Source organism: Phyllostomus discolor, chromosome 10 (genome assembly GCF_004126475.2).
Source record: "Phyllostomus discolor isolate MPI-MPIP mPhyDis1 chromosome 10, mPhyDis1.pri.v3, whole genome shotgun sequence".
Lineage (NCBI taxonomy): Eukaryota > Metazoa > Chordata > Mammalia > Chiroptera > Phyllostomidae > Phyllostomus > Phyllostomus discolor.
In genome coordinates this window covers 53,005,540-53,077,628 of record NC_040912.2, presented here as the reverse complement: position 1 = coordinate 53,077,628, position 72,089 = coordinate 53,005,540, and the positions used below count along the sequence as shown (strand labels likewise).

At 38.6% G+C, this 72,089-nt stretch overlaps 1 pseudogene; it reads left to right on the top strand.

Annotated features, from left to right (window-relative positions):
• Positions 1–46,195: 46,195 nt before the first annotated feature.
• On the top strand, positions 46,196–47,237 carry LOC114507980 (annotated as a pseudogene).
• The last annotated feature ends 24,852 nt before the right edge of the window (positions 47,238–72,089 follow it).

The following is a 72,089-nucleotide window of genomic DNA, read 5'->3' as shown; positions in this document are numbered from 1 at the left end:
CAAAATGTTTCTTCAGCTCCCATTTAAAAAACATTCTCTTTTCTTTTTGCTGCTCTGCCTAGGTGTTTTTTCCTACCTTGTCTTCCAAATAGCTGATTCAGTCTTGTGCTTCATCTAACTTACCACTTACTCCTTCCAGTATATTATTTATTTCAAATATTGCATTCTTTATTTCTGACTGGTCCTCTTTTATGTTTTCTATGTCTTTTTTCATGCTGTTGAGTTCTTATAATCATTACTCTAAACTCTCTATCTAGTTACTCTAAATTCTATCATTTCTTTAAACTCTATTTGATTAATTGTTTGCCTCCTTTTCATCTAGTTGTTCTGGAGAATTCTGTTGTTCTTTCATGTAGGGTCTGTGTCTTTGTTTTCCCATTTTGGCTGCTTCTTTGTATTTTCTACTTTAGCTGTTAAACTAATTATCAGTTGAACTCATCAGTTGTTAAACTAATTGAGTTGTAATCAGCAGCCAGGCTTAAGCTCCTTATAATGGGGCAGAGTAATTCATGTGGGGTGGGTATTGCTTCCCCCTCAGTCTGATGCCACGTGGAGAGGAGTGCTCTGCCAGAGGAAGATGACTTCTGCAGTATGGCGATTGACTTAGCACAGGGATCCTGGTGTCTGTTTCTTTAGTTTTCTCTTCAAAGCCACCAACCCCAGACATCTCTTGTTCTCCCTCTGCTGGATCCCATGGTAAATGGCTACAAATGAAATTTTGTGCATTGGCCCTTTAAGAGGCTCTCTGCATCTCCAGCTGTCTCTCCCTGGCAGACAGAAACCCTGCTGCTTTTCACAGCTGTATGTTATCTGGGTTACTTTCGGCTCTGGTGCTATAGGCTGGGGAGCCCTGCTTGGGGTTTAGACCCTACACTTCTCAGGGGGAACTCCCTGGCTGCTGAAATACCCCTCTGGCACTTCAGCTGCCACCTGTGGGAGCCCAGCTAGCCCTCTCATACCTCCCCTGCACTCTCTACAAGTCTCGTAGCAGTGAAGTGTTTTTTTGTCTGCCTTTGGTTTTAAGGCTTCTCTCCAACTAGAGTTTAGTTGGTTATTCAGGATTATTCAACAATTTAGTTGTAATTCCAGATTCATCCTGGGAGAGGTAGGTGTAGCTTCCACTTATCCTGCACCATCTTGGATCAGCCCAAATGTCTTTACATGGTACCAAATGCCATATGTGATCTGGCTCCTGTTCACCTTTCTGGTCTCATTTTTTGCTACCCTTCACTTACACATATCCATTTTGCCTTTGCCACATGCCATATTTTGCCCTGTATAATGTGCACCCATGTTTTAGGGCCAAACTTTTAGAAAAAAAATCTTTCATCTTACGGTGTATAGATATGGAACTAGTATTACCCATGTATAAAGCACATCCTTATTTTCCCCTCAAAAAATTTGGGCAAAAAAGTGCACATTATACACGGCAAAATACGGTAACTTTTCCTCTGCCTAGAAATGTAGGCTCTCCTGCTCAAAACTACTTATATTAGATGTACTTCCATTTGGAAGTTTTTTCTGATCTAAGTCTGTGTTAGTTATCTTCACCAACTTATATTATGAAGCCTAATTTTCTACATGCCTCACTAGTCTGTAATTCCTTGAGGTAGAGACTGTATGTCTTAGTCAATTGTTTTATCCTTACTGTGTGGTATAATCATTAATAACTAATTTATTAAATAAATGAATGAAATTCATTAACCATTCTTCAAATAATATATTCTAAACAACTCCATGTTCCAGTTATAATTATGTAGTAATAAATAGTGCCTATAAATCTAGAGTAAATAAAATAAAAATTTACTAATATTGGGATGTTATAGGGGAAGGTAGAGTATGCTAGGCAAGATATAGAAAGTTAGCATTAATAATATTTTTATGGATTATAAAAACCCTTTCCTTTCAATTTTGTAACTATGTATTTTTAGATTTTATTTATTTTTATTTTTGCCTTTTTAAAATTATATATATATTTTTATGATGTTAGAGTTGTCTCAATTTTTTTCCCTTTCCCCCAATCCACACAGCACTCCTTACTCCCTCAGGCAATCCCCACACCATTGTCCATGTCCATGGGTCATGCAGTTCCGAGTATGTTCTTTGACTGCTGTATTCCTTATGCTGTACTTTACATCCCCAAACTATTCTGTAACTACCAATTTATACTTCTTTTATTTTATTTTTAATTTCATTTTATTTTTATTTTTTATTGTTATTCATGTACAGTTGTCTCCATTTTCTTGCCGCCACTCCTCATCCCCCAATCCTCAATCCTCCTCCCCTTTGGCTTTGTACATGGGTACTTGATACATGTTCCTTGATGACCCTTTCTGTTCTTTCCCTCGTTTTCCACCTCCCCCTTTCTCTTTGGTTACTGTCAGTTTGTTCTTTATTTCCATGTCTCTGGTTATATTTTGTTTGTTTGTTTGTTTTGTTAGTTAGCTTTACTTACAGGTGAGATCATATGGTATTTGTCTTTCACCATCTGGCTTATTTCACTTAGCATAGTGCTCTCCAGTGCCATCCTAGCTCTCGTGAAGGGTAGGAGCTCCTTTCTTTCTGCTGTGTAGTATTCCACTGTGTAAATGTACCACCGTTTTCTGATCCACTCAATTTACTGATGGCCACCTAGGTTGCTTCCAGCACTTGGCTATTGTAAATTGTGCTACTATGAACATTGGGTGCATAGGTTCTTTTGGATTGGTGTTTCAGAATTCTTAGGGTATAATCTCAGCACTGTAATTGCCGGGTAAAAATGCAGTGCCATTTTTAGCTTTTTGAAAAAATTCCTTACTGTTTTCCACTGTGGTTGCACCAGTCTGTATTCCCACCAACATTGTGCTAGGGTTCCCCTTTCTCCACAACCTTGCTAGCACTTATTGTTTGTTGATTTGTTTATGATGCTTTTCTGACTGGTGTGAAGTGGTATCTCATTGTGGTTTTAATTTGCATCTCTGATGGATAGTGATGCTGAACATCCTTTCATATGTCTCTGGGCCATTTGTATGTCCTCCTTGGAGAAGTGTCTGTTCAGGTCCTTTGCCCATTTTTTAATTGGGTTGTTTGTCTTCCTGGAGTAGAGTCATGTGAGTTCTTTATATATTTTGGAGATCAAACCCCTATCTGAGCTATCATTTGCAAATATATTTTCCCACACAGTTGGTTCCCCTTTCATTTTGCTGATGTTTTCTTTAGCTGTGCAGAAGCTTTTTATTTTGATGAGGACCCATTTGTTTATTCTTTCCTTTATGTCCCTTGTTCTAGGGAACATAGCAGCAAAAATATTGCTGTGTGGAATATCTAAGATTTTCCTACCTATGTTCTCCTCTAGGACTTTCATGGTATTACAACTTATTTTTTAAGTCTTTTATCCATCTTGAGTTTATTTTTCTGTATGGCATAAGTTGGTGGTCCAGTTTCATTTTTTTGCATGTACCTACCCAGATCTCCCAACATCATTTGTTGAAGAGGCTATTTTTATTCCACTTTTATGCTTGTTCCCCCTCTGTCAAATATTAATTGACCATAGAGACTTGAGTTTATTTCTGGGCTGTCTGTTATGTTTTGTTGGTCCATGTGTCTGTTCTCATGCCAGTACCAGACTGTTTTGATTACTGTGGCCTTGTATAGTTTGATATCAGGATTTTGATCCCTCCTACTTTGTTCTTTCTCAAAATTACTGTGTCTAATCTGGGTCATTTATGGTCCCATATAAATTTTTGAAATGTTTGTTCTATATCTGTGAAATATGTCATTGGTACTTTAATAGAGATGGCATTGAATCTATAGATTGCTTTGTGTAATATGGACATTTTAATGATGTTAATTCTTCCAATCCATGAACACGGTATATGCTTCCATTTGTTTGTGTCCTCCTTAATTTCTTTCTTCAGTGTTGTATAGTTTTCTAAGTATAGGTCTTTTACCTCCTTGGTTAGGTTTATTCCTAGGTACTTTATTTTTCTTGTTGCTATATCAAATGGGATTTTTTTCCTGATTTCTGATATTTTATTGTTGATGTATAAAAATACCTTTGATTTCTGAATATTGATTTTGTATCCTACTGTTTTGCCACATTCCCTTAACAACCAGTTCCGGTTGTTTTTTGGTGGAGTCTGTAGGGTTTTCTATGTACGCTATCACGTCATCTTCAAACAATAACAGCTTTGCTTCCTCCTTTCCAACTTGGAAGTCTCTTATTTCTTTTTCTTGTCTGATTGCTGTCTCTAGGCCTTCCAATACTCTGTTGAATAGAAGTGTTGAAAGCGGACATTGTTGTCTTGTTCCTGATCATAGTGGGAAAGCTTTTAGTTCTTGACCATTGAGTATGGTGTTGACTGTAGGTCTCTAATATATGGCCTTTATTATGTTGAGGTAGTCCCACTTTCCTGAATTTTTTTTTTTTTTCATAAATGAGTGCTGTACCTTATCAAATGCTTTTTCTGTATCTATTGATATGATCATGTGATTTTTGTCTTTTTGTTTACATGATTTATTACATTTATTGATTTGCAAATAGTGTGCCATTCTTTTATCCTTGGGATGAATCCCACTTGATTATGGTATGTGATCTTTTTAATGTATTGCTGGATGTGGTTTGCCAATATTTTGTTGAGGATTTTAGTGTCTATGTTTATCAGTGATATTGGCCTGTAGTTTTCTTTCTTTGTTGTGTCTTTGTCTGCTTTTGGGATTAGGATAATGCTGGCCTCATAAAAAGAGTTTGGGAGCCTTTCCTCTTCTTGGATATTTTGGAATAGTCTCAGAAGGATAGGGATTAGCTCTTCCTTAAATGTTTTGTGAAATTCTCCTGTGATCTGTCCAGTCCATGGCTTTTGTATGCCTGGAGTTTTTTGATTAATGCTTCAATTTCACCAGCTGTTATTAGTCTGTTCAGGCTTTCTGCTTCTTCTTAATTTAGTTTAGGAAGATTATATTTTTCTAGAAAATTGTCCATTTCATCCAGTTTTTCACATTTCTTCGCATATTGTTGCTCGTAGTAATTTCTTATAATCCTTTATATTTCTGTCATATCAGTTGTAATCTCTCCTATTTCATTTCTGATTTTATTTATTTGGGTCCTCTCCCTTTTTTCTTGATGAATCTGGTTAAAGGCTTGTCTGTTTTGTTTATTTTTTCAAAGAATCAGCTCCTAAATTTATTGATCCTTTGAATTATTTTAGTCTCTATGTCATTTCATTCTGCTCTGATCTTGATTATTTCCTTCCTTTTACTTGCTCTGGGCTTTGTTTGTTGTTGTTCCTCCAGTTCTTGTAGATGTAGGGTTAGGTTGTTTATTTTGAAATATTCCTATCTTTTTTATGAACTTCCCTCTCAAGACTGCCTTACCCATTCAGCTACCCTATGTATTTAATTGGAGCATTTAATCCACTGATATTTAAAGTTATTATTGATAGCCACTTATTCATTCCTGCCATTCTCTTCTGGCTTTCAGTGTTTCCATTGAGAAGTCAGCTGCTAGCCTTATCAGGTTTCCCTTGTTTGTTACTTCCTGTTTCTCCCCTTCTGCCTTTCAGATTCTCTCTTTGTCTTGGAATTTTGCCATTCTAATTATGATGTGTCTTGGAGTGGCCCTCTTTGGGTTCCTTTTGATTGGGACCCTCTGTGCTTCCTGGACTTGTGTGAATTTTTCTCTCATGAAATTAGGGAAGTTTTCCATCATCACTTTTTCAAAAGGTTTTCTATGCCTTGCTCCTATTCTTGTCCTTGTTGTATCCCTATGATATGGATGTTATTACATTTCATGTTTTCCCTCAGTTCCCTTTCCTCTTCATTCTTTTTTAGTCTTTTTTCCTTTTCTTGCTTTATCTGGGAGTTTTTTCCTACCCCCAGATTACTGATGTGGTCCTCTGCTTCATCTAGACTGTTTTTGATTCTGTCTACTGTCTTCTTCAATTCAGAAATTGTATTCTTCAGTTTTCTTGGATCTTGTTAATAGTTTCTATGTCCTTTATCCTACTCATGTAACTCACAATAAGTTCCTTGTAGCTTCCCTGTAGGTTTTGGTAATTCTCACTGAGCTCATTGAGCTTCCTTATAACAATTGTTTTGAGTCAATATCTGATAGTTGACTTGTCTCTGTTTCTTTTAGCACTCTTTCTGAGGGTTCCTTCCTTCCTTTTGATTGGGGGTTGCTTCTTTGTCTTTCCATTATTTGTTCAGCTCCTCTTGTTTGCTTCTGCTTCTTTTCTCTTTTTTTTTAATTTTTTTATTTTAATCATTGTTCAAGTACAGTTTTCTCGCCCCTACTCCCATTCCAGCCCACCCACCCAACCTTCCCCCCTTCCCCCCATTACCCCCCACCCCTAGTTTTTGTCCATGTGTCCTCCAAATTTGTTCCAGTAATCCCTACCCATTCCCCCCTGAAATTACCTCTTCTCTCCCCTCTGGCCACTGTCAGACTATCCCCTATTTCAGTGTCTTTGGTTATATTTTGTTGGTATTTTTTGTTTTGTTTTGTTGTTTAGATTCCTGTTAAAGGTGATATCATGTGGTATTTGTCTTTCACTGCCTGGCTTGTTTCACAGCATAATGCTTTCCAGCTCCATCCATGCTGTTGCAAAGGGTATGAGCTCCTTCTTTCTTTCTGCTGCATAGAATTCCATTGTGTAAATGTACCATAGTTTTTTGATCCATTCATTTACTGATGGGCATCTAGGTTGCTTCCAGCGCCTAGCTATTATAAATTGTGCTGCTATGAACATCGGGGTGCAAAGGTTCTTTTGTATTGGTGTTTTAGTGTTCTTAGGCTAGAGTCCCAGCAGTGGAATTGCTGGGTCAAAAGGCAGATCCATTTTTAGTTTTCTGAGGAAGTTCCAAACTGCTTTCCATAGTGGTTGTACCAGTCTGCAGTCCCACCAACAGTGCACTAGGGACCCCCTTTCTCCACATCCTCTCCAACACTTGTTGTTTGTTGCTTTGTTTATGATGGCCATTCTGACTGGTGTGAAGTGGTATCTCATTGTGGTTTTAATCTGCATCTCTCTGATGGCTAGCGATATTGAGCATCGCTTCATGTGTCTTTGGATTTTCTGTATGTCCTCCTTGGAGAAGTGTCTGTTCAAGTCCTTTGCCCATTTTTTAATTGGGTTACTTGTCTTCTTAGAGTAGAGTTGTGTAAGTTCTTTATATATTTTTGAGATTAAACCCTTGTCTGAGGTATCATTGGCAAATATGTTTTCCCATACAGTTGGTTCTCTTTTCATTTTGATACTGTTTTCCTTAGCTGTGCAAAAGCTTTTAATTTTGATGAGGTCCCATTTGTTTATTCTTTCCTTTATGTCCCTTGCTCTAGGAGACAAGTCAGTGAAAAAGTTTCTGTGTGAAATATCTGAGATTTTCCTACCTACGTTCTCTTCTAGGACTTTAATGGTGTCACGTTTTATATTTAAGTCTTTTATCCACCATGAATTTATTTTTGTATAAGGTGTAAGTTGGTGCTCGAGTTTCATTTTTTTGCACATAGCTGTCCAGTTCTCCCAACACCATTTGTTGAAGAGGCTATTTTTATTCCATTTTATGTTGCTGCTTCCTTTGTCAAATATTAATTGACCGTAGAGGCTTGGGTTTATTTCTGGGGTCTCTGTTCTGTCCCATTGGTCTATGTGCCTGTTTTTATGCCAGTACCAGGCAGTTTTGATTACAGTGGCCTTGTAGTATAGTTTAGTGTCAGGTATTGTGATTCCTCCTACTTTACTCTTCTTTCTCAAAATTGCAGCAGCTATTCAGGGTCGTTTATGGTTCCATATAAATTGTTGAAGTGTTTGTTCTATGTCTGTGAAATATGCCATTGGTACTTTAATAGGTATTGCATTGAATGTGTAAATTGCTTTTGGTAGTATGGACATTTTAATGTTATTAATTCTTCCAATCCATGAACACGGTATATGTTTCCATTTGTTTGTGTCTTCCTTGATTTCTCTCCTCAGTGTTATGTAGTTTTCTGAATACAGCTCTTTTACCTCTTTGGTTAGGTTTATTCCTAGGTATTTTATTTTTCTTTTTGCTATTTCAAATGGAATTTTTTTCTTGATTTCTCCTTCTGCTGTTTCATTGTTGGTGTACAGAAATGCCTTTGATTTCTGGATATTGACTTTGTATCCTGCTGCTTTGCCAAATTCATTTATTAGGTCAAGCAGTTTTTTGGTGGAGTCTATAGGATTTTCTATGTACACTATCATGTCATCTGCGAACAGTGACAGTTTTGTTTCCTCCTTTCCGATTTGGATTCCTTTTATTTCTTTTTCTTGTCTGATTGCTGTGGCTAGAACTTCCAGTACTATATTGAATAGAAGTGGTGAAAGTGGACATCCTTGTCTTGTTCCTGTTCTTACTGGAAAAGATTTTAATTTTTGCCCATTGAGTATACTGTTGGCTGTAGGTTTCTCATATATGGCCTTTATTATGTTGAGGAATGCTCCCTCTATTCCCACTGTCCTGAGTGTTTTTATCATAAATGGGTGCTGTACCTTATCAAATGCTTTTTCTGCATCTATTGATATGATCATGTGGTTTTTGTCTTTGCTTTTGTTTATGTGATGTATTACATTTACTGATTTGCGAATATTGTACCATCCCTGCATACCTGGAATGAATCCCACTTGGTCATGGTGTATGATCTTCTTAATGTACTGTTGGATGTGGTTTGCCAGTATCCTGTTGAGCATTTTAGCGTCAATGTTCATCAGCGATATTGGCCTGTAGTTTTCTTTCTTTGTTGTGTCTTTATCTGGTTTTGGAATTAAGATGATGTTGGCCTCATAAAAAGAGTTTGGGAGTCTCCCATCTTTTTGGATTTTTTGAAATAGTCTGTGAAGGATAGGTGTTAGTTCTTCCTTAAATGCTTTATAGAATTCTCCTGTGAAACCATCTGGTCCAGGGCTTTTGTGTGTTGGGAGTTTTTGATTACTACTTCAATTTCTTTTGCTGTTATTGGTTTGTTCAGGCTTTCTGCTTCCATTTTATTGAGTTTTGGAAGATTATATTTTTCTAGAAATTTGTCCATTTCATCTAGGTTTTCAAATTTCTTGGCATACAGCGCTTTGTAGTAATTTGTTACAATCCTTTGTATTTCTGTGGTATCTGTTGTAATCTTTCCTCTTTCATTTCTGATTGGTTTATTTGGGTTTTCTCTCTTTTTTTCTTGATGAGTCTGCTTAAAGGCTTGTTGATTTTGTTTATCTTTCAAAGAACCAACTCTTGGATTCATTGATCTTTAGAATTGTGCTTTTAGTCTCTATGTCATTTAATTCTGCTCTGATCTTGGTTATTTCCTTCCTTCTGCTTGCTCTGGGCTGTCTTTGTTGTTGTTCCTCGAGTTCTTGTAGACGTAGGGTTATGTTGTTTGTTTGAAGTGTTTCTAACTTTTTTAGGTAGGCCTGTATTGCTATGAACTTCCCTCTCAGGACTGCCTTGGCTGTGTCCCATAAGTTTTGGGTTGTTGTGAGTTCGTTTTCATTTGTTTCCAGAGACCGTTTGATTTCTTCCCTAATATCATTCTTGACCCATTCATTGTTTAATAGCATGCTGTTTAATCTCCATGAATTTGAGTGTTTTGGGTTTTTTTCCTTTGGGTTGGTTTCTAGTTTCAGTCCCTTGTGATCCGAGAAATTGCTTGTTATGATTTCAATTTTTTTGAAATTGTTGAGGCTTGTTTTGTGTCCTATCATGTGGTCTCTCTTTGAAAATGTTCCATGTACATTTGAAAAGAATGTGTATTTAGCTTCTTTGGGATGGAGGGTTCTGTAAATATCAGTAAAGCCCATTTCGTCTAGGGTATTGTTCAATGCCACAATATCTGTTGATATTTTGTTTGGAAGATCTGTCCATTTTTGATAGAGGGGTGTTAAAATCCCCCACAATAATTGTGTTGCTGTCCATATCTTTCTTAAAGTCCTCTAAGATTTTCTTGATGTATTTGGGTGCTCCTATGTTGGGTGCATATATATTTACAATATTTATGTCTTCTTGGTGAATTCTTCCCTTGAGTATTATGAAATGACCTTCTGGGTCTCTCTTTATGGACCTTCTTTGGAAGTCTATTTTGTCAGATATGAGTATTGCTACCCCGGCTTTTTTTTCCTGTCCATTTGCTTGGAAAATTTGTTTTCAGCTCTTCACTTTCAACCTGTGCAGATCTTTTATCCTGAGGTGGGTCTCTTGTAGACAGCATATGTGTGGGTCATGTTTTCTTATCCAATCAACTATTCTATGTCTTTTGATTGGAGCGTTTAATCCATTTACGTTTAAGGTTATTATTGATAGGTACTTATTCATTGCCTTTTATGTACGTGTGATCCTCTCTCACTCTCTCTTTTCCTTTCTTTCCTTAAAGCAGTCCCTTCAGCATCTCTTGCAGAGCTGGTTTAGTGGAGGTGTATTCTTTTAGACTTCTTTTGTCTGAGAAGCTTCTTATTTGGCCTTCTATCTTAATTGAGAGCCTTGCTGGGTAAAGTAGTCGTGGTTGCAGGCCTCTGGTTCTCATTACTTGGATTATTTCTTGCCATTCTCTTCTGGCTTGGAGTGTTTCCATTGAGAAGTCAGCTGTTAGCCTTATTGGGGCCCCCTTGTATGTTACTTCCTTTTTCTCCCTTGCTGCCTTTACGATTCTCTCTTTGTTTTGAAATTTTGCCATTTTAATTATGATGTGTTTTGAGGTGGGCCTCTTTGGGTTTCTCTTGATTGGGGCTCTCTGTGTTTCCTGTATTTGTGTGACTTTTTGTCTCATCAAATTAGGGAAGTTTTCCATCATCACTTGTTCAACTAGGTTTTCTATCCCTTGTTCTTCTTCTCCTTCTGGTATCCCTGTTATGCGGATATTATTACGTTTCATATTGTCTTGCATTTCTCTTAATCCCTCTTCATTTTTTCTGAGCCTCTTTTCCTTTTCTTGCTCTTTCTGGATGTTGTTTTCTGCTTTGTCCTCTAGCTCGCTGATCCGATCTTCTGCTTCATCGATCCTGCTCTTCATTCCTTCTACTGTGTTCTTCAGTTAAGAAATTGTATTCTTCATTTCCTCTTGGCCCTTGTTGAGAGTTTCTATTTCCTTTTTTATGCTGATGTAGTTTTCATTGAGTTCATTGTAGCTTCCCTGTAGACTCTCATAGCTCATTGTGAGCTCATTGAGCTTCCTGACAATCACTGCTTTGAATTCAATATCTGATAGTTGAATTGCCTCTGTTTCATTTCGCATTCATTTTGAGGCTTCCTCCTTTCCTTTCATTTGGGGATTATTTCTTTGTCTTCCCATTGTTTGTGAGACTCTTCTTGTTCGCCTCAGCTTCTTATATTGATCTGTTCTGGCTCCCTGGGTTTATGATGTGAACTTCTTTAGTAGAGTAGCAGTGAGTTTCAGTGGTGCTGTTTCCTTGACCCCCCAAGCTCGCTGGTCTTGGGCTGTTGTTTAAGTTAGCTTTGTGTTTGCCTTCGGGTTTTGATTGTTGTTGAGTCTTTCTTTGGTGGTTCCTTCCCGCCAGCTGGTTAAATGTGGGTCACTCTGTCCACCACCTTCTGTATTTTGCTGTGCTCGTGAGGGCAGGTTGTGTTGAAGCTGGTTCTTCTGTGTGTACAAGGTTTAAAGAAATCTTGTTCAGTTGTTTGTATTGGGTACTGTCTCTACTGTTTAGTTGTATTTCCAGATAAGTCCTGGATTGAGGTTTGTGTGGTTACTACTCCCTCCTTCACCTTCTTCTGCTATTATCTGTTAGTGGTTCCTTTGTTGTTGGGTTTCCTCTTCCAGTGGGTATCCTGGTGTTCACCTCCTCCACCTATTCTTTTTTGTCATCAGTTGGAGGGGAAGGCAAAATGGTTTAAGACAGCAACAGAGAATTCTATGCTATTTACAATAGTAGCAAGTAGGGAAGATATAGGAGATCCTTTCACTATGTATAGTGTTAACCGTGGTCTTCCACCCAGCTAGCTGATTTTCAGAAAGGATGGAAAGAAGATAAGACTCTTGTTGGGGGAGGAAGGATTTTGAGTTGGATCTATAAAGCAGAGAGGTTGTGGGCGGTCAGATTCTGGGGTAAGGTGAGAGTAAAGGATAGTAAATAGGTGTAGTGTGTGAGAGAATAGAGTTAACCACTACAGTAATAGAGTTCAGGAAACTTTGAAATGGGCTAAGATCTGGGGGGAGGGTGTTGTGAAGTAATTACAATTGCATGGAACAGCAGTTATTTACAATAATATTATGGCAACATTCATATGGCAGAGTCTATGAGATCTAGGTAACATGGATAGGGAGTACAGAACATCTAGTAGTATGCTGATGGGACACAGGTGAGTTAATGGACAGTAGATTAGTAATACAGTATAGAAAGAGATATCAGGGGAAAGCTGTCAGGTCATACAATAAAACCAGCCTAGCAAAGCAGGCTATACAAAAATAAGAGGGATATAAAAATACTGTTAAGAAAAAAAAGATGCAGGAACACTGGAAAAATAATAATAATACAAATATGCAATAACTTGCAGGTTCTCTGTAATAGCAGAGTGACATTTATCTCACTGTCCCAGCTGTTGTGATGCCCCTTCTTTGGGTTCCACTTTGGTCTTTTCACCGATCCAGGATTTTGTCTCACTTGTAGGTATTTAGGAAAAAATTTAAAAAAGTAAAAAATAGAAAAGGCAGACGAAGGCAGGAAGAAGAGATATAATTGGAGGACAGGAAGGAGGAAGGAATAAAACAAGAAATCAGGTAAGAGAGGAAAAAGAAATCAAAAGAGAATAAAAACAATAAAACTTAAAAAATTAAAAATTGTTAAAAAAATAGAATCAAATTAAAAAGTCTCTTGATTTCAAAGTGGCCAAACCGGTTTTTCTGCTCTTGCTGGTTGAGGCAGACTGAAGGATGATTTGTTTGGCTTTTCTTCCTTGGCCTGTGGAGTTCGCACTGGTTCCTCAGCTTTGGGCCCTGGGTGTGGGAATCAGGTCTTTCCCCAGGGTTACTGCTGTGGGTTGGTGTGCGGGGATGCTCTCCTTTCAGGCACCTCTCCTACGCCGTGGGCCCGGCCCGTCCGCTGCCGGTGCGACCCGTGCAGGCGCTGCCGGTCCGCTGCCTGCGCTCTCACAGCTGGGGAGCAGACAGGCTAGAGCCACTAATCTCTTTAGGAGAATTCCCCAAACAGTGTTTGTGTCTATTCACTTCTTCCTCTTGAGAAATTCCTCCCGATCGAGCCCCCCGCTCCCCACAGTGGCCTGGCTTCTCTCACCGCCAAAGCTCCAGCCAGAACGGTGACCGTGGGAGTCCGGGTCCACTGCGCGACTCGGCTCTGGTGTCCACCGCCGCCAGAGCACCGCCTCTGCTGCTCACCACCCCGGTGTGTTTGCCAGCACCTGGATTCCTCCCAGAGCTGCCCAGACCTTGCTCGGCTGGGGAGGGAGCAGTTGATCTGGCTCTCTCCCACTAACCCTGTGGTAAACCCAGCCACACCCCCGGGACTGGGGCTGCAGCCCCAGGACCACATGCTTGTCCTGGGACCCTACCTTGTTGCAGCACTCCCCTTAGGATCCGTTCTTTGTTCTTTCGGTTCTGCCACAATCCTTGGTCCTCTGTTTTCAAAAATGCTGAAATATGTTGGTTGCTTGCCTTTCTACTCCATAGATTGGTCAGGATTTTCTCCCCTGAGCAGAAGAAAGCCAAATCTGCTCCTTCCTACTCCGACGCCATCTTAGATCCCCTGCTTCTGCTTCTTAAATTGATCTGTTTGGACTCCCTGATTTTGTGGTGTGGACTTCTATGGTAGGAGATCTGTGAGATTCAGTGGTGCAGTCTCCTTGATATTCTGAACTTGATGCTCTTGGGATGCCCTTTGTGCCATTAATATTGGCTTTCTGGGTGTCACTGGGTTTTGATTGTTGTTGGGTCTTTCTTTGGAGGGTCGTTCCCTCCAACTGGTTGACTGAGGGTCACTCCGCCCACCACGTCTAGTATGCTATTATGTAGGTGCTGCCAGAACAAAACCACAAAACTCAGGAAACAAATCCACAACTGCAAAAGTAATTTCCAGCCCCACAATTCCACTATCAGCAGCAAATAAACCAGTATTAATAAGGATGTAAAGAGATTAAGACTATTTTATGAAACGAGAGTGAATATGAGATGACCTACTGAAAGAAAAATGATTTTGAGAGGGTAGAGAGAGGAATACTAATAAGAGTTGGGAGTTGGAGCAATGAGGAAAGAGAAAGTAAAGTTTACATTGTTCATAAAAAAGGGAATAAATAATATGGAATGGAGTATGAGAAGGGAAACATATAGTATGCAGTTTAAACAGAAATTAAAATAAAATAAGATTATCTTAAGATACAGTGAGTGAGAGAAAGAAAAAGGAAGGAATAAAGTAAATAAATAATATAAACATAGGAACCAAATTGGAGAGAAAGATCCACCACAGCATTGTCAACAACAAGTGAGCTAAAATTACTATAGGTGGTATGGGAATAAGAGGGAAAACAGAAAGAAAAGCTTTAGAGATGTCTAGAGGAAAGGGAAGGGCCTTTGGAATGATAGAAGGAGAGGGAATATTAAGAGTGAAGATAAAAAACCAGGCTAAGACTGGGAAAAATTAAAATATGAGATCAAAGGAAAAGGAATAAAGAAAAAGAGAATATAGAAAAACTGAAGGATAGGATGAAAGAGAAATCAAAGAAAAAAAGAAAAAACAGGCTAAGACAGAGCAAAATAAAAAAATTGGAGACAAAAAAAAGGAGGAGAGGAGATCAGTAAAATTTGGTACTTGAAAGACAAAATTAGTGAAGATCTAGAGATAAAATTGAAAACAATAGCCCTGACTGATGTGGCTTAGTGAGCACCAGCCTGCTAACCAAAGGGTCTCAGGTTCAATTACTAGTCAGGGCACATGCTTGGGTTGCCAGCCAGGTTCCCCAGTATGGGACACATGAGAGACAATCACACATACATGGGTTTCTCCCTTTCTCCCTCCCTTCCTCTCTGTCTAAAAACAAATAAATAAAATCTTTAAAAAAAGAAAAAATGCAACAATAACTCCCCTACCCATAACCAGCTAGCAAAGATTTACTCAAGTTTGAGATAGAATGCTAGTATTTTAAAAGCAGGGAAAAAAAGATGTGAGATCACCCAAAATTGCCTTTGTTTGTCTGGACGGGGGGAGAAATAGTAAGGTGTGGAATGGAAACAAGTTGTAGCAAGAGAGAAAACAACATTTAAATGAAAATAATGAAAAGAAAGAAGAAGGTAAAACGGAGTAAGGGAAAGGAGGGGGCAAAATATGTGAATTGAAATAAACTACAGTATATAATCTAGTGACAACATGTAGAAAGTTGCTGGACAAGAAATGAATGTTAAAAGATATGCATGAAAGAAAATATCACCAATCATGGAGAAGATCACAGTGGATTTTGTCTTGGTAGCCTCTAGTATTTACCACTGTTTCTTTCTTTCTGAATCTACCTCTGGTGATGTCAGTTGTTGACCCCATCTGACCTTTGATAGCCTATTCAAGATTTCCAGGGGTCTATTGTCTGTGACTCTCTCCTTCAGTTGTTAATCTAGTCACTGCACTCAGTAGTCAGGTTTAAGCACTGTAGGGTGGAGCAGAATCCCTCCTGAGGTTGGGGCTATTGTTTCCCCTGGTGCAGTGAGGTGAGTGGTCTGCCTGAACACAATGGCTGCTGTTGTATGGGGGTTGACTGAGTACTGGGATCCCAGTGGCTACTCTCTCAATTCTCTCCCCAAAGCCTCTGTCCCCAGTCTCTCCTCAGGCACCTCTAGTCCACTCTGCCCTCCACCCCCTTTGCAAGGGATCTACTGTCTGTGGCTGTCTTCTTCAGTTGTTAATCAATCTGCACTCAGCAGTCAGGCTTAAGCACCACAGGGCCAGAGCAGAGTCCCTTCTGGGGACTGGGCTATTGGTTCCCCTCAGGCTGCTGCTGCTCAGGGTGTTGTCTGCCTGACCACAATGGTTGCTGCCATATGGGAGATGATTCAGCACCAGCATCCCAGAGTCTACACTCTCAGTTCTCTCCCCAAAGTTTCCATCCCCAGTCTCTCCTGAGGCTTCTCTAGCCCACTCTGCCCCTGCCTTTGCCAGAGCCTTGGGTAAGTGGCTGCAAATGAAAATTTTTGTTTTGGCCCTTTTGATGTCTCTTTGTGTCTCCAAACATCCATCTGTGGCAGAGAGCAACCTTGCTGCTTTTCACCACTGGTTGTTATCTGTGTGCTTTTTGGGCTCCGGTGCTCTAGGCTGGGTATCCCAGCTTAGGGTTTAGACCTCATTCTTCTCAGGGGTATCCAACCAGCTGCTTAATTATTCCTCCAATGCTACCACCTGTGGCCGCCCAGCCATCCATCACAAGTCTCTACCATACTACTTACTAGACAGTTGTGCTGAAGCTGATTCTTCTGTCTGTCCTAGGTTATAAGACTTTTCTCTCACTATTGCTCAGTTGTTTGTTCTGGGTGATTTCTCCACAATTTGGTTGTACTTCCAGATTGGTTCTGGGAGGAGGTTAGTGTGACTTCCATTCACTCCTCCACCATCTTCTTCCCTCAACCAATTTATACTTCTTAATCCTTTTACCTTTTTTGCTCATTCCTCTGACCACCCTCCCATCTGGCAATTGTCAAAACTTTCTCTGTATGTATGATTCTGTTTCTGTTCTGCTTGTTTATTTTGCTTTTGTTGTTTTTTTTTAGATTCAGTTGTTGATAGATATGTATTTATTGCCATTTTATTGTTTATATTTTCAATCTTCATCTTCTTAAAGAAGATCCTTTAACATTTCCTATAATACTGGTTTGGTGGTGATGAACTCCTTTAGTTTGTTCTTGTCTAGGAAACTCTTTATTTGTTTTTTATTCTAAATGATAGCTTTGTTGTGTAGAGTAATCTTGGTGGTAGGTTCTTGCTTTTTCATCACTTCAAGTACTTTTTGCTATCCTTCTGGCCTGAAAAGTTTCTTTTGAAAAATCAGCCGGTAGTTTTGTGGGAGCTCCCTTGTAGGTATCTAACTGCTTTTCTCCTGCCACTTTCAAGATTGTTTGTCTTTAAACTTTTGCATTTTATTTATGATGGGTCTTGGTGTGGGCCTCTTTGGGTTCATCTTATTTGGGACTATGTGCTTCCTGGACTTGTATGTCTATTGCCTTCACCAAGATAGGGATGTTTTCTGTTATTGTTTTTTCAAATAGTTTTCTAATTTCTTGTTCTCTCACCTTCTACCACCACCCCCATGATGCAAACGTTGGTGTATTTGAAGTTGTCCCAGAGGCACTTTGCACTATCCTCACTTGTTTGGATTCTTTTTCTTTCTTGCTCTTCTGATTGGGGTTTTTTTACTTACTTATATTCCAAATCACTGATTTGATTCTCAGCTTCATCCACTCTACTGTTGATTCCCTGTAAATTGTTCTTTATTTCAGTTAATGTATCCTTCATTTCTGACTGGATCCTTTTTATGCTGTTGAGATTTCCTTTTTCTGGGATTTTGTTCTGTTCTTTCATTTGGGCCATGTTTCTTTGTCTCCTTGTTTTGGCAGCCTCTCTGTGTTTGTTTCTATGTATTAGGTAGAGCTACTATTTCTCCCAGGTTTGGTAGAGAGGCCTAATGTAGTAGGTATCTTATGGGGTCCAGTGGCACAAGCCCCTCAGTCACCCAAGCTGGGTACTCAAAGTGTGTCCCCTATGTGGGCTGTGTACATGCTCCTCTTATAGTTGAGCCTTGATGGCTGTTGACACATCCAAAGTCAGCCAATACCTGAGATTTGTCTGTGACCACCCGGCATAAACTACAAAGTGATCAGCAGATCACTGTTCCTTGTGCTGGTCTTGGAGGTGTCCAGGCAAGGCAAAGCTATGAACCAAAGCTGGGTGTTGCTAGTGCCAGGCCTGGAGCCACTTCATAAGAGTTATGGGCTTGCTGAGTCCAGATGCTACTTGTTTGAGAGGATTTAGTAAAATCTGAAGCATGAGGCAAAACAAACCATTTGTATGGAAAAGCCACTGAGAACTGCTTGGGTGGGCTCAAAAAATAGGGTGGGGCTGGGCCTTAGGGAATTACCTAGGTGGAACAAAATGTGAGCCAGGTTGATGGAGTCTGAGATATGGTGCTGCCTGCCAACTGTGTCTCTGTGAGGGGAGGGCTCAGAAGAGGATCAATAGCCTCAGCCCTTCTGTCTGGTAGAATGTTGACCCTAGCTCACACGTTGATGCCAGACAATTCAGTTATTCCCTGTATATCTCTGGTGCCTTTCAACCTGCTGCCTCTTTGCTGGAACTCAAAAGGAGTGAGTCTGAGTAAGTCCATGCATAGGCTCTTTAAGAGGAATTGGCTGAGACTGCAGAAGTTTCTGTCTTCCACAGCCTCAGTCTTGCTGGGTTTTACAGACTGAAGTTATGGAGACTTCTTTTGTTGGCACTGGAAGCCTGGGCTGGTGGTCCTAGTATGGTTCTAGGATCCTTTGCTCCTGAGATAACCCTTCCAATTTTCATCGGTTACATGTAGGTGTGGGACTAGCTCATTCTGCACCTCTGATGGTCGTACCAGCCTTGATGTGGCTTTTTCTCTACTTCCATAATTGTAAGACTTCTTTCAACTTGATTTCTGGTAGTTCTGAATTATGGTTGTTCTATAGTTTAGTTTTAACTTTTATGTGGTTGTGAGAGGAGGCAAGCTATCTTTACCTATGCTGCTATCTTGACCAGAAGCCTCCTATTTATGTATTTTTAGAGTGAGGGGATGGGAGAGAAAAAGAGAGGGAGAGAAGCATTGATGTGAGAGAAACATTGATCAGTTGCCTCTCACATGCTGCCAACCAGAGACCTGACCCACAACCCAGGCATGTTCTCTGACCAGGAATTGAACTGGTGACTCTTTAGTTTGTGGGACAACACCCAACCCACTGAGCCATGCTGGTCAGGGCATAACCATATTTTTAATAGTTATTTATTCTAAGGTCCATATAGTTAGTTGATTTTAGTGTGTACAGTGAACCTTAGGATTCTTGGTGTTTCTCATATTTGTATTTCTAGTTTTAATTTACCTTTTAGTTTTGAGGTCTCTAGGTTTTTCCAATGATGACTTATAAGTGGTGTATTTTCTGAGTCTATGTATATCTGATGTCAATATCTTCATTCCTATTACCTTTTTAATTTTATTTTTCTGATATTTCATTACCTATCTTTTCTTTCTTTGTTTTTTTTTATTGTTCAAGTAAAATTGTCTCCATGTTCACTCAGCCATGCCCCTCTCCCCACCCATTCCCACCTCCCACCCTTGAACCCACCCCCTTTGGCTTTGTCTGTGTGTCCTTCATATGTTCCTTGATGCAACAACCCCCCCCCCCTGCTATGATCCCCTATTATCCCTCTCCCTCCTCCTCTCTGATTACTGTCAGATTGTTCTTTATTTCAATGTCTCTGGTTGTATTTTACTTGGTTGTTTGTTTTGTGGATTAGGTTCCATTTATAGGTGAGATAATATGGCATTTCTCTTTCACCATTTGGCTTGTTTCACTTAGTGTATCATATTATCTTTAGCTTTTGGATCACTTTATTGTAAAATTGCCCCCTGAACAGATATGTATTACATGTGTATACATTCACATACACTCACACATATCCTATATTTGCATGTATATATGTTTTGGTATGATCTGAGAGTTCCTTAGTGGATATATTAAAAGCACAAACATTTGTTACACTTTGATCATGTATGAGAATGATAAAGCTTTGTGGAGGAGAGATTTATTTCCTCCTTTTATGAAGTCAGAGTAGAGGGTAATGGGATTCAGAAGATTAGGGCACAGGTCTTTAGAAACAACAGGAACAATCAGATAGGGTGGCAAACAGCTTCTGATTTTAAGGAGTGGTGTCAAAAGGTCAGCAGGGTGGATGGAGGTGGTAAGGGTGGTGGCAGAGGACTCTAGCTTCAAGAGGTGCTAATTAACTCCTACTTTGTTATCAAGAGGTAAGAATAACCTCTTTGGATCCTAGTAAATATCTCTGGGGATTTTTAGGCATTACATGGAAAAATTCCTCAGAGGAAGATGGGCAGTCACTTTTGGTTATCAATAATTGTTTTTTTCTCTGCTGTATCACATATTTAATGCAACAATTACTAAGATAGTTGGAATGCTAAGTACTGTGATAGGTACTAAGAAAGAGTAAAATAGAATTCTCCTTGTTACATCTTCCCATCTTTGCCTTCGTTTCCCCTATCATGGCTTTACTCTTTCTTTGTGATGGGCCTGAATGCTTCCAGTTTTCCATAAGATCCAGCTGCTGGGCAACTGAGGCTGCACTGCACTACACCTAAGTAACACCTGATTTGTGGAAGCCACCTAAGGTCTTGGTCTCAGTGGGACCATAGCACTTTCCCATGGGGCAATCTCTTGAGCCATTTCCCTCGTACATCGTTGAAAATAAAAATTATGAAAAGCCCCTGTCTCTGTTCAGGGAGTTTGCTTGGAGGATTCCCACTTTTTTCCCTCTTTGGCATTAGTGGAAAGACTGCATTTGGAATGAGATTTTGGGACTGCACCCCTTTTGAAATATCCTAGACATTGCTAATATTCACCATTAACTAATTCTTTTCCTATTTCTGCTTATCTGCAATACTATACTTTTTTATCTGCTGGCACATAAGTAGGTCCAAAAATGACTAATTCTGGCCAGTGGCCAGTAAGGACAGGCCCTTAAAGCTCCTCCCTTAGCTCTAGCTCTTTTTTCCTCTGATATAGCAATCATGATGTTCAGATATTGAGGTCAAAAGATGGAGCCAGCCTAGATCTCTGAGTTATCACTTAAAAGGAGTGCTGGAGAACCATTGGACTTATGGTAGGCTTTGGGTGTAGGAGAAGTGAACTTTAATTTGTTAAACTACTAAGATTTAGGAGTAAACACAAGTATAAGTACTATATGTGTTCCTTCTGATCTTTCTGGGTGTTTTCTTATATGCTCACATGTTTTCAAATAGCACCTAAGAATTTCAACTCTCCATTAACGTCTTTATGCCAGAATTTACCTCTGCTTTAGACTTGTGTATTTTATAAACTGAACATCTGAACCAACAGGTACCACATGAACCTCACATTTAATATGTTTAAAACTGAACTCATTGTCTTTCTGTCCCAAACCTGGTCTCCCTCCTGTATTCTTAATATCGGTAGTGGCACCACTGTGCCCTCTGTGTTTTGACAGACAATAGAACAGAGAAGTTGAATATGGGCAATGAATAGATTAAAAAAACACTGGTATATCTATATGCTGGGGTATTTATTCAGCCATAAAAAGCAATGAAGTACTATTAAATGTTACAACATGGGTGAACTTTAAAATCATTATGCTAAGTGAAAATAGCCAGTGACAAAAGGCTACATGTTGTGTGATTCCATTATATTAAATGTACAGAACAGGCAAATATATATAGACAAAAAATAGATTAATGTTTGTCAGAGGTTGGGAGGAGGGCTGGGAACCTTGGAGAGAGCCAGTTTCTGGGTGAAAACTTGAACTGTAATTGATGAATTGCTGAAGGTCCAGAGTCAACCAGTGTGAGTTAAAAGCTCCAGGGGGACCCAGTAATAGGAGTGACCCCATGTGGAAGCAACTAAGATGTCCTTCAGTAGGGGAATGGGTAAATAAACTGTACTGATACCAATTTGTTCTTGTCCCTTTACCTCTTTCACACATTCCGTGAGACTGCTCTTGGGAAAGTAAGTAAAACATAGAAAACATAGTCAATAATATTGTGATAACTACATATGGTGCCAGTTGGGGTACTGGCAACATTGAGAAGAACACTATGTAAAATATATGATCGTTTAACCACTAAGCTGTATACCTGAAACAAATACAAAAAAGAAAAATAAACTGTGGTATATCTAGACAGTGGAATATGATTCAGTACTGAAAAGAAATGAGTTATCAAGCCATGAAAGGACAGAGAAGAAACTTAAATGCATAATACTAAGTAAAAAAAGCCAGTCTGAAAAGACTGTATACTATTTTGTTTCCAACTGTTTGACATTCTGGAAAGGGCCACATTATGGGGACAGTAAAAAAGAACAGTGGTTACCCGGGTTTACAGGGGAGAGAAGGATGAATAGGTGAGGCACAGAGAATTTTTAGGGCAGTGAAACTACCTTGTATGATATTTTAGCATGATGGATACAAGTCATTATAAATTTGTCCAAACCACAGAATGTACAGCACCAAGAGTGAACCCTAAAATAAACAATGGACTCTGGATTGTAATGATGTGTCCATGTAGGTTCATCAATTGTAACAAGGGTACCACTTTAGTTTAGCATGTAGCCCCTGGGGGAGTTGGAGGGTCAGGAGCTATATGGGAAATCTCTGTACCTTCCACTCAATTTTGGTGTGAACCTAAAACTGCTCAAACACACAAAGTATTAGTTTTTTATTTTTTATGTTGTTTTTATTCTTTATTGTTTATGCTATTACAGTTGTTTACAGTTGTCTGCTTTTTTCTCCCTTGCCTACCTTTACCCAGCCCCACACCCTCCCTCCCTCAGTTGATCCCCTTGGCATATCCATAGGTCATGCATAAATGTTCTTTGGTTGATCTCTTCACCCCTCCACCCCAATCCAGCAGCTGCCAGTCTGTTCCATGTCTCTGTGCTTCTGTTTCTATTTCATTTGTTAGTTTATACTGTTCATTAGATTCCACATATAAGATCATGTGGTATTTGTCTTTCACTGACTGGCTTCTTTTTTTAAAATCCTCATCTGAAAATATGTTTATTGATTTTAAAGAGAGAGAGGAAAGGAGAGAGGGAGGAAGGGGGGAGGGGGACAGCAAGAGAGGAAGAGAGAAGGAGGAGAAAGAGGAGGAGGAGAAAGAGGAGGAGGAGGAGGAGAAGAAGAAGAAGAGGAAGAAGAGGAAGAAGAGGAAGAAGAAGAAGAAGAAGGAGAGAAAGATGAAAGGAGAGAGAAAGGGAGGGAGAGAAACTCCCATGTGAGAGAGAAACATAAATTGGTTACCTCCCATTTGTGCCCCAACCAGGAATTGAACCTGAAACCTAGATATGTGCCCTGACTGGGAACCAAACCCATAACCTTTTGATATGTGGAACAACTATCCAATCAGTTGAGCCACCTGGCTAGGGCTAAATGAGCAGCTTCTCACAAAAAGATAGAATTTTGTAAGAGAGTGTGAAGGGAGGTTACATGGAGAAAAAAGGTAATAAACTGTCCTCCTGATATGACCCTATGCCTCAGATTTTACTGGCCATTATAAAAACATTCAGTGCAGAAGATTAAAACAGATACTTCACCAAAGAAGATATACAGATGAAAAGATGCTCAACATCATTAGTTGTTAGGAAAATGCAAACCAAAATAAGATAGCAATACATACTTACTAGAATAGCTAATGTGAAAAACACCAACCACACCACTTGCTAGAAGAACTGGAACTCTCAAATCCTGCCTCATGATATTGCATGCTATAAAATCTGACATCCACTTAGTAAACAGTTTCTTAAAAACTACCATATAAACCACTCCTGGATGTTTGCCCAAAAGAAATTTAAGCATATGTCCATACAAAGACATGTATATATATACATGACCATAGGAGGGGTTTTTTTTTTGATTAGCCAAATTATAGTTTATCCATCCCATGGATTCTACTACTCAGTGATAAAAGGGAATGAATATTGGTATATGCAACAACATAGACAAATTTCAAAATATTATGCTGAGTGAAAGAAGTGGTACAAAAAAGAACATATAATATATGAGTTCATTTATATATATTCTACAAAATGAATACTAGCCTGTAGTGACAGAAAACATCAGTGATGACCTTGGGACAGGTTGGAGAAGGGCAAGGAGAGGCAGGAGGAGAGGATTATAAAGGGGCTTGAAGAAACTTTGGGTTGATGGATATGTTTACATTGGTTATGGTGGTGACTTCACCTGCATATAGATATGTCAATGTTTATTGAATTTTACATTTTATAAATGTGCATGTCTGTGGGGAAAAAGGATAAAAATGAGGTAATCATCACAATGGAAGCAACCCAAGACTCAAGAATATTCACCACTGATTTACAGTAAAAATTATCTTAGCAAAGCAGTAACACATAGAAAATTGAAATTTAAAAATGAACATTTATAATAGAATAAAAATAAAATATTTAGTGTCTTTATCTGTTTTTGGAATTGGGATAATGCTGGTCTCCTAAAATGAGTTTGGGAGCATCCCCTTCTCTTGAATTTTTGAAATAGTTTGAGAAGGAGAAGTGTTAGTTTTTCTTGGAATGTTTGGTAAAATTCACATGTGAAGCCATCTGATCCAGGGCTTTTGTTTGTTGGGAGTTTTTTTATTACTACTTTAATTTCACTCAGTGTAATTGGTCTATTCAGATTCTCTGATTCTTTCTGATTTGGTTTTGGAAGATTATATGTTTCTAGGATTTCTCCATTTCATCCAGGTTGTCCGATTTGTTGGCAGATAGTTACTCATAATATGTTCTTACAATCCTTTGTGTTTCTTTGGTGTCTGTTGTTATTTCTCCTCTTTCATTTCTGATTTTATTTATTGGGGTCTTCTCTCTTTTTTTCTTGATGAATCTGGTTAAAGGTTTGCCAATCTTGTTTATGTTTTCAAAGAACCAGCTCTTGCATTCATTGACCTTTGGTATAGTTTTTAAAGATACTTTCATTTATTTCTGCTCTGATCTTTATTATTTCCTTCCTTTTACTCACTTTGTGCTTTGTTTGTTGTTCTTTTTCAGGTTCCTTCTCTGACTGACTTATTTCACTTAGCATAGTATTCTCCAGGTCCATCCATACTGTCATGACGCAGACACCAGCCCGCAGTGTCTGCGGCATCATGGATGAGACAGGAGACATTCACAGGGACTACCGAGTCCTTTGTGGAGGAAAAGGGATAGCCTGGCTACCCTCTCAAGGGGAGGGTGCCTCGGAGCGGCCTGGCCACTCTCTCAAAGGAGAGTGTCCCAATCCTTCCCTTCATAGGGTTTTTATTGGTTTCAATTTGCACAGGAATACAAGTAAATTTCATCAATCACTGTCAGGCAGTAAGGATCAAACAATAGATAATATTCAAAGAACTAAAGGGCTCCCACTGAGTTGGGTTTTATCACCTAAAAAACTACAGAACTTGATGAGCCAAATTCATTTCCTGCCTGGGTCTTCATAATCTAATTAAGAGCATCCTCAGCAAGCAGGTTTCACAGGAATTTACATATTCCTTTTTCAGGTCTGATCATCCCAGGAAGTCTGGGAAGTCTGCAGTCCCCAGTGTGGATTGTACCACCCCTTGTTATTGTCACAGGCTTGAGTCGGGCAGAGGGGGCTAAGGCAGCCAGGAGATTTGGATGTCTCACAGGCAGAATGAGGACTCAGACTTTGTCGAAGCTGAGGGGCAAGGGCTGATCACCCCCTTTTCCACAACTCCCAAGTCCTTACCTGGGGCCTCCATGTGATCATGCCTGTCTTAGATGTTCCCCCCCTTGGGGAATCTTACTCATCATTGGATAACTGATCAAGCATTGGGGGCCGGACAAGGAGCAGAAGCTGCGCTCCTGCCAGGGAAATAAGCTTATCTCCTTAGTGTCTTCTGGTCCGGAGGTCTTTCACTCAGCCTTAGCCATGGCGGGTTACAGCTTCCTGAGACCAGGCAGGGTGGACCCCAACACTGTCACAAAGGATAAAATTTCCTTCTTTTTTTATGGCCAAGCAGTATTCTATTGTGTAAATGTCCCATAGCTGCTTTAGCCACTCATCTATTGATGGACACTTGGGCTACTTCCTTATCTTGGCAATTGTAAATAACACTGATGTGAACATAAGATTGCTTACGTTGTTTTGATAAAACAACTATGGGGCATACCATATGATTTTACTTATATGTGGAATCTAATGAACAAATGGAGCTAACAAGCAAAATAGAGACAGAGTCACAGAGAGCAGGCTGACAGCTTGGGGTGGGTAGTTAGGTTGTGGAGGGATCGAGCAAAAAGGAAAAAGGACTCATGGACAATAGTGTGGTGATTGAGGGGTGGTGAGAGGATATAAGTGGGACAAATGGTAATGAAAAAATACAATAAAAAGAAAAAATAAAATATTTAGGAATAAGTCTAAAAAATGTGAAACTGTGCTAAAATTAATAAAATATTAAAGACTCAATATTGTGAATATGTTGATTTTTCCTAAACTGACTAGGGGTTAGGACTGTGAGAATGTGGAGCAAACAGAATTCTCAGATGCTGATTGTAGGAGTGTAAATTTGTACAGTCAGTTTAGAAAACTGGCATTATCTGAAAAGAAACATTATATAGGGCTGAACATAAACATTCCATATAGTTCAGCAATTCCACTCCCCAATATATACCAAAAGGAATGAGTGTATAGAATTACCAAAAGATTATTTCTAATGCCTAAAAAATTGGAAATAATTCAAATATTCATCACTAGTAGAATAGATGAATACTCTGTCTATGCAATGGAATACTAAACATTAACAAGAATGAACAAGCTACAATTTTATGCCACAATATGGGTAAATCTCACAGTATAACATTGATCAAAAAGATACAAATACAAAAAAGTACATGTTTTATGATTCCATGCCTAAGAAGCTCAAAAACAAGTGGAATTAATCCATAATGTTAGATGTCAGGAGACTGGTTACCCCTTGAAAGAGGAAAGGGCAGTGAGTGAAAAAAGGAAGAAAGCAGTATCTGGGTTAATATTCTATTTTTATAAAAAATTTTATATATTTATCTTAGAGACATGGGAAGGGAGGGAGAAAGAGAGGGAGAAACACTTAAATGTGTGAGAGAAACATTGAGCACTTGCCTCTCGTACACACTCCAGGGACTGAGCCCACAAGCCAGGCATGTGTCCTGACTGGGAATCAAACTGGTGACCTTTTGCCTGTGGGACAACACTCAACCAAGTGAACCGTGACAGTTAGGGTCATTATATTTCTTCATCTCTGTGCTAGCTGCACTTATTTGTGCACTTTTCTGTTTCTATGTTATACTTAAAACATGTTTACAGAAAAATAAAACTTTTTGCTTCAAGAAAAAGTACATGTCAATTATACCTCACTCAGCAAACCTATTTTAAAAAGAGTGGATTGGCATAGGGAAATACTTGACTTTGGAACAAGAATGTATTACAAAGTCTGATAAGCAAACATAGAAGAGAAAACTGGAAAGCCAAACAAAGAAAATTGTAAGAAGTAAAACCTTAAGAGAATCCAGAGGTGTCCAACCCTTTGACATCTCTGGACTACACTGGAAAAATTGTCTTGGGCCACACAATAAATATATTGTGACATGTAATCACAAAAAATCTCATAACGTTTTAATAAATTTATGATTTTGTGTTGAGCCACACTCACAGCTGTTCTGGGCTGTATGCAGCCCACAGGCTGCAGGTGGGACAGTCCAGAGGGAAACATAAAAGGGAAAACAATAACTACTAAAATTTGAAGTATATTTTATTGATTATACTATTACAGTTGTCTCTTTTTTCCGCTCCCCTTTATTCCCCTCAGTTCTGAAACCCCCTTTTCCAGCATTGCCCCCCCATCACCCCTTAGTTCATGTCCATGGGTTATACACATAGGTTCTGTGGCTTTGCCATTTCCTATACTATTCTTAACCTCATCCATTTTGTACCTACTACTTAAGCTACTTATTCCCTGTACCTTTTCCCCCTATCCTCCCCTCATCCTCCCCACTGATAACCTTCCATGTAATTTTCATTTCTGTGATTCTGTCCCTGCTCTAGTTGTTTACTTAGTTTGTTTTTATTTATTTTTAAGGTTCAGTTGTTGATAGTTATTTGTTGTCATTTTTACCATTCGTATTTTTTATCTTCTTTTTCTTAGATAAGTCCCTTTAACATTTCAGATAATAAGGGTGTGGTGATGATGAACTCCTTTAACTTGACCTTATTTGGGAAGCACTTTTCTACCCTTCCATTCTAAATAATAATTTTTCTAGGTAAAGTTATCTAGGTTGTAGGTCCTTGCTTTTCATGACTTTGAATACTTCTTACCAGCCCCCTTTTGCCTACAAAATTTCTTTTGAGAAATCAACTGATAAGTCTTACGGGAACTCCTTTGTAAGTAACTGTCTCCTTTTCTCTTGCTGCTTTTAAGATTCTCTCCTTATCTTTAATCTTGGGTAATGAAATGATGATGTGCCTTGGTGTGTTTCTCCCTGGGTCCAACGTCTTTGGGATTCTCTGAGCTTCCTGGACTTCCTGGAAGTCTGTTTCTTTTTTCCAGATTAGGGAAGTTCTCCTTCATTATGTTTTCAAACAGGTTTTTAATTTCTTGCCCTTCCTCTTCTCCTTCTGGCACTCTTACAATTTGGATGTTTGACTGTTTAAAGTTGTCTTGGAGGTTCCTAAGCCTCTCCTCATTTTTGTGAAGTCTTGTTTCTTCATTCTGTTCTGGTTGAATATTTATTTCTTCCTTCTGTTCCAAATCATTGATTCGAGTCCCAGTTTCCTTCCCTTCACTGTTGGTTTCCTGTATATCTTTCTTTATTTCACTTTTCATAGCCTTTACTTCTTCCTTTATTTTGCAACTATACTCAATGATTTCTGTGAGCATCCTGATTACCAGTGTTTTGAACTCTGCATCTGATAAGTTGGCTATGTCCTTGTTGCTTAGTTCTTTTTCTGGAATTATGATCTGTTGTTTCATTTGGGCCATATTTCTTTGTCTTGGTGCAACTGTTACATTTTAAGGGGCAGAGCCTTAGGTATTTGCCAGGGTGAGGCGACCCACTTCACTGCGTTGTGGTGCTGTATGTGGGGGAGGGGTCCTCAAGGGAACAATGCTGCTTGTTTGGCTCTCTCCTGCTTTCAGTCATGTATCCTGCTACCCACAAGTGATTCGGGCCCTTCTGGTACTAATTCCTGGGTGAGTGGCCTTTTGTATGTTCTAGGATCCCATGGGTCCCTCCTATGGACTCTCCTGTGAGGCTGGGAGTTTCTCTTGCTACTGGAACCTCTGCAGATTTTTACAACCAGAGGTATTGAGGCTTTAGTTTCCTACTTTCCTACACTGGAAACCTTGGTTGCATGATCTTTCTTGCTCCCCAGTTGTTCCTCCCAGTCTATCCACACTCGAATGTGGAATGTCCTGATCTGCCAGTTGCCACCTTGCCCACCCAGTCTACCAGCTGCCATCCTGTAGTGTGTCCTTGCTACCCCAGCTTCCCATCACCACCCCTCCTATAACTTAGTAATGTGCATTTAAATTTCCTATATATCCTTTCATGGCTTGATAGTTCATTTCTTCCATCATCCCATTTACCTACTGCAGGACATATTTGTTGCTTCCAATTTTTGATAATTATGAATAAAACTGCTATAAACATCCATGGACAGGCTTTTGTGTGGAAATGTTTTCAATTGATTTCAGCAAACCGAGGAACGTGATTGCTGGATTATATGATAAGAGCATGTTTAATTTTATGAGGTATCACCAAACTGCTTTCCAAATTGACTATATTGTTTTATACTCTTACCAGTAATGTATGAGTGTTCCTGTTGTTCCACATCTTTGTCAGCATTTGGTGTTGTCAGTGTTTTGGATTTTGATTATTCTTATAGGTGTGCAGTTTCTCCTTGTTGTTTTAACTTGCATTTTCCTGATGACATATGATGTGGACCACCTGCTCATATGCTTATTGCCATCCATATTTCTTTGGTGATATGTCTTTTCAGGTCTTTTGCCTATTTTCAAATTCTCTTATTTTTGAGTATAAGAGTTCTTTGCATATTTTGGATATCAGTCCATTAGCTGATGTGTCTTTTGCAATTAATTTTTTCCCAATCTGTGGCTTGTCTTCTTATTCTCTCAACAGCATCTTTTGCAGAGTAGAAGTTTTATTTTTTTTTAATTTTAATTTTTATTTATTTTTAGGGAGGGAAGGGAGGGAGAGAGAGAGGGGGGGGGGAGAGAGAGAAACATCAATGTGTGGTTGCTGGGGGTTATGGCCTGCAACCCAGGAATGTACCCTGGCTGGGAATCGAACCTGGGACACTTTGGTTCCCAGCCCGCGCTCAATCCACTGAGCTATGCCAGCCAGGGCCAGAGTAGAAGTTTTAAAAATAATTTTCAGTTATAGTTGACATACAGTATTATATTAGTTTTAGTTGTACAGCACAGTGATTAGACATTTATATACCTTATGATAAGTTATCATTCTGGGGTGGTAAACTTATCATTCTGATAAGTTTAATACCAACCTGACACAATAGTTATTGCAATAGTATTGACTATATTTACTATGTTGTAATTTACATCCCCATGGCTATTTTTATAACTGCCAATTTATAGAAGTTTTGAATTACAGTAAAGTATATCTTATAAATTCTTTTGGTTATGGATCATGGCTTTTGTGTTGTGTCTAAAAAGTAATCACCATTCCCAAATCATCTAGTTTTTCCCTATGCTTTCTTCTAGGAGATTTAGAGTTTTACATTTTATATTTAGGTCTGTAATCCATTCTGAGCTAATTTTTGTAAAGGGTATAAGATTTTTGTTTAGATTTATTTTTGTGTGAATTTCCAGTTGTTCCAGCACCATTTGTTGAAAAGACAACCTTTCTTCCATTAAATTGCCTTTGCTGCTTTGTTAAAGATTAGTCGACTTTGTTTATGTGGGTCTGTTTCTGGGCTGTATATTTTGTTCCATTGACCTACTTGTCTGTTCTTTTGCTAATAATACCATACTCCCTTGATTACTGTATCTTTATAGTAAGTCTTGATGTTGGATAGCTTCAGTCTTCTGATTTTGTTCTTTTCCTTCAGTATTGAATTGGTTATTCTGGGTCTTCTGCTTCTATATTTAAAATTTACAATCAGTTTGTCAATATCCACAAAATACCTTGCTGGGATTTGGGGGGATTTGTTGAGTCTGTAGACCAAGCTGGGGAGAACTGACTTCTTGATAATATTGTCTTCCTATTCATGCACATGAAATATCTCCCCATTTATTTAGTTTTTCTTCGCTATCTTTGATCCTAGTTTTCCTATATAGATCATGTATTTTGTTATATTTACACCTAAGTATTTCATCTTTTTGAGTGCTAATGTAAATAGTAATGTGTTTTTATTTCAAAATCTAGTTGTTCATTGCTGGTATATAGGAATGTGATTGACTTTTGTCTATTAAACTTATATTCTGCAACTTTGCTATAATTGCTTATTAATTCTGTGGGTATTTTTGTGGACTCTTTTGACTAATGCTGTCAAAAGATTTCTATATTATTCATCTTATAATGGAAGTTTATACTTTTTGACCAACATCTCCCCAATTCCCCCACCCCCAACCACTGGCAATGATCATTCTACGCTGTGTGTGTTTTTTAAAATGAGTTTTGCTTTTCTAGATTCCACATTTAAGTGATATCATACAGTACTTGTCATTCTCTGGCTGACTTATCTCATTTAGCATAATGCCCTTAAAGTTTATCCATGTTGTTGCAAGTGTCATGATTTCCTTTTTTTCTCATGGCTGAATAATATTCCATTGTATACATAAACCACATCTTTATTCATCCATTGATAAGTGCTTAAGTTATTTCCATATCTTGGCTATTATGAATAATGTAATAACCACGACAGTGTAAATATATATTTGATATTTATTTTTTTCATTTGGATATGTACCCAGAACTTGGATTTCTTGATCATGTGGCAGCTCTATTTCTAATTTTTGAGGAACCTCCACATTGATTTCTATAGTGGCTGCACTAATTTACATTTCCACCAACAGTGTAGAAGGGATTCTCTTTTTCCCACAACCTTTTAAACACTTGTTGTCTTGTCTTTGACGACAGCCATTCTAGCAGGTATGAGGTGATATTTCATTGTGGTTTCAATTTGTATTTCCTTCATGATTAATGATGTTGAACACCTTTTCATGTACCTGTTGGTCATTTGTATGTCTTCTTTGGGAAGAAGACATTCTCTGCCTGTTATTTTTATTTTTAAAATTTATTTATTGATTTTTACAGAGAGAGAGAGAGACAGACAGACAGACATCAATTAGCGTTCCACTTATTTATGCATTCATTGCTTCATTCTTGTATATATCCTGACTGGGAATTGAACTCACAACCTTGTTGTATCAGGGCAATGTTCTAACCAACTGAACTACCCAACCAGGGCCTCTGTCCATTTTTAAATCAGTTTTTGTTGTTGTTGTTATTGAGTTGTATGGATTCTTTATGTATTTTGGATATTAACCTCTTATCAGTATAGGGTTTACAAATAGCTTTTATTTCATAGATTGCCTTTTTATTTTGTTGATGTCTTCTTTTACTGTATGTAGAAGCATTCTGGTTTGATATATTCCTACTTGTTTATTTTTGCTTTTGTTGCTTGTACTTTTGGTGTCAAATCCAAAAAAAAAAAAAATCATTGCCATGACTAAGGTTGAGAAGCTTAAGCTTTTTTCCTTTGTTTTCTTCTTGGAGTTTTATGGCTTCAGGTCTTATGTTTAAGTCTTTAATCCATTTCAAATTAGTTTTTGTGAGTAGTGTTAGATAGTCATTAGTAGAACAATTTCATTGTTCTGCTCATGGTTATCTAATTTTACTAATAACATTTCTTGAAGAGACTGTCCTTTCTCCATTGACTATTCTTGGCTCCCTTGTCAAATATTAGTTGGTCATATATGTAGGGGTTTATTCCTGGCTTGTCTATGCCACTCAGGTGGTTTATTTACCTGTGTTTTTGCTAGTAACATACTATTTTAATTACTGTAGTGTTGTAATATAGTTTGAAATCAGGAAGTGTGATGCCTCCAGTTTTCTTCTTCTTTCTCATGGTTGCTTTGGCTGTTTGGGGTCTTTTGTAGTTTTATGGAAGTTTAGGATTGTTTTTCCTATTTCTGCAAAAGATGTTATTGGGATTTTGATAAGGATTATCTTAAATGTATGAATGGCTGGGAGTAGTGTGGACATTTTAATATTATTAATTCTTTTGATGTATAAATTTGGGATATCTTTCCATTGGTTTGTGTCTTCTTCAATTTCTTTTATCCAAAGTCTTATACACTTTCTTGGTTAAATTTATTTCTAAGCATTTTATTGTTTTTGATACTATAGTGAAGGAAATTGTTCTCTTAAAAACTTTCAGGTATTTCATTGCTCATGTATAGAAATGCAACTGACTTCTGTTGTTGATGTTATATCCTGCAACTTTACTAAATTTACTGATTAATTTCAGAATTTTTGATTGAGTCTTTAGGGTTTTCTATATATAGGATCTTATCATTTTCAGATAAAAGTAATTTTGCTTTTTCTTTTCTGATTTGGATACCATTTATTTTTTGTCTTGCATAATTGCTCTAGCTAGGACTTCCAGTACCATGTTGAATAAGAATAATAATGGAGTGGAAGATGGTGGCGTGGTAGGTGGGAGTTGAGCCCAGTTCTCCTGTGCCCAGCTGGAACACCTGAAGGCAAAACAACTGCAGAAGACATTGAAAAACAGACAGTGAAGGGAGTGCACTGGGACAGTAAGGTCCCTGGGATCTGTGCCAGGACCAAGGCTGCTGTGCCTCTGGTCTGGTGCCTGCTGCAGGATAGGGGGAGTAGAGTTAGGGCACCAGCTCCCTCCCTTACCAGCGCAGGGAGGGCAGCCCAGCACCAGGAGGGACCTGGGTGCTGGAAGTTGCTGGGGGAATTAGAGATGAAGTGGAAGACACACAGAGGTGGTAAACATCTGCTGGAGCTGTGGGCACTGGAACCAGAGAAACTGGGGTGCCAGGTGACATCTGGAGAAGGGAGGAGTTGGGCTCTGTCGGACCCTGGCTTGGTTGGTCTCTGGACTGGTTGAAAAGTGTGGCTATGTGAAAAGCTGTGCACTTATTAAGAATAGTGGGCAGCTGCTTTGTAAGGAACTCTCAGCAGTGGCTAGCACACCCTGAGGGTGATTTCAGTTGTGTGTACCCAGAGTGAGTGGTGGAGGGGAACCATGCACCCTGCCTGGATGGCACTGTGTGCCCAGAGACAGTAGCTGAGCTGAACTGTACACCTGGTTGTCTCACACTGTGCACACCCAGAATGAGTGGCTGGGGGGAACTGTTTGCCCCACTAGTCTCACACTGTGTGCCTGGAGACAGTAGCAGAGGGAAACCGTGCACCCCACTTGTACTGGACTCTGCGCCAGAGATTGACTCACACTGTGAGCAGCTGAGTGGCTGATCTGGTCTGGCAGCTCACAGAAGAACTGGGCCAGAGGCCAGGAAACTGTGACTATTGTGACCCAAACCTGGTCCTGATCCTTTCAGAACCAAAGGAAGGGAGAAAAGTGAAGCCCAGCTCCCTCTTCCTGTGGCATCTAGGAACACCAGCAGAACTCACTGAGCAGGTTTAAAGTCAGCAAGGGGCATATTATTATCTTTTTTTTCTTTTTGGATCCTCTCTCTTACCCGCCCTTTTTTCTTCCTCCAAATAAGATGATAAGACACAGAGTTACAAAGGGTCCAGGGACAGATCGAAAGGGGGAGCACAAGGCTAACCCCCAAAACTGAAAAACTGAGACAAATGTCACTTTGCTATCCCACAGAGCTGGCATTTTATTGTGTATGTGCATTCTTATTATCTTGCAATTATTTTTTACCACTTTTATTTTATTAGTTTTTTAATTTCTCTTCCTTATGTTAGTTTTCCTTATTTTATTTCCCTTTAATTGCATCACTTGACTGGTTTTCCTTACTCTCTGCATTGTATTTTAATTTTCCTTCTTTCACTTCACCCATGTTCCAATAACACACAAGTCTTGACTGGGTACTTTCTATTCTGGTTATCCAAATCTTATATTTCTTGTCATATTATTGTTGTTCCAATACTATTGTAAATATTTGTTGTTCCATACAATTGTACATACTACACAGCAACCCTCCATGATCTTAGCCCACTTTACTTTAATCCTGCTTTATTATTGTTGTGGGTAACTCTATTCTCTCTCACACTACATCTACTTTCTATATTTTAATCTCATTATATCTCATCATCTAACCTTGCACAAGCACCCTGTTTTCTGGATTCAACTCACAATCCTCCACCCCCCTAACAAGAGTCTTATCTCTCACCTTTTATAAAAAGTGGCTATTTGGGTGAAATATCACAGTTAATGCTATACTTATCCAAAGAATCTCCTATCTCTTCTCTACTCACTGGTACTTTAAATCCCATAAAATACTCTCCTGTTGTCTTAATCCATTTTGCCTATCCCCTGCCACTGATCACATACAAGAATAAGTGGGAGCTACGAACATCAGCATACCTTCTGGAGAAGAAAAACCACCAATAAAGGAACCACCAAAAGGTACAAACCCAAGTACAACAGGAGAGCCCACACAAACAGAAGAAAGGGCAAACCTAGAACATCCAGTCAAGGAGATCAGATACCACACCACTGAACCTCATAGACTTCCTACCATAGAAGTTCACCCTACCAAGACAACTAACAAAGTGAAACATCAGGAAGCACAGAAACAAATAAAAAGAGTCACCTAAAATGGGGAGACAAAAAAAGAACATGCAATCAAAAGGAATGGAAGACTCCCCACTAAAAGAGCTAAATGAAATGGACGTAAGCAAACTATCAGATATAGAATTCAAATTAATGGTTATAAAGATGCTCAAGGAGCTCACAGACAACTACAAGGAATTGAATGAGAACTACATCAGCATGAAAAAGGAAATAGAAACTATAAACAAAAACCAGAAAGAAATGAACAATAAAATCTCAAAAATAAAAAACACATTAGGAAGAATTACAAGCAGGCTGGATGAAGCAGAGGATGGAATCAGCAAGTTGGAGGACCTGGGAAAAATACTCCCAGGCAGAGCAAGAAAGAGAAAAGAGACTCAGAAAGAATGAACAGGGGGTAAGGGAGCTGCAAGAGAACATGAGATGTAACAATATCCATATAATAGGGATACCAGAAGAAGAAGAAGAGCAAAGGCAAGGGATAGAAAATCTGTTCAAAAAAGTAATGATGGAAAACTTTGTTATTTTGATGAGAGAAAAAGTTCCACAAACCCAGGAAACACAGAGAGTCCCAGTCAAGAGGAACCCAAAGAGGCCCACTTCAAGATACATCATGATTAAAATGGCAAATTTGCGAAACAAAGAGAGAATCTTAAAGGCAGAAGGGGAGAAACAGGAAGTAACATACAAGGGAACACAAATAAGGCTAGCAGCTGATTTCTTAATGGAAGCACTCTAAGCCAGAAGAGAATAGCAAGAAATATTCCAAGTAATGAAAGCCAGAGGCCTGCAACCAAGATTACTGTACCCAGAAAGGCTCTCAATTAAAATGAAAAGTAAAATAAGGAGCTTCCCAGACAAAAGAAGTCTAAAAGAATACACCTCCACCAAACCAGCTCTGCAAGAGACACTAAAGGGACTGCTTTAAGGAAAGGAAGGAAAAGAGAGAGAGAGAGAGAAACACAGGCACAAAAATGGCAATGAACAAGTACCTATAGATAACAACCTTAAATGTAAGTGGATTAAATGCTCCAATCAAAAGACATAGACTAGCCAAATGGATAAGAAAGCATGACCCACACATATGCTGGCTATAAGACACCCATCTCAGAACAAAGACCTACACAGACTGAAAGTGAAGGGCAAATATTCCAAGCAAATGGACAGGGAAAAAAAGCCAGGGTAGCAATACTCATATCAGATAAAATAGACTTCAAGGAAAGGGCCATAAAAAGAGACCCAGAAGGTCACTTCATAATACTCAAGGGAAGAATCCATCAAGACATAAACATTATAAATATATATGCACCAAACATAGGAATACCCAAATAAATAAAGAAAATCTTGGAGTACTTCAAGAAAGGTATTGATAACAACACAATTATAGTAGGGGATTTTTACACCCCACTGTCAAAAATGGATAGATCTTCCAAAAATAAATATCAACAAAGATATTGTGGAATTCAATAAAGTCCTAGAGTCAAAAGTACTTAACTGACACACACACACACACACACACACACATATCCTTTCATCCCAAAGAAGCAAAATACACATTCTTTTCAAATGCACATGGAACATTTTCAAAGATAGACCATATGATAGGACACAAAACAAGCCTCAACAAATTCAAGAAAATTGAAATCATATCAAGCATTTTCTTGAACTACAAGGGACTGAAACTAGAAACCAACCTCATGGAAAAATCCCCCAAACACTCAAGCTCATGGAGATTGAATAGCATGCTATTAAACAATGCATGAGTGAAGAATGAGATCAAGGAGGAAACAAAAAAGTTCCTGGAAACAAATGAAAATGAACTCACAACAACCCCAAACTTATGGGACACAGCAAAGGCAGCCCTGAGAGGGAAGTTCATAGCTATACAGGACTATCTAAAAAAAAAAAAAAAAGAAACATTTCAAATAAACAACATAATTGTATGCCTACAAGAACTCCAGGAACAACAACAAAGACAGCCAAGATCAAGTAGAAGGAAGGAAATAACCAAGACCAGAGCGGAATTAAACATCATAGAGACTAAAAGCACAATTCTAAGGATCAATAAATCCAGAAGCTGGTTCTTTGAAAAGATAAACAAAATTGACAAGCCTTTAAGAAGGCTCATCAAGAAAAAAAGAGAGGACCCAAATAAACACAATCCGAAATGAAAGAGGGGAGATTACAATTTATACCACAGAAATACACAGGATTGTAAGAAATTACTACAAACAAATATATGCCAATAAATTAAAAAACCTAGGTGAAATGGACACATTTCTAGAAAAATATAATCTTCCAAAACGCAGTGGAAAAGAAGCAGAAAGCCTGAATAAACCAGTAACACCTGGTGAAATTGAAGCAGTAATCAAAAAATTCCTGACACACAAAAGCCCTGGACCAGGTGGTTTCACAGCAGAATTCTACAAAGCATTTAAGGAAGAGCCAGCCCCAATTCTTCACAGACAATTCCAAAAAAATCCAAGAATATAGAAGACTCCCAAACTCTTTTAATGAAGCCAGCATCATCTTAATTTCAAAACCAGATAAAGACACAACAAAGAAAGAAAACTTCAGGCCAATATTGCTGATAAACATAGATGCTAAAATCCTTAACAAAATATTGGCAAACTGCATCCAGCAATACCTTAAAAAGATCATACACCATGACCAGGTGGGATTCATCCCAGGGATACAAGGATGGCACAATATTCACAAGTCAATAAACATATTACATCACATAAACGAAAGGAAAGATAAAAATTGCATGATCATATCAATAGATGTGGAAAAAGTATTTGATAAGGTACAGCACCCATTTATGATAAAAACACTCAGCAAAGTGGGAATAGAGGTAGCATTTTTCAACATAATAAAGGCCATATATGAGAGACCTACAACCAACATCATACTCAATGGGCAAAAACTAAAAGCTTCACACTAAGATCAGGAACAAGACAAGGTTGTCTAATTTCACCACTTCTATTCAACATAGTATTGGAAGTCCTAGCCACAGCAATCAGACAAGAAAAAGAAATAAAAGTTCAGAAACAGAAATCAGGAAAAAATCCTGTCTGACATAGCAACAAGAAAAATAAAATACCTAGGAATAAACCTAACAAAAGAGGTAAAAACTTGTACTCAGAAAACTACACAATGCTGAAGAAAGAAATCAAGGAAGACACAAACAAATGGAAACATATACCATGATCATGGATTGGAAGAACTAACATCATCAAAATGTCCATACTACCCAAAGCGATTTACGGATTCAATGCAATACCTATTAAAGTACCAATGGCATACTTCACAGATATAGAACAAACACTTCAAAAATATATATAGAACCATAAATGACCCTGAATAGCTGCAGCAATTTTGAGAAAGAAGAACAAAGTAGGAGGAATCACAATACCTGATATCAAAATGTATTACAAGGCCACTGTGACAAAACAGCCTGGTACTGGCATAAAAATAGACACATGGACCAATGGAACAGAACAGAGAGCCCAGAAATAAACCTAAGTCTCTATGGTCAATTAATATTTGACAAAGGGTCCAGCACCATAAAATGGAGCAAAAATAGCCTCTTCAACAAATGGTGTTGGGAGAGCTGGACAGCTACATGCAAAAAAATGAAATTCCAGTTACGCCATACAGAAAAATAAATTCAAGATGGATAAAAGATTTACATATAAGCCATGACACCATTAAAGTCCTAGAAGAGAACATAGGCAGGAAAATTTCTGGTATTTTATGCAGCAATATTTTCACTGATATGTCCCCTAGAGGAAGGGACATAAAGGAAAGAATAAACAAATGGGATCTCATCAAAATAAAAAGCTTCTGCATGGCTAAAGAAAACAGCATTAAAATGAAAAGAGAACCAACTATATGGGAAAAACATATTTGCCAATGATACCTCAGACAAGGGTTTTATCTCCAAAGTATATATAGAACTTATAAGACTCCACTTGAAGAAGGCAAGCAGAACAATTAAAAAATGGGCAAAGGACTTGAACAGATACTTTTCCAAGGAGGACATGGAGATGGCCCAGAGACATATGAAAGGATGCTCAGTATAGCTAGCCATCACAGAAATGCAAATTAAAACCACAACGAGATACCACTTCACACTGGTCAGAATGGCCAACATAAATCAACAAATAACAAATGTTGGATAGGTTGTGGAGGAAAGGGAACCCTACTGCACTGTTGGTGGGATTGCAGACTGGTGCAACCACAATGGAAAACAGTATGAAATTTCCTCAGAACACTGAAAATGGAACTGTTTTTTGACCCAGCAATTCCACTGCTGGGATTATACCTTAAGAACCCTGAAACACTAATCCAAAAGAACCTATGCACCCCAATGCTCATAGCAACACAATTTATAATAGCCAAGTGCTGGAAGCAACCTGAGTGCCCATCAGTAAGTGAATAGGTCAAAAAACTATGGTACATTTACACAATGGAATGCTACAGAGCAGAAAGAAAGAAGTTCCCTTTGTGACAGCATGGATGGAACTGAAGAGCATTATGCTAAGTGAAATAAGCCAGGTGTTGAAAGACAAATACCATATGATCTCACCATTAACAGGAACCTAATCAACAAAAGGAAGAAGCAAACAAAGTATAGCTAAAGACATTGAAATTGAGAAGAGGCTGACAGTGATCAGAGGGTAGAGGGGAGGGGATAATGGGGGGAAAGGGTGAAAGGTTTACAGGAACAATTATAAAGGATATATAGACAATAACAAAGGTGGGGTGGAAATGGGGAGGACTTCAAGAAAGATATGGACAGCAACACAATTATTGTGGGGGATTTTAACACCCCACTATCAAAAATGGACAGATCTTCCAAACAAAATATCAACAAAGATATTGTGGCATTGAACAATACCCTAGACGAAATGGGCTTTACTGATATTTACAGAACCCTCCATCCCAAAGAAGCTAAGTACACATTTTTTTCAAATGTACATGGAACATTTTCAAAGATTGACCACATGATAGGATCAAAACAAGCCTCAACAAGTTCAAAAAAATTGAAATCATAACAAGCAATTTCTCGGATCACAAGGGACTGAAACTAGAAAACAACCCCAAGGAAAAAAACCCAAAACACTCAAACTCATGGAGACTAAACAGCAAGCTATTAAACAATGAATGGGTCAAGAATGATATTAGGGGAGAAATCAAACGGTTTTTGGAAACAAATGAAAATGAACTCACAACAACCCAAAACTTATGGGACACAGCCAAGGCAGTCCTGAGAGGGAAGTTCATAGCGATACAGGCCCACCTAAAAAAGTTAGAAACATTTCAAACAAACAACCTAACCCTACGTCTACAAGAACTTGAGGAACAACAACAAAGACAGCCCAGAGCAAGTAGAAGGAAGGAAATAACCAAGATCAGAGCAGAATTAAATGACATAGAGACTAAAAGCACAATTCTAAAGATCAATGAATCCAAGAGTTGGTTCTTTGAAAAGATGAACAAAATCAACAAGCCTTTAAGCAGACTCATCAAGAAAAAAAGAGAGAAAACCCAAATAAACACAATCAGAAATGAAAGAGGAGAGATTATAACAGATACCACAGAAATACAAAGGATTGTAACAAATTACTACAAAGAGCTGTATGCCAAGAAATTTGAAAACCTAGATGAAATGGACAAATTTCTAGAAAAATATAATCTTCCAAAACTCAATAAAATGGAAGCAGAAAGCCTGAACATACCAATAACAGCAAAAGAAATTGAAGCAGTAATCAAAAAACTCCCAACACACAAAAGCCCTGGACCAGATGGTTTCACAGGAGAATTCTACAAAGCATTTAAGGAAGAACTAACACCTATCCTTCACAGACTATTTCAAAAAATCCAAAAAGATGGGAGACTCCCAAACTCTTTTTATGAGGCCAACATCATCTTAATTCCAAAACCAGATAAAGACACAACAAAGAAAGAAAACTACAGGCCAATATCGCTGATGAACATTGACGCTGAAATCCTCAGCAAGATACTGGCAAACCGCATCTAACAGTACATTAAGAAGATCATACACCATGACCAAGTGGGATTCATTCCAGGAATGCAAGGATGGTACAATATTTGCAAATCAGTAAATGTAATACATCACATAAACGAAAGCAAAGACAAAAACCACATGATTATATCAATAGATGCAGAAAAAGCATTTGATAAGGTACAGCACCCATTTATGATAAAAACACTCAGTAAGGTGGGAATAGAGGGTGCATTTCTCAACATAATAAAGGCCATATATGAGAAACCTACAGCCAACATTATACTCAATGGGCAAAAATTAAAATCTTTTCCAGTAAGAACAGGAACAAGACAAGGATGTCCACTTTCACCACTTCTATTCAATATAGTACTGGAAGTTCTAGCCACAGCAATCAGACAAGAAAAAGAAATAAAAGGAATCCAAATCGGAAAGGAGGAAACAAAACTGTCACTGTTCGCAGATGACATGATAGTGTACATAGAAAATCCTATAGACTCCACCAAAAAACTGCTTGACCTAATAAATGAATTTGGCAAAACAGCAGGATACAAAGTCAATATCCAGAAATCAAAGGCATTTCTGTACACCAACAATGAAACAGCAGAAGGAGAAATCAAGAAAAAAAATCCCATTTGAAATAGCAAAAAGAAAAATAAAATACCTAGGAATAAACCTAACCAAAGAGGTAAAAGAGCTGTATTCAGAAAACTACATAACACTGAGGAGAGAAATCAAGGAAGACACAAACAAATGGAAACATATACCGTGTTCATGGATTGGAAGAATTAATATCATCAAAATGTCCATACTACCCAAAGCAATTTACACATTCAATGCAATACCTATTAAAGTACCAATGGTATATTTCACAGACATAGAACAAACACTTCAACAATTTATATGGAACCATAAATGACCCCGAATAGCTGCTGCAATTTTGAGAAAGAAGAGTAAAGTAGGAGGGATCACAATACCTGACACTGAACTACACTACAAGGCCACTGTAATCAAAACTGCCTGGTACTGGCATAAAAACAGGCACATAGACCAATGGAACAGAACAGAGACCCCAGAAATAAACCCAAGCCTCTATGGTCAATTAATATTTGACAAAGGAAGCAGCAACATAAAATGGAATAAAAATAGCCTCTTCAACAAATGGTGTTGGGAGAACTGGACAGCTATGTGCAAAAAAATGAAACTCGAGCACCAACTTACACCTTATACAAAAATAGATTCAAGGTGGATAAAAGACTTAAATATAAAGCGTGACACCATTAAAGTCCTAGAAGAGAACGTAGGTAGGAAAATCTCAGATATTTCACACAGAAACTTTTTCACTGACTTGTCTCCTAGAGCAAGGGACATAAAGGAAAGAATAAACAAATGGGACCTCATCAAAATTAAAAGCTTTTGCACAGCTAAGGAAAACAGTATCAAAATAAAAACAGAACCAACTATATGGGAAAACATATTTGCCAATGATACCTCCGACAAGGGTTTAATCTCAAAAATATGTAAAGAACTTACACGGCTCCACTCTAAGAAGACAAGTAACCCAATTAAAAAATGGGCAAAGGACTTGAACAGACACTTCTCCAAGGAGGACATACAGAAAATCCAAAGACACATGAAGCGATGCTCAATATCGCTAGCCATCAGAGAGATGCAGATTAAAACCACAATGAGATACCACTTCACACCAGTCAGAATGGCCATCATAAACAAAGCAACAAACAACAAGTGTTGGAGAGGCTGTGGAGAAAGGGGGTCCCTAGTGCACTGTTGGTAGGACTGCAGACTGGTACAACCACTATGGAAAGCAGTATGGAACTTCCTCAGAAAACTAAAAATGGATCTGCCTTTTGACCCAGCAATTCCACTGCTGGGACTCTAGCCTAAGAATACTAAAACACCAATTCAAAAGAACCTATGCATCCCAATGTTCATAGCAGCACAATTTACAATAGCTAGGTGCTGGAAGCAACCTAGATGCCCATCAGTAAATGAATGGATCAAAAAACTATGGCACATTTACACAATGGAATTCTATGCAGCAGAAAGAAAGAAGGAGCTCCTACCCTTTGCAGCAGCATGGATGGAGCTAGAAAGCATTATGCTAAGTGAAACAAGCCAGACAGTGAAAGACAAATACCACATGATATCACCTTTAACAGGAATGTAAACAACAAAACAAAACAAAACAAAACTAGCAAAATATAACCAAAGACACTGAAATAGAGGATAGTCTGACAGTGACTAGAGGGGAGAGAAGAGGGAATTTCAGGGGGGAATGGGTAGGGTTTACAGGAACAAATTCGGAGGACACACGGACAAAAACTAGGGGTGGGGGGTAATGGGAGGGAAGGGGGGAGGGTTGGGTGGGTGGGCTGGAATGGGAGTAGGGGGGAGAAAACTGTACTTGAACAGTGATTAAAAAAAAGGATATATAGACAATAACAAAGGTGGGGTGGAAATGGGGGAGGGAGGTGGGAGGGCTAAGGTGGAGGAGAGTGGTGGAGGGAAAGGTAGAGAGAAAGAAAAATAAATAAATAAAAAGAGAAAGAAAGGAGAATAATAGTAGGTACCCTTGTGTTGTTTCTGATGTTAAAGCAAAAGCTTCAACCTTTCACTGTTGAGTTTGCTGTTAGCTGTTTTTGTCATATATGGACTTTATTATGTTGCAGTGTGTGCCTTCTATACCCAGTTTGTTGAGGGTTTTTATCATGAAAGGATGTTGTATTTTGTCAAGTGCTTTTGCATCTATTTAGATGATGATATGATTTTTATCTTTCATTCTGTTAATATGGTATATAAGATTTTTTGATATCATATGTTGAACCATCTTTGATCCCAGAAATAAATCCCATTTGATTATAGTGTATGACCCTTTTAGTGTGCTGTGGTATTTATTTTGATCAATATTTTGTTGAGAATTTTTTATATCTATATATTTTCAGGGATATTGGTCTATAATTTCCTTTTGTAGTAGTGTTTTTTATCTGGCTCTAGTATCAGGCTGATGCTAATTTTGTATAAGGAGTTTCAAAATATTTTCAATATTTTGGAAAAGTTTGGGAAGAATTAGTTTTAATTCTTCCTTAAACATTTGGTACAGTTCAATAGTAAAGCCATCTGGTCTTGAGCTTTGATGTGTTAGGATGTTTCTTTTTTAACAAATATCTTTTATTCTTTTATTGTTGTTCAAGTACAGTTGTCTTGATTTCCATCCCCCCATGCTCCTCCTGGGGGACCCCTCCCTACCTCCCACCCTTAAACCTGTCCCCTTTGCCTTTGTGTGGGAGGTTTCTTAATCTGATCAATCTTCTTACTCATTATTAGTCTGTTTAGGCTGGTTTTCTCTTCATGATTTAGTCTTGATAAGTTGTGTGTTTCTAGGAATTTATCCATTTCTTCTAGGTTATCAAATTTGTTGATATGTACAGGGTAGGGCAATAGTAGGTGTACAATTGTGAGTGCATGAAACACAGAGTTTATTCTTGTATTAATATTTATTAATGGTTGTATTATTTTCCATATAGACAACTGTAAACCCACTTTTGCCCCACCCTGTAATTGTTCATTATGGTCTGTTATGATCCTATATATTTCTGTGGTGTTAGTCATAATGTATCTTCTCTCATTTCTGATTTTATTATTTATATATTCTTTTAAATTTTTATTTATTTTTTATTGTTTTTCAAGTACAGCTATATTATTTGAATATTCCTTCCTCTTAGTTAACATAGCTAAAGGTTTGTCAATTTGATCTTTTCAAAACAGTGTTGTTATTTTCTATTAGTTTTGTTATTTCTATTATTTTTCTGGTCTATTTCACTTATTTATGTTCTTATTTTTGTTTACTTCATTCCAGTAAACTTTGAATTAATTTATTTTTCTTTTTCTAATTCCTTATGATGTAAAATTATGTTTCTTATTTGAGACATTTCTTTTTTTTTAACATATGCATTTATTGCTATAAATGTTCCTCCAAGAATTACTTTTGCAGCATAGATTGTGGTGTGTTGTGTTTCCATTTTCATTAGTTTTAAGGTATATTTTGATTTTTCCTTTTGATATTTTGTCTTTTTGTTTGTTCAGGGTTGTTTTGTTTAGTTTCCACATATTTGTAAATTTATTTATTTATTATTACCTTGACAGTCCTGTGAAGTACTGGCTAAGTATCCTCTAGAATGTCCTCATTATGAGTTTGCCTGATGTTTTTCTCATAACTAGACTAGAGTTATGCTTTTTTTCTTTTGAAAGAGTACTAGAAAGGTGAAGTGCCTTTTTTAATCCCATCATATCAGAGGGTAAATGTTACCTACTTGATATTACTGGTGATGTTAACTTCTATTACTTATTTAATGTAGTGTTTGCCAGGTTTCTCCATAGTAAAAATATTATTTATTGCCTGTCTTCACAATTAGAATGTAAGATCTACGAGAGTAGAGAATATATATTTTGTTTACTGTTATATCCACAGTGTTTAGAGCAGAGCATGGCCCACAGACACTCGGTAAATATTTGTTGAATGAGTTAGTGAGTAAACTGAAGGATGAATTTTATGATCTTTAGCTTCCCATTCTACTCTGCGCTTTGAAAATTTGTTCTGGTCTTGCCCAACCGTTTCTACCAGGCAGTGGACAACCAGCTCTACTTCATCTACCGGAGCATGGTGCTTTCCTTCTTTGAAAGCTACACTGGGGTGCGGATATTTCCATATGGAGACTTGACAAAAAGTAAAGAAAATATATTTAGCAAATAATAAATGCATAATTGACTAGATTGTTGCCATTTTTGGCAGAGTGCTCTTGTACATGTGCACTATGTGCTGAAAGATGGGTTAAAGTGGCTTTTGTTGTATGGCTGTTACTTTTCTCAGCATAGAGGGATCTATGTCAAGGTGTCAGATTTAACAAGAAGGAGATGAGAAAGAAGCTGCAGAGCTACATGAGCACAGGAACTTCAATGTATCTTGTGATTTTTCCAGAGGGAACAAGGTATAATCTGTAACTAACAAAAGTCATTTTAGCTAGCCAAATATTTGCTACTCAGGAAGGCCTGGCAATATTAAAACACATGCTGACACCAAGAGTACAGGCCACTCATGTTAATTTTAACTGTATGAAGACTATTTAGATGCAATTTGTCATGTTACATTGGAGTTTGAAGGGACTGTGGATGATAAACGGCAGTAGAAAGAAGCTCCATCCATGGTTGAATTTCTCTGGAAAGAAAGTCTAAAAATTCATATTCACATTGATTGTATAAATGAAAAAGATATCCTAGAACAAGTACATTTGAGAATATGGTTTCACAAACAGTTTGAAATAAAAGATAAGTTGCTTATAGAATTCTCTGATTCATTGGATCCAGAAAGAAGAAACAAATTTCCTGGGAAAAGTATTCAGTCTAAACTAAATCTCAAGAAGACATTGCCATCATTGTTGATTTTAAGTGGTCTGACTGCAGACCTGCTCATGACCAAGGTTGGGAGGAAGCTCTACATGAAAACGTGGGTCTATGGAACACTAACTGAGTGCTTGTGGGTTAGTATTAAAGTGAAAAATAGTCTCCAGGCAGTGGGATATGCCACAATGTTATGGGTGGCTGAAAATTACATCACATTGTTTCCTGAATTTAGTAATAAGTGTAAATAAAACCTTGTTGATTGAACATTGGATAAAATAGAATTTCTGGCTAATGTCAGAGTTGGTCTGGACAGACTGACAAAAAATTTGTTCTGACCTTACTTGTGATTGTTAACAGCAACTGTATTAGGGTATATAGTCTATATGTATGAAATCTAGTACAATGGCTGCCACCAATTACTCAATATGTATGGGCATTGGCACACGTTGGTTGACAGGTAACTTACTTGTCAGAGAAAAACAAATACCATATGGTTTCACTCAAATGTGGAATCTAATGAACAAAGTGAACTAACAAGCAAAAGAGAGACAGACTCCTAGATGGAGAATAGATGACAGCTATCTATCTATCCATCTATAGGAGGCAGGAGGTTAGGAAGTGGAGGGATTGAGCAAAAAGGAGAAAGGACTCATGGACATAGACGTACGGTGATTTCTGGGGGGAGGGAGGTATAAGGGACTAAATGGTAATGGAAAAAATACAATAAAGATTAAATAAAAAGGATTGTATTTAATTTTTTTGAAAAGCCAGGACAAGATTATCTAGGCCAATTTTGTTCAGATTGGGAGTTTGCATACAGTATTTGAATGAGGTTAGGTTTTAATAAGACCTAGATTTTCAAACCTTATTTCTACCACATGTTAGCATTGCATTTCTGGGCAAGTGATCTAGACTCTTTGAATGTTCTCTGGCATGCACTCACCAGCCTGCAGTGAGCACAGAACGCTGCCAATGGCTCATCAAAACACAAGAAAAACATACACAGAGACAACCAGGTCCTGTGGGGAAGTAGGAACGGAATGGCCACTCTCTTGAGTGGGGAGCGCTCTGTCTCCATTCCCAAGCAGATTTTTATTGAGAATACAGACTTAGTTTGTGGATTCACTGTCTGGCAGAAAAGATCAAAAGAGGTAGATGACTTACAAAGGTGCAGACAGAACCTCCATTGTGATTCTGGGCAGAGCTTGGAATTTTAACACATGGCTCAAAGGGCTAGTTTTGGTTTCCTGTCTGTGCCTTCAAATTCTAATCTAATAACATCCTCCAGCAAACAGATCTCACAGGATCTTGCATATTCTATGTCCCAGGCCTGATTACCTTGGGGATCTGCTGTTTCTGGTCTGGGCTTCACTGCCCCTGCTATTTCTGCAGGCCTGAGTCAACAGAGGAGACAAAGGCAGCCAGGAGACTTAGATTTCTCACATCTAAGAACAAGGACTCAGGCTTTGACAAAGCCAAGGGGGGCAGAAGTTGATGTCCATCACCCCTTCATTTCCACAGCCCTGAATCTCTTCCAAGAGGCTTTCTAATGATCATGCCTGTCTTAGGCGATTCCCCCTGTGGGAAATCTTACCTGTCACTGACTAACTGATCAAGCTTAGGAGGTCAGGCACAGAACAGGCAGCATTCATGCCAGGGAAATAAGTTTTGTCTCCTTAGTGGCTCCTGGTCCGGAGGTCTCTCACTCAGCCTAAGTCACGGGGGGTTACAGCTTCCTGAGACCAGGCAGGGAGGTCCCCAACAGTTATCATTCCTGATATGGGAGAAATTGTTTGTTTCTTGTAAGTTGGTATTAGGATTTAGTGAAATCACATAGCAAGTACCTACTCAGTGCCTGGCATTTTTTCAATAAATGCTGATTTATTTCATTTTCCAGTCTCTGAAGCATTGGTCCAATTAGTTCTCTTATCCTAGGACAGTCATTTTCTACAGAAGAGGATCTTTTATATGGAAATCAGTGCAGACAATTCCATTTCATCAGAGAGCTGGTGATTTAATATTTCACTTAGAAACAGGCTGTAGTTTTCATTACAAAATTTGTCTGGCATGTGTGCAAAAAAACCCATTATTATTTTCCTCCTGACAAGAAAGCTGGTGGAATATAAATGCTTTACAAATGTGCACAGAACACCAACTTATCCTCATGCAATGCCTGCACCTGAAGAAATATCATTTGGTGCTCTGCAGCAACTGGTTCAACATAAAATTTGTTACTTCCTAAGCACTTGAAATGTCACCCCATTTCTTATATCCCTGTACTGTACTTGCTTATTTGGTAATATCAGTCTGCCTCCTTATTTTAATAGCTGAAGTGATGCACCTATGTTCTATAATTTGCCAAGTGATTGAAGGAGTCAGACAGATCTGTACTAACCCAGTAACATCACTAATTCCTAGTTTTTTAAAAAAATAGAGGAAAATGAGCACTTAGTTTGAGCATGATGTGTTCTGTGGGAATGTATATTTTCTACATGTTGTTTATGACATTTTTCTGTACAGATGAGTGAAGGGACATATTTCAAATGCCCATTGGTGAGGGCTCCCAGTTCTTTTATAAGGCTTTGTAAAATTCCATCCCTTTGAATCTTGTAAGTGATCTCTGGCTGTCCTCCAGGCTTTATTTCATTAAGCATTGAACACACAGTGTTCAGTGGGATGGGCAGAAAATGTGTATGTGGGAGTGTGTGCTTGTATGTGTGTATATGTGTGCATGCTTGCATTCATGTGTGCCTATGTGAAACTACCTTGATTGAAATGCTAATATTCTGTCACTTTCTGGTCTGAATTTACTCCAGTAATAAAATGGAAGCATCCCCCTGCATAGTAAAGGTAGCAGTTGAATCTTGCCTTTTATTTAGTTGAGTCAGCTGAATGTAGATCAGTGTTCAAGACTTCTTTTGATTTCCTTTCTGTTTATCTTCTTTAGAGCTTCTCATCATGTATTGAGTTTAGGGGAAAATAATTCCCCTGGAGCTGTGACAGTTCTTCATGTAAATAGAGACAGGATCATGTTCAATCATCAGGGATGATAGGTATGAATGTAATTTTCCAAGAGTTTTATGATTTAAAAATTTCTACATTTTCCATTTTTAACTTTTTTTGGGGGGAAAGTATAAATCAATAAACATCAGAGAGGCTGTTTTTGTTCTCAAATTATCATTTACTAGGAGATGGAGGTTGTCCGGCCACATAAGTTTTTTTATTATACCACTGGGGCAGAAACCATTTACTTCATAATGTTGCTGAGGAGGACAACACATACAACACACATGCTCTTATAGCTCCAGAGGTTGGAACTCCAAGATCAGGGTGTTTGCCTAGTTGGTTTCTTCCAGGTTGCTAACTGGCAAATTCTTATTGTGTCCTCACATGGTGGAAGTTAGGCAAGTGAGCTCCTTGACCCTTTTTTTAAAGTCTAGGAGTTGAAAACAAGTTAGTGGATCTGGAATATGATGGGCCATGAAAAAAGTGATAAGATAGAGATCACATGGAAGGTTATCAGTAGCGGGAATGTGAGACAATGGGGGAGAAGGTGTAAGGAATAAGAAGCATAATTGGCAGGTACAAAATAGGCCAGGAGAGGTTAAGAATAGCATGGGAAGTGGAGAAGCCAAAGAACTTACATGTATGACCCATGGACATGAGCTAAGGCAGGGGAATGATGGTGAGAGGGGAGTATAGGGCAGAGGGCAATAAAAGGGAGAAAGAAATGGGAAATTAATAGCATAATCAATAAAATGTATTTTTAAAAAGGAAAGAGTGATAAGAAATGTAGTTACAGAGGTAGAGAAAGCCAGATCTTGCATAACTGTGTATGTCCAATAGGAAGTTTGATTTCATTTGAATAGATAGGAAGTCCCTGACACTTTCGTTCTTTTTATTTTTTATTCTATTGTAGTGTTTCTATTACCATTTACCCTCCTACAGCATCTTTCACCTCCGCCCACCCTCCTCACCCTCAATCACCACATTCTTGTCCATGCCCATGAGTTCTTTTATGTTTTTTTCTTGATCCCTCCACCTTACCCCCAGAGCTGTCAGCCTGCTCTCTATTTTGCATGTTAGCTCAGTTTGTTCATTAGATTCCACATATGAATGAAATAATATGGTACTTTTTTTCTCTCACCGGCTTATTTCACTTAGCATAATGTTCTCCAGGTCTATCCATGCTGTCACAAAGGGTAAAATTTTCTTCATTTTTTACGGCCAAGTAGTATTCCACTGTGTAAATGTACCATAGTTGTTTTATCTACTCTTCTGCTGATGAACACTTGGGCTGCTTTCAAATCTTGGCTATTGTAAATAATGCTGCAATGAACATGGGGTGATGGTGGTACATATATTGCTATGAATTTCCCTCTGCCAACTGTTTTGACTGTGTCCCCTATATTTTGGATTGTGTGTTCATTTTCTTTTGTGCCAGGTATCTTTTAATCTCTTTCTTGATCTCACTGTTAACCCATTCATTTTTTAGTTGCATGTTTTAGCCTTAATGTGTTTGTGTGTCTGAATTTTCTTCTAGTAATTGATTTCTAGTTTCATACCATTGAGATCAGAATGTTCCTTAATATGATTTCAGTCTCTTTAAATATATTATGAATGCATTGTACTCTGTAAAATGTCCCATGTACACTTGAAAAGGGTGTTCTGCATTTGAGTGAAATGCTCAAAAATATCAATTATATTACTTTGGTCTAATGTGTCATTTAAGGCCACACTTTCCTTGTTGATTTTCTAACCATTGATGTCAACAGAGTGTTGAAGTTCCCCACTCTTATTGTCTTACTGTTTATCTCACCCTTTATGTCCATCAATATTTGTTTTATATATTTAGATGCTCCTATGTGGGTTGTGTAGATGTTTATGAGAGTTCTCTCCTTTTGCTGGCTTGCTTCCTTCACCATTATGAAATGTCCTTCTATGTCTCTTTTTACAGTCATTGTTTAAAAGTTTCTATTGTCTAAGTAGTACTGCTTCAGCCTTTTTTTGGTTTCCATTTGCATGAAATATTTTTTCCATACCTTTACTTTCAGTGTGTGTGTAGCTTTTGATCTGAAGTGGGTCCCTTGTAGGCAGCATATATACAAGTCTTATTTTGTTATTCAACCACTCTACATCTTTTCATTGGAGCATTTAGTCTATTTATACGCAATAATTGGTAGGTATGTAGTTTTTGCCATTTTATTGTTTTCTGATTGTTTTTTCTTCTTCACTGTTAATGTCTTATTCTATTGCTATCTTGTATGTTGATGACTTTTTATAGTCTTGTTTGGATTCTTTCCTCTTCATTTCTTGTATATCACTTCTAAATTTTTGGTTTATGGTTATCATGTTCTTCATATATACCAAAATATATTTATAGCAGTGTATTTTAAGGTGATGGTTCCTTAAGTTTGAACATTCTCTAAAGTCATTACAGTTTCTATTTATCCTCTCTATGTTTATATTTTTGTCATTCTTTGAACACTTCTTTTGTGTGTTTGTGCGTATCACTTAATTTATTGTTGTTATAACACATAATGCTTCTATTTCTGGTTTGTTAACCTTTCTACTAGCTTTATAGTTGATTGACTCACTGCTTTTTACTGCCTTTGTCAGTGAGAATTTGTTTCTTTCTTATGTATTCTTACTTATATTTTTATCTTTACTTTTCATAGAAGTCACTCTAACCTTTCTTCTAATACTGATTTAATGGTAATAAACTTCTTCAGCTGTGTATTGACTGGGAAACTGTTTATTATGCAATTCTAAATGATAGTTTTGCTGGGGAAAGCAGCCTTGGTTGTATGTATTTGCTTTTTATCACTTTAAATATTTTATGTCAATACCTTCTTGTCTGCCAGTTTTCTTTTTTAAGTATATTTTATTGATTATGCTATTATAGCTGTCTTATTTTACCCTCTTTATTCCCCTCTTCCCTGCATACCCCATCCCACCCTCATACCCCACCCCTTAGTTCATGTCTATGGGTCATACATATAAGTTCTTTGGCTTCTACATTTTAAATACAATTCTTAACCTCCCCCTGTCTATTTTGTACCTACCATTTATGCTACTTGTTCCCTATACCTTTTCACCCATTCTCCCACCCTCCCTACTGATAACCATTCATATGATTTCCATTTCTGTGATTCTGTTCCTGTTCTAGTTGTTTGCTTAGTTTGTTTTTGTTTTTTTGTTTATTTTTAGGTTCAGTTTTTAATAATTGTGAGTTTGTTGTCATTTTACCATTAATATTATTGATCATACTTTTTCTTTAAAAGTCCCTTTTAACATTTTATATAATAAGGGCATGGTGATGATGAATTCCTTTAACTTGACCTTATCTGGAATGCACTTTATCTGCCCTTCCATTCTAAATGATAGCTTGCTGGATAGAATAATTGTGGATGTAGATCCTTGTCTTTCATGGCTTTGAATACTTCTTTCCAGCCCCTTTTTGCCTACAAAATTTCTTTTGAGAAATCAGCTGATAGTCTTATGAGAACTCCTTTGTAGGTAATTGTCTCCTTTTCTCTTGCTGCTTTTAAGATTCTCTCCTTATCTTTAATCTTGGGTAATGAAATGATGATGTGTCTTGGTGTGTTTCTCCTTGGGTCCAACTTCTCTGGGACTCTCTGAGCTTCCTGCACTCCCTGGAAGTCTATGTGCTTTACCAGATCAGGGAAGTTCTCTTTCATTATGTTTTCAAATAAGTTTTCAGTTTCTTGCTCTTCCTCTTCTCCTTCTGGCACCCCTGTGATTTGGATTTTGGAACATTTAAAGTTGTCCTAGAGGTTTCTGAGACTCTCCTAATTTTTTTGAAGTCTTATTTCTTCATTCAGTTCTGGTTGAATGTTTATTTCTTACTTCTGTCCAAATCATTGATTTGAGTCCCAGTTTCCTTCCCTTCACTGTTGGTTTCCTGTATATCTTTATTTATTTCACTTTGTATAGCCTTTACCTCTTCCTTTATTTTGCAACTATACTCAATGATTTCTGTGATCACCTTGATTACCAGTGTTTTGAATTTTGCATCTAATAGGTTGGCTATGTCTTTGTTGCTTAGTTGCATTTTTCTGGAGCTTTGATATGTTCTTTCATTTGGGCCATTTTTTTTTGTCTCAGTGCACCTGTTACACAGTAAGGGGCAGAGCCTTAGGTATTTGCTAGTGTGGGGCAACCAAAGTCACTGTGTTGTGATGCTGGCAGTGGTGTAAGGGTCTGAGAGGGAACAGTGCTGCTTCCTGAGCTCTTTACCAGCTTTCAGTCACTTCCTCCCACTACCCAAAAGCAAATTGGACCCTCCTGGTGGTGCTTCCTGGGTGGGTGGGTTGAGTATATTCTAGGACCCTGTGGGTCTCTCCAGCAAAGTCTCCTGTGAGGCTGAGAGTTTCTCCCACTGACACAACCCACAGATTTTTATAGCCAAAGGTTTTGGGGCTTTATTTCCCCACACTGGAACACTGGGTTGCCATGGTCTGTCTCCCTCACTAGTTATTCTTCCTACTTTATCCTCATGTGAATATGGGACCATCCAGTCTGACAGCTGCCTCCTTGCTTGCCCCAGTCTGCCAGCTTCCACCTTGCCTAATCTGTCAGCTGCTGCCTCACTCACTTGGGCCCTCCAGCCAATGCCTTTCCATGTGTTCTGTCCTCCTGGCTGCCCATCTTTGCCCCTCCTGCCAGTCTGTATAAACACTTCTTCTTTAACACTTTATTTGTTGGACTTCCATACAGTTCAATTTCTGTCATTTCCAGTAGTTTCTTATCTTTAAATTTGTTCTTGTCCCTTTTTTGATTGAGCAAGGAGGCACAATGTGTCTATCTACACCTCCATTGTGGCCGGAAGTAGCTATTTTTTGACTGCCAATTTTCTTTTGGAAAATCAGCTGACAGTCTTATTGGAGCTTTCTTGTAGGTCACTCACTGGCTTTCTCTTGATGCTTTTAAGATTGTTCATTTGCCTTTAAACTTTGTATTTTAATATGATGTATCTTCATGTGGGCTTCTTTGAGTTTATCTGATTCGGGACTCCTTGAACTTCTTGGACTTGTACGCATGTTTTCTTCACCAAGTAGGGAACTTTTTGTTCAATATTTTAAAAATAGATTTTCAATCCCTTTTTCCCTCTTCTTCTTGTATCCCTATGATGCAATTTTTGGTACACTTGATATTGTTCTAGATGTCCTTTAAACTATCCTCATTTAAAAAAATAAATAAGTAAGTAAACAATTCTTATTTTTTAAGAAAAGATTTTATTTATTTATTTTTAGAGGGGGAAGGGAGGGAGAGAGAGAGAGAGAGAGAGAGAGGGAGAGAGAGAGAGAGAGGGAGAGAAACATCAATGTGCGGTTGCTGGGGGCTGGGGCCTGCAACCCAGGCATGTGCCCTGACTGGGAATCGAATCTGTAACACTTTGGTTCGCAGCCCACACTCAATCCACTGAGCTACGCCAGCCAGGGCTACAATTCTTATTTTTATAATTCTTTTTCCTTTTTGCTTTTTAAATGGGTGTTTTCTGCTACCATGATTTCCAAGTTGCTAATTCAGTTGTTTGTTTTATTTAATATGCTATTGATTCCTTGTAATGTGTTCTTAATTTCAGTTATTGCATTCTTCTTTTCTTACTGTTCTTTTTATGTTTTCTATCTTCATTTTTTATGTTTTCTATTTCATTGTTGAAGTTCTTACTGTCATTTATTTTCCCCCTAAGTTCATCGAGCATCCTTATAACCAGTGTTTTTAACTCAGTATCTGGTAGATTGTTTGTCTTCATTTTGTTTAGTTATTTTTTTTTGGAGTTTTATCCTGTTGCTTCCTCTGGGACAAATTTCTTTGTCTCCTCATTTTGGCTATCATTTTGTGTTTGTTTCTATTTATTAGATAGAACTGCTATGTCTCCCAGTTTTGACAGAGTGGACTTATATGGAAGGTGTCCTTGGGGATCAGTGGTACAGTCTCCTTATTCACCTCAGATGGGTGCTTTAGGGGTGTCCTCTGTGTGGGTTCTGTATGTCCTCCTTTTCTGGTTGAGCCTTAATTTTTGTTGTATGTCAGTGGGTTCACTTTACCATCAGAGTGAGTGGCTGTGAGTACATCGGATGAACTCTTGTATGGGGACTGACAACACCGAGTAAGAGTTGCTTCAGCAACATTCTTGGTGTCAGCCAAGTCTTCCTTTAGGTATATCATTTGTGAAGCTGGTTGGCTGGTGCTCCGGTGTGGTCTGAAGCCAGCCACCAGGTATGCTGGTTATAGAGTCTCTTACTAGGTGCTTCAGTGAGGCCAACATCAGCCACACTTTTGCAGGGCTTAAGGGCCTATTGGTAGGAGCTACAAAGTGATCTGTGGTTGGTTGCTGCTTGTGCTGTGCTTGAAGGTGTCTGGAGGAGGCTGTGCTGTGAATCAAGGCCAGCTGCCACTTGTACCAGGTTTGGGACCCTTTGGTGGATACCCTGATGTGCACTGAAGTCACCAGTCACCACTTATTCCAGACTTGTGGCCACTTAGTTGAAGCTACCTTTCAAGGACCAGAATAACTGCAGCTTCTGTTAGGCTTGAGGCCATCTGATGGGAGTTAAAATGCAACTTGAGATTAGTCATCACTTGTACTGGGTGTGGGGCCCCTTAGCAAGTGCTACAAGGCACAGTGAAGACAGCTGCTACTGTTTGTTGTTTCTGGATCTTTAATATCAAGCACAAATTTGACATCAACCTGTGCCTGGCAGGCTAGGTCAGAGTGGTGTTCAACAAAGGAACAATGGTGCCTGCCAGTACTTCTGTTTCCAGAGAGAGTTGTCCTGACCCATACACCTTCAACTGTCATTCTGCAGCTAGTCAATTCCACTGCTTTATGTATCTCTCTGGTGCTTTTCAAGGTTGCTTCCCCAGTGCTGGAGCTCAGAGTGAATGAATTTGTGAGCATGTTCATGTGAGGGCTCTATAGGATGATGCCTTGGTTTCCTGAAACCCTCTATTTCACTCAGCCAAAATCTCCATAGGTTTTTACAGTCAGATGTTATAAGGACTGCTATTCCAGGCATTGGTACCTTCCTCTGGGAAGCCTAGTGTGGGACTGGGGCTCCTCACTTCTCAGGGGGACCTCCACAACTGAGATATCCCTCAAGATTTTTAACTTCCACAGATAGGCATGGGACCTGCCTATTCCTCATCTCTGTCCCTCCTACCAGCCTCAGTGTGGCTTCTTCTGCATGTCCTTAGTTACAGGAATTCTATTTAGTTAGTCTTCAGGTGTTTTTCAATATGATTGTTCTATAGTTTAGTTGTAATATTGATGTCGTGAAATGAGGTGAGCATAGCAGGTATGTGCTCCAACATCTTTACTGGAAGTGATGTAGCCATTTTTCAATCTAGAGTTTTTCTGGATTGTAAAATAAGGTCCTAAATGTTAGGGAGAAAACAGCTAAATACCTTCACATTCTTCAGGTAAAAACAAGGCTAATGTTCACTTGGGTAGCCCACTTTCAGAGCCCACTTTCATTCCTATACCTAAAGCAAAGAGCTAGTAAGCTCTTAACTCTCAAGAGTTTGTACAGTGAGAACATATAAAACAGACACCCACTTTCACATCATAGAACAATGAAGATAAAAGTATAACAAGCTGGGTAAATGAAATGAAAGATACATGTGATAAGATAAATTTGGTGTTCATAAAATCATTTTGGGGGAAGGAAAAATTCTTTAGTTTGTAAAAATGAATCACAGTGATGACAAGAGTTCCACTGGCAGAGCATCAGTCACTACAGAGTAATTCTGCTGTTGTCATGGGCCTCTGTGTGGAAGGTGGATTGGTGATGATCCCTTCTTTACTGAGATTTTATTCTCACATCTCATTTATGTTCATGCCTGGCAAATGGAAAAGCCTTTATTTGTCATTGCATTTCTTAGCCATCCATTTCTTGATCTCTGAGGCTCAAGTGCATAAAAACTGAAGTAGTACAGTAAGTATGTCTGGGAAATGCATCAGTAAACACTAACAGAAAAAGACAATGCTGAGGGCACAAGCTTATTCCACAGAATAACAGGGATGAAGTTAAGAAAAGGAAAGATGGATATTTAATATCAGAAAAAAATACCTCTGCCATTCTACTTTAAGAATAACTTCCCAAGGGAAGCTGTGAAAATCCCACTGCTTAAGGCATCTGAGAAAAAATTGGATGATATACTAAAGATTATCCTGCAGGGAGTCAAATGTAGTCTGGTCCAGAAAGTGAACTAAAACACCCACAAAACGGTCTTTTGTGGTTGTGATTCTAAGTGTCCAGTTATCTCTTGCTTTATTTTGTCCTTTGCTATAACCAACAGGAGTTTCTCCAGTCTGAACGGAAGAACAACACTTCAGAATTTGAGCCTTGGTGGGACTGCACACCCATGTCCTGGCTAGTTAAAAGGCTATTTGGTATGGCATCTACCTTGCCCATTGCACTGGTTGATGGTGCAATCTCCTTCTCGCCCCTTCCCACACTTCCCCTCTCCTTTCTTTTTCTCTTTTCTCTTGTCTTCTATCCTCCCCCTTTTTCTCTCACCTCATTTCCTTTTTCCTACTATCCCTTCCTCATCTCTCCTCCCTGCCCCTGCCTTACTCTCTTCTAAATAAAGGAACAAGACAGGGGGTGGCAAAGCCTTGGAAAACATTCCTCTGAGAATGAGTGATCATGGTGTTTCTGTAGAATGTCTGCTCTCTGCTGCTACCTGCACTGTGGTTTGGGGTTTGGAGGAGAATATGGGTTTAAGCCTACCCAAGTCAATGTGAGCTATAGAAATTAATGAGGTCTCCTGGCCATTTCACAATGCATAAACTCTGCAGAATCTGTAGAATTGCCATTTAAATCTCCTCTCTACTCCTGCCTCAGAGATATGAGGGGAGTTAGAAGGCCTATCTGTTTTTCAGCTATTGCTAATGATTTGATGTGGAAGTAGGGTTGGGGAAGAGGTAGGAGGTGGAGAAAGGTTTGATTTCCTAAGGACAGACCTAACCTTTCAGCAGTTTCAGCTCTAAGAGACTCCAGGTTGAAAATGTTGAAGGAAAGCTGCTCATTCTTCTTTCTTTTTCAAATGAATTGTAATTGATCTAATATATATTTGGGGAATGTCTCTGAAGCTGGAGCTGGGACAAATTGCTGACCTGGCTGTAAAACTGGATCTGAGGCATTTTTTGATATGCCTGGACCCTGTGGTTGCTGAGAAGGCATTTTTTTTTTTTTTTGCCTGAGAAGGCATTTTTTTTAGAAAGAGTACAAATAACCCTAAAATTTCAATGAAACCATAAAAGATCTCAAATAGTCAAAACAATCTTTTTAAAAAAAGATTTCACTTATTTAGTCTTAGAGAGAGGGGAAGGGAGGGAGAAAAAGAAGGAGAGAAATATCAATATGTAAGTGAAACTCTGATTGGTTGCTTCTTGCACACACCCCAACCAGGGACTAAGCCTGCAAACCAATTATGTGCCCTGACCAGGAATTAAACAGCAACCTTTTGCTTTCTGGGATGATGCTCAGCCAGCTGAGACATGCTGATCAAGGCAGTCAAAGGAATCTTGAGAGAGAAGAGTAAAACTAGAGGCACTGTGTGCCCTAATTTCAAACTATATTACAAAGCTGTAGTCATCCAAATAGTATGTTATTGTCATAAAAATAAACACAAAGATCAATGAAACAGAATAGAGAGTCCAAATAAATCCACACATATATAGTTAATTAATTTATTGCAAGGCAGCCTAGAATACACAGTGAGAAAAAGGCAGTCTCTTCAATAAATGACATTGGGAAATACACATGCTAAAAAACAGAATTGAACCACTATCTTACACCATGCAAAAAATCAACTCAAAATGGATCAAACACTTGAATGTATAATTAAAACAATGAAACTTCTAGAAGAAACCATGGGGATTAAGCCCCTTGATGTTGGTCTTGATAATGATTTTTTGGATTTGATAGCAAAAACAAAGAGTACCAAAGCAAAAATCAAACTAAAAAGTTTCTGCAAGACCCAAGATGGCAATGAAGTGGGTAGAAGCTACACTCACTTTCTCCAAGGACTTAACTGGAATTACAACTAAATTATAGAATAAGCATCCTGAATAACCAACTGAAGACTAGCTGAAAAGGAGTCTTATAACCAAGGATTTACAGAATAAGCTATATCAAGACTGGTAGAAAGGGTGGAAAGGCGAAAGGGCTGGCCCTGCTACCACAAGTGGTGGCTGAGTTTCCAGAGGGATATCTCAGTTGGGGAGGTGGTTCCTCCAAAGAAGACTTGGGTCTAAACCCCAAACCGGGCTCCCTCACCCAGACCACCAGAGTCAGTAGTAGGTGCCCACATAACATCTGGTTGTAAAAAGCAGTGTTTTTTTCTGTCCACCAGGAAGACATCATAGTCTTCTAGGAACACAGGTGGTCTCTTACAGGGCTCACACACAATATTTCATCCATGCCACTCACCCTGGGCTCTGGGGGAGGAGGAGCAGAGCAAACTAGAGTAGCATGAGAAAAGTCTGGAGTTGTGGCTCTGGCAAGGGACATGAAGGAACAACTGCCAAAATCCCTGTGCTGAGTCACTTCCCAGTGCTGCAGATGCCATATTTCCTGGTTGAAACATTCCCCTCTTGGGAAACATCAGCCTGGGGGAAAGCTATAGTCTCATCCTTTGGACTCTCTCATCCTACCCTGTGGAGCTTATGCACTGCTGAAAAGCATAGCCAGAGGCTCTTTGAGAAACAAAGCCTGTCAGGCAGCTGATAGACAAAGACTGGAAGGGGTGGGTCTCCAGGTGCCTTTGGACTTTTTTGGACCCGCCCCTGGGCCTGGTATTGGTAAAACTTGGCTTTGGTGTGCAGCTTGGTTTTTCCTGTGCATACCCAGGCCAAGCAGAGGCAGCCACAAACTGTGGATTACGCTTAACTCCAAACAGGTTGCCAAGGGCCAGTCACAGGCTGCCTCTTATATTGGCTTGCACCAGAGTGCCTCTCAAGAGGACTAGGACTAACACACTCAGTGGCTAACTTCAGAAAACATCAGAGCAGGATACAATAAACTTCACAAGCACCATATTCAAATGGAGATCTTGGTAGGCACCACACCCTTCTGAGGGGAATTCTGCTTCATGTGGTCAGCACTTTCACAGCAGCTCATATGCTGTGATTGGAGTTGAGCCTCACAGTCAGCCAGCTAAAGGGTCAATTGCGTACATGAATGGGTCAAAAGCAATTGAGACTCAATTACAAGAGGGCTCATATAACCCACAAAAGAGGTGTTCCTGCAGAACCTATCTTAGATGATCAAGGAGATTGTTCCATTGGATCCCACAGGATACCTACTACAGAAGACCACCAAGCCACAACAAAAAAACTTGGAGTCATAGTAAATCTAATACACAGAAACAAATACAAAGAGGCAGCCAAAATGGGAAGACAAAGAAATGAGCCCCAAATGAAAGGACAGGAGAAATCTTCAGAAAAAGAACTAAATGAAATGGAGGTGAGCAATATATTGGATGTAGAGTTCAAAGTAATGGTTACAAGGTTTCTCAGCAGCATGAAAAATGGCATAGAAACTATAAAAAAGACCACTCATATATGAAGAATACAATATCTGAAATGAAGAACATGGTGAAAATATATAAAGAATAGGTGGAATGAAGCAGAGGATTGAATCAGTGATTTTGAAGACAAGGTAGAAAAAAAACACCCAATTAGAACATTAAAAAGAAAAAATACTAAAGAGCATGAAGATAGTTTTAAAAATGTTTAAGACAACATAAATTGTAACAACATCCACATATAGGAGTACCAGAAAGAGAAGAGAGAGAAAAGGGATCAAAAGTCTGTATGAAGAAATAATGATCAATAAATTGCCTAACCTGCTGAAGGAAAAACACACATAAATCCAGAAGTGCAGAGAGTCCCAAACAAGATGGACCCAAACAGGCCTACACCAAGACACATCACAATTAAAATGACAAAGATTAAAGACAAAGAGAGACTATTAAAAGAAGCAAAAGAAATTTACTTACCTACAAAAAAGCTCTCATAAGACTGTCAGCTGATTCATCAACAGAAACATTACAAGCCAGAAGGTATTGATACAATGATGTATAAAAACCACATGACCATATAAATTGATGCAAAAAAAAGCATTTGATAAAATCCAGCATAAATTTATGATAAAAACTTTCAGCAAAGAGGAAATAGAGGGAATATGCCTCAAGACAATAAAGGCCATATGACAAATCCAGCCAACATCGTTCTCAATGCACAAAAATTATAAGTGTTTTCCTTATGATTGGGAACAAGACAGGGATGTCCTCTTTTACCACCCTTATTGTATACAGTATTGAAAATCCTAGCCACAGCAATAAGACAAGAAAAAAAGTCATTAAATTGGATAGGAAGAAGTAAAACAGTCATTATTTGCAGATGACATGATACTGTACATAGAAAACCCTAAAGATTCCACTGAAAATAAAAAAAAAAAGACTAGAACTGACAAATGAATTCAGTAAAGTGGCAGGACATAAAATAAATATCCAGAAATCAGTTGCAGTTTTAAACACCAAAAATGAATGATCAGAAATGGAAGCTAAGAAAAACAATTCCATTCACAATTGCTACAAAAAGAATAAAATACCTAGGACCAAATTTGACCAAGGATGTAAAAGACTGATAGTCAGAAAATTATAGACACTGAAGAAAGAAATTGAAGAAGATGGATAAGTGGAAGCATATACTGTGTTCATAGATAGGAAGAACTATCATTATTAAAATGTCCATACTACCCAAGAAATCTATAGATTCAATGCAATTCCTATCAAGATTCCAATGGTATATTTCACAGAAGTAGAATAAACATTCCAAAAATGTATATGGAACCAGAAAAGGCCTCAAATAGCAACAGCAATCTTGAAAATAAAGAATAAAGTTGGAGGAATCATGCTACCTGATATCAAACCATACTACAAAGTCATAGTAATTAAAACAGCATGATTCTTGCATAAAAACAGACATATAGATCAATGGAATGGAATAGAGAGCCCAGAAATAAACCCATGCCTTCATTGTCCATTAATATTTCACAAAGGAGGTAAAAACATACACTGGGGTAAAGATAGTCCACTCAGTAAATAGTGTTGTGAATTTTGGACAGAGAGGTGCAAAAAAATTAAAGTAGTTCACCTTGTTACACCACACACAAGAGTAAACTCAAAGTGGATTACAGGCTTAAATTTTAGACTCAAAATTATAAGAATCCGATGATGCGTGGGTCACCGGCCAGCAGTGATCACGGAACGCTGCGGATGGCTCGTCAAAATGCGAGAAAAAACATGCACAGAGACAGACCAGTTTCTGTGGAGAAGTAGGGGTGGAACGGCCACCCCCTCTAGTGGGGAATGCGCCGATTTACTGTCCAAACCGGCTCTTATTGGGTTCGTTTTGCATAAGAATTCAGGTAAAGCACATTACTCATTGCGAGGAAGTAAGGATCAAACGATAGGTAACAAGGAACTCTGAGGGTCTATTTTGAGTAAGGGTCAAAGAGCTGTAAGACTTTAAGGAACAAGCTAACTTCCTCCGTGGATCCTTCTCATTCAACTGAGAGCATTCTAAACAAAGAAGGTTTCACAGGAATTTACATGTTCTTTCTTAGGCCTGATCACCCGGGGAATCCGCCCTTTCCAGCACAGGGCGGCACCACCCTATCATTGTTTCAGGCTTAGGTGGAGTAAGGGAAGTAAGGAAGCCAAGAGATTAAGAGATTTTCTTGCAGAGAAGGAGGACTCAGGCTTTCTCAAAGCCAAAGGACGAGAGTCCATCACCCACTTTTGCTGTAGCCCCCAAAGTCCTTCTTTTGGGGGCCTCCCACGTGATCGTGCCTGTCTTAGATCATTTCCCCCTTGGGGAATCTTACCCATCATTGGCTAACCGACCAAGCACTGGGGTCCAGGCAGGGTGAGGTATGAAGGAGCAGAAGTGGCGCTCCTGTCAGGGAGATAAGTTTGTCTCCTTGCTGGCTTATGGTTCCAACGGCATTCCCTTAGCCTTAGTCTAGGTGGGGGTTACAACTTCTGATACCAGGCAGGGCAGTTCCCAACAATCCCAGAAGAAGGTGTAGGCACTAAAACCTTGGACATTTCTCATAGCAATATTTTTTTTTCTGATATATTGCCTCTGGCAAGGGAAACAAAAGAAAAAACAAACAAATGGGACTACATTAAACTAAAAAGTTTTTGCACAGCAAAGGAAATCGGCCACAAAGAGAAAAGGCATCTCAGTGAATGGGAGAACATATTCACCAATACATTGGATAAGGAGTTAGTATCCAAAATTTGTAAAGAACTCATAAAACCCAACACTAAAAACAAACAAACAAGCAATCCAATAATTAAAAAATGAGCAAAGGACGAAAGATAGACACCTCTCCAAAGGGGACATACATATGGCCAACAGATATGTTTAAAGATGTTCAATGCTACTAACCATCATAGAGATACAAATTAAAACCATAATGAGATGTCATTTCACATCTATCAGAATGATGTTATCAATAAATCAACAAGAACAAGTGTTGGTGAGGATGTGGAGGAAAGGAAACCCTTGTGAACTGTTGGTGGGAATACAGATTGATGCAGCCACTATAGAAAACAGTATGAAGTTATATCAAAAAATTAGAATGCAACTGCCTTATGACTTCTGGGAATTTATCTGAGGAAACCCAAAACAATAATTCTAAAGAATATATGCACATCTATGTTCATTGCAGCATTATTTTCTTTTTTTTTTCTTTTTAAATTTTTTTTATTTTAATCATTGTTCAAGTACAGTTTTCTCCCCCCTACTCCCATTCCAGCCCTCCCACCCAACCCTCCCCGCTTCCCTCCCATTACCCCCCAACCCTAGATTTTGTCCATGTGTCCTCCAAATTTGTTCCTGTAAACCCTACCCATTCCCCCCTGAAATTCCCTCTTCTCTCCCCTCTGGTCACTGTCAGACTATCCCCTATTTCAGTGTCTTTGGTTATATTTTGCTAGTTTTTTTTGTTTTGTTGTTTAGATTCCTGTTAAAGGTGATATCATGTGGTATTTGTCTTTCACTGCCTGGCTTGTTTCACTTAGCATAATGCTTTCCAGCTCCATCCATGCTGTTGCAAAGGGTAGGAACTCCTTCTTTCTTTCTGCTGCATAGAATTCCATTGTGTAAATGTACCATAGTTTTTTGATCCATTCATTTACTGATGGGCATCTAGGTTGCTTCTAGCACCTAGCTATTGTAAATTGTGCTGCTATGAACATTGGGTTGCATAGGTTCTTTTGAATTGGTGTTTTAGTATTCTTAGGATAGAGTCCCAGCAGTGGAATTGCCGGGTCAAAAGGCAGATCCATTTTTAGTTTTCTGAGGAAGTTCCATACTGCTTTCCATAGTGGTTGTACCAGTCTGCAGTCCCACCAACAGTGTCCATACTACCAAAAGCAATTTACACATTCAATGCAATATCTATTAAAGTACCAATGGCATATTTCACAGACATAGAACAAACACTTCAACAATTTATATGGAACCATAAACGACCCCAAATAGCTGCTGCAATTTTGAGAAAGAAGAGTAAAGTAGGAGGGATCACAATACCTGACACTAAACTATACTACAAGGCCACTGTAATCAAAACTGCCTGGTACTGGCATAAAAACAGGCACATGGACCAATGGAACAGAACAGAGAGCCCAGAAATAAACCCAAGCCTCTATGGTCAATTAATATTTGACAAAGGAAGCAGCAACATAAAATGGAATAAAAATAGCCTCTTTAACAAATGGTGTTGGGAGAACTGGACAGCTACGTGCAAAAAAATGAAACTCGAGCACCAACTTACACCTTATACAAAAATAGATTCAAGGTGGATAAAAGACTTAAATACAAAGCAGCATTATTTTCAATAGCCAATATCTGGAAGCAGCCCAAGTGTCCATCAGTAGATGTGTGGATAAAAAAGCTGTGGTACATTTATACAATGGAATACTACTTAGACATGAAGAAGAGGAAAATATTACCCCTTGCAAGAGCATGAATGGAAATGGAGAGCATTATGAAATAAGCCAGTCAAAGGATGACAATTACCATATGATTTCACTCATAAATGGAATTTAGTGAACAAAAATAACAAGCAAAGTAGAAACTGACTCATAGGTAGAGAACAGGCTGATGGCTGTAGGGGTGGGGCTGGGTAACGGTGGTGGAGGGACTGAGCAAAAGAAAAAAGAGGAGAAAACTCATGGACACAGAAAAGAGTGTTGTGATTGCTGTGGACAGGGAGAATGAGGTGATGAGGGGTAGTGTAGTAGGTTATAGGGGAATAAATGGTGATGGACGAACATTTGACTTCTGATGGTGAACATACAATACAGTGTACAGGTGATGGGTTGTAGAATTATGCACCTGAAACCAGTGTCATTTTTGTTAACCAGTGTCACCCTAAAAAATTCAATAAAAAGGAAAAAGGTAAATTACAGTAAAGACATTTGAAAAAATAAAATAAATAAAAATCTTCTACACAGCAAAAGAATTCAACAAAATGAAAAAACAACTTACTGAATGGAAAAAGTATTTAAAATTATAAATACGATATAGGGTTATTATCTAAAATATATACTCTAAAAACTAATAAATAAAATCTTAAAAAAAAAGCCCTGGCTGGTGTGGCTCAGTAAACTGAATGCTGACCTGCTAACTGAAAGGTTGCTGGTACAACTCCCAGTCAGGGCACATACCTGGGTTGTGGGCCAGGTCTCCATAGGGAGCATCTAAGAGGCAGCCAATAGATATATTTCTCACACATAAATGTTTCTCTGCCTCTCCTTCTGCTTCCCTTCTTGTTTCTCCAAAAATAAACAAATAAAATATTTAAAATATAAAACATACAAAGAGTTCATACTCAACAAAAAAAATCTGACTTAAAAATATGCATAAGAGATCTGAGTAGACATTTTTCCAAAGAAGACGTGTAGATGACCCACAGGTTTATGAAAAAGTGATCAACATCACTGATTATCAGGGAAATACAAATCAAAACCACAATGAGAGATTACATCACACCTATCCAAATGGCTATAATAAAAAATTACAAGAAATCAATGTTGGTGAGGATGTGGAGAGAAGAGAACCCTTGTACACTGTTGGTGAGAATATAAATTGATATAGCTACTTTGAAAAACAGTATGTAGATTCCTCAAAAAAATTAAAAGTAGAACTATCACATGAAATACCCAATAATTCCACTTCTTTGTATCTAGCCAAAGGAAATAAAAATGCTAATTTTGAAAATATAATATGCAGTCCTATGTGTACTGCTAAGCTATGGAAGCAACCTAAGTGTCCATCAGTCAGTGAATGGATAAAGAAAATATATATATGGCTCAGCCATATATATATATGGCTGAACATTATTCAGCCATAAAAAAAAGAATGTATAAAAACTTGCCATTTGTGACAACATAGATGGACCTTGAGGACATTATGGTAAGTGAAATATGTCAGACATAGAAAGACAAATACCATATGATCTCACTTATTTGTGGGATCTAGAAAACAAACAAAAATAAACTAACCAACCAACCAAGCAACCAAAAAATTCAAGCTTATGGATACAGAGAAATGATTGATGGTGGCCAGAGGTAGGAGTGGGGTGGACTGGGAGTGGGCAAAATGGGTGAAGGGGGATAAAAAGTACAAACTTCTAGCAATAAAATAAATACATCATTGGGTGCAGTGTGAAGCATAGGTGCTATCATTAATAATACTGTATTGTATGTCTGAAAGTTGCTAAAAGAACAGATCTTAAAATTTTTTCTTAAAAATTTTTTTTTATTATATTCTTTCCCATTACCTTCTAGTCCCCTTATATTGCCCCACCTGCAATCACCACAATGTTGTCCATGTCTGTAAGCCCTTTTTCCTTTTTGTTCAATCCCTCCACCCTTTACCCCTACCCCCTTAGCTGTCATCCTGCTCTCATCTATGAGTCTGTTTCTGTTTTGCCTGATAGTTCAGTTTGCTCATTAGATCCACATATGAGTAAAGTCATATGGTATTTGTCTCTCACTGACTGGCTTATTTCACTTAGCATAATGTTCTCCAGGTCCAATACATGTTGTTGCAAAGGATAAATTTTTCTTTTTTTTTATGGCTGAATAGTATCTCATTATGTATTTTTTCATCACAAGAAAAAATATTGTAACCTGTGTATGATGATGGTCATTAATTAGATTTATTTTGGTGATCATTTCACAACATATACAAATATTAAATCATTATGTTGTACACCGTAAAATAATATAATATATATGTGACCTATACCTCAGTTAAAAAAAAAAAAGAGGCTGAGAAGGTCATAAGTCAGCTCTTGTGGAGTTTCCCCTCATTAGTTCAATTCATTTGACACTTTCTCAGTTAATTGGGATATGCAGCAATTTTTCACATTGCAGATTCTATCTAGCCATTTATGGTTATTTGTAACTTTAACAGTTTAAGCCACTTGAGTGTGATCTGGAAACCCATTCTATAAGGTACAAAATGTTGCTGGAGTATAAATTGGAATCACCAAAATTGCAAGGGAGTTGTAGCTGAGAGTCAGTCAGCTAGTGAGTGGACCTAGCTTATTGCCCAGCCTCTGCCTCTTATAGCAGCCCTTGCCATTCTTTATTGTTCTGTGTAAGAATGTTATGGACACATATCCTTGGTGAATACTGTGCTTCTTAAATGGCTGGTAACTACAAGCCATGGCCCAACCTAGTTCAGCTGGCCTTCCTAAACATGCAGGAGCATAAAGAAGACCCAAGGAGCAGTCAACAGAACAAATTTGAGCCTATTTAACATTATTTATTCAACTTTTTATGGGCTAAGCCTGTGCTAAGTGTTGTAAGAAATGCAAAGATGAATATGATCCAGTTTTTTCCCTAAAAAAATATAACCAAAATGAGGAGCCCCCCCCTTAACAAATGGTTGTATTATAGAGCAGTGCTAGATAGACAGTCTGGGGTGTTTTACATGTGAATGACCAATTCTCTGTTCCTACAGACACCAACTTCAATGGTTCAATTGAAGTTCTGACACTGTTCAATGATTCAATTCAGTTCTAACACTATCCAGAGTTAGTGCAGACCCCACAGGCATCAGTCCCATAAAACTGCCCCCACTTCAGTTTCTAGCCCCATACTTCTGACCCACCAGCTTTAAAGTAGGGGCTCTCCCATGACCAATGTTTTAGGTTTGTGATTTTCTAGAATGATTCACAGAACTCAGGAACACACTTCACTTGCATTTACTGTTTTATTATAAAGGATATAGCTGAAGAAGTACATAGGATGAGGGCTGGAGGGGTCTCCCATCCGGTGCAGTTAGGGTGTATCACCCTTCCAGCATGTGGGTATGTTAATCAACCCAGAAGCTCTCTGAACCCCATTGTATCAAGGCTTTTATGACAGTTTCATTACATATGCACAATTGTTTACATCACTGGTAATTAGTGATTAAACTCAAGTATCTGGCCCCTCTACCCTCCCTGAAGATTGGAGGGTGGGGTTGAAAGTTTCAAGCTTCTAATTAAGGTATTTGGTGTTCTTGAGACCAGCCCCCATCCTGAAGCTATTTAGGGGCACTCAGCCAGCAGTCCTCTCATTACCATATAAAAGACACTCTTCACTTCACAGGTTCCAAGGGTTATAGGAGCAGTGTGGCAGGAACTGGGGACAAAGACCAAATGTTTACTTTTATTTTATCATAACCACCATCAGGAGATTACAAGCAAAGTGTCACTCGACTTCAAAAACAGGAAGATCAGATATATTTTTTTCAGACCTCATATTGTGATATCATGATATCATGCAATGTGAAAAGAACTTGGATTCTAGAATCTGGATTTGACTTCTGGGGAAAATTCACATAGTCACTCCCCTGCCTCTTCATTGGTATCCTCAATCACAAAATGGGACAATGTCAATCCCCCTGCAAAGAGTGTAAATTAGCTCATATCTCTTACAGGACAGGGCCTTCTTGCTGTAGAGTGTTATATATATATATTTTATGTTATTGTATTAATTCCATTACCATTTATCCCCTCTATATGTAGAGAGTTACTTTGTCTGTTTAGTCCTCTATAGAGCTTAATTATGCTGCTTTCCCTGCCCATCCCCCCACCGCCCAGAAACCACAATAAAAATGAGGAGATTACTGCTTGAAACTTGCAATCCCATTGTCTATCAGCCTGTGGAAGATAAAAAGTGCCACTAGTGTATTCAGAAAGTCATTTTTCAGTAGCCATAGTTGACAAGAATTGCATTTCTTTACCAGGACATCTTGATGTGGTATATCATAAATATTCAGGTTCTGTAGACTTTTTAAAAGGATTCAGTATTTTTTTTTTTTTGGTAGAACACTAGCTGCAAGGTCAGATTCAGGATGACTCAAAAATAGGAAGTAGGAATTCTTGTACATAAAAGGAACATTTGGTGACTGAGCTGAAGGAAAATGAGGAAGTAGAAACTGAAAAGTGAAATAGGAATCAGGGTATGGATTTAGAAATAATATGGTGGGGTGGATTTACCCTTAGACCCAGGCAGATGGGCCTCTGCTTTGATCCTACACTTTCAAGGGCCTGGCTATAGCCCTCCTCCAGCTATGCCTTTGCCACAGAATTGCAAGTCCAGGAGGCCCAGGGATGTGTCTCCACTGGAGCCAGTGCCCCTTATGTCTAGACCATCTGCTAAGTATGAGGAACACTGGACTTCACTGCCCAAAACCCAATGCTTGCATGAATTTATTCCCTAGGTATGTCCTTTTGAGGGCTAATAGTGCCACCTTTGTACCCAAAGGGTAGCCAAGGAATGGCTGGGTGAGCTGGGATGCCTATATGCATATGGCAAAGGCCTTTTATGATCTGGGCAGAACTAAGGGAGGAAAGAGAGGAGTGGGTTGTCAACTAGGGGCCTGCCTCCATTTGTATTGTCCTAGGTCTGCAAATGTTATAGGTAGGCCTGTGCAGGAGTCCAGATATAACTTTTCAAATAAAAACAACAAATTTGCAAATAATTCCTGTTAGAATTGAGCTGGTTTGCCTTTGCCCTAGATTCAGCCCCAGTTGATTTAACCTCTATCTGCTATGTCACTAAAAGGGCAAATAGTAAGTTTAGAATTTAGGAGAATCCCAGGATGTCCACCTATTCTTAGAGGAAAGAGGCAGTGTTCCTTTGGAGCCTGACTCAGAGAGGGAAACTTTCACAGAGGCTTTTGACTCAAAAGTGGTCCTGTCCCTCAGGACCTAGGCCACCCTGGGCCACTGGCTTAGCCCTGTACCTCAGTGCATTCTGATCTTTGGAGTGCCTTTCTTGAACTTGTCTCATTCTACTGCTGATGCTGGAGACAGACAGGAGTAGCAGTGTCATCCAAGTGGGATTCATTGGCTCTGTACCAGGATTCATGTGGGCCTTGGTGGCTGGCCATTTGTCCCCTTTAGAGCATTCTCCCACCCTTTACCAGTTATGTGGGGCTGATCACATGTCCCAGATCTGTGACTCAGGCCTGTGATATTGCTCTAGAACCAGGGACCCAGTTCTAGAGGGCAGCCTAGAGAGTAGATAGTTCCTGCTCCTTGGCTGGTATTTATTTCAATGGGAACATATGAGGACCTGGGCAAAACTGATGTGCTGGTACCTGAATTTTGGTGACTCAAATTGTTTGTATAGATAGAGGCTATGCAAAAATATATATATATGCCAGGGCAGTTCTGGTAAAGTGCTTTTGAAAATATCAATCTCTTCCCCCAATTTTCTTCCTAATTCTATACTCTCCTAAATCCCACAGCAAGGTCTCCAACTTTTAAAAGAGCAAAAACAAAGAGGCAGGGGAGGAAATCCTGAGCATCTAATCCCCCTGTCTTCTTTGACATAGATGGCTAGCTTCCTGACTTCCAGATGTGTGGAACTTTGCCTTCATTTTCATATGGGATGATTGCCTGGTTGAATCCTGCAGACAGAAAGATGGAGGATGTCTCAATGGTACTGGAGATAATTGACAGGGACTTTAAGGAGGGTAA